The sequence below is a fragment of the Anas acuta genome, chromosome 27 (genome assembly GCF_963932015.1).
Source record: "Anas acuta chromosome 27, bAnaAcu1.1, whole genome shotgun sequence".
Classification (NCBI taxonomy): Eukaryota; Metazoa; Chordata; class Aves; order Anseriformes; family Anatidae; genus Anas; species Anas acuta.
The window spans coordinates 1,398,026-1,470,114 of record NC_089005.1 but is presented as its reverse complement, the minus strand read 5'-3'; the positions used below and the strand labels follow the sequence as shown (position 1 = coordinate 1,470,114).

General features: G+C 43.2%; 2 long non-coding RNA genes across 5 annotated transcripts; both read left to right on the top strand.

Moving 5' to 3' along the window:
* Window positions 1-23,114: 23,114 nt before the first annotated feature.
* On the top strand, window positions 23,115-38,163 carry LOC137845332 (uncharacterized). 3 transcript variants are annotated; one of them, XR_011090172.1, is made up of 4 exons: window positions 23,115-23,256; window positions 23,604-23,759; window positions 33,622-33,823; window positions 37,428-38,163. It is a non-coding gene; the product is annotated as an uncharacterized lncRNA (long non-coding RNA). The 3 variants fall into 3 exon arrangements; XR_011090171.1 differs by lacking the exon at window positions 23,604-23,759; XR_011090173.1 differs by lacking the exons at window positions 33,622-33,823; window positions 37,428-38,163 and adding an exon at window positions 25,201-30,193.
* Window positions 38,164-45,422: 7,259 nt separating this feature from the next.
* LOC137845345 (uncharacterized) lies at window positions 45,423-66,235 on the top strand. 2 transcript variants are annotated; one of them, XR_011090177.1, is made up of 4 exons: window positions 45,423-45,522; window positions 59,917-60,036; window positions 60,205-60,258; window positions 66,040-66,235. It is a non-coding gene; the product is annotated as an uncharacterized lncRNA (long non-coding RNA). The 2 variants fall into 2 exon arrangements; XR_011090178.1 differs by lacking the exon at window positions 60,205-60,258.
* Window positions 66,236-72,089: the final 5,854 nt, after the last annotated feature.

The following is a 72,089-nucleotide window of genomic DNA, read 5'->3' as shown; positions in this document are numbered from 1 at the left end:
CTCCTTTTGTGGCTGGGGAGAGGAACATCCGCACTTTCCTGCCATTGGCTCTGGGAGAGAATGAATAGGCCAAATCCCACTTCACTGATTTCTTTGCATGTAATGCAAGTGAACTATGAAGGAAAAAAAAAAAAAAAAAAGATACTTCAAATTATACTTGCATACAGTGCTACATCTTCAGAGCCCCTTTTCAATTGAAGGGTCGCAACACGAGCCTAGCTGGAAGGTGTTAAGAAGTGCCTGACTACAGCGTGTTTGGCAGGATCTGAGAAAAACCCTTTGGGGACTCGAGCAACAGCAATAAAATCAATCGCATCAAAGCAAGCATGGGAAGAGGGGATGACAGAGGACATAAGAAAGGTGAGGCAATGACCTTGCTGAGAGCTAAGCAGACTGAACGGTAACAGCTCTGCAGGGCTGCACTCCCGGGCACACCGAGCATCGGTGCAAAGGGATCAGTTTGTGAGACTGGGTGTGAACAAGAAATGCAGCGGGGTGATTTGCAGATCCCACGATGCAGAGGATCAAGGTCAGGGCAATATTTACACTCACAAATACCTACGAGCAGAGGATTCTGCCAGCTTTAAAGCCTGCTGGAGTCCAGGGGAGATTTCTGTCCAGTCTTCAGCATGAGGAGAGGCAGGCAGCCACCTCGGGGATGGGCACAAGCACAAGCACAAGCTGCTCCCTTGGTCATAAAGACGCATCAGAGCAGAGACAACGTGTGAAAACAGCACAGCCAGTCCATCAAGCAACATCAGGTGCTGATCAGCACGCTTGTATCTCCAATTAAGTGAGACCTGTGCAGCCAGCACCATGTCTGGTAGGGTTTTTTCCCCCAGGGTCAGAGGATAATGGCCCTGGAACCTTAAAGACCTTCCACAGCAGCCCTGCAAACCCGCTGTCAGTTTGAAGCTTTGTTCACAGCACTCCTCTGTGTTACCTCCCTGTGATTAGAGAGCTCCCAGTCTCCTAGACCACATGAAAGCCAGAGCTAACAAGGTTTAGATTTCACCTTCCACATACGATAGCAAGAGCATTTTTACTTCATTCACTTGGCTGTTTGGAGCTTTTTTGGGTTTTGTTTTTCCAGGGGGAGTTGCTCTGCTCAGGAATCTCAATTCCCCAGTGCACTGACAAAAATCTACTGATTTTTTATTTTTTTATTTTATTTTTTATTTTTTTATTTTAACTCCACTGGTATTTGTGCAAACACCCTCATGTACACAATCCCAATAAATATGTTTGCACACACGAGCACTGTCTCTACCTACAGCCGTGTAAGCACAGCCAGACATCAGCACAGCAGTGGGAGCACAGAGGGACATGCACTGCTGGGATCAGAGCAGCACGGATGTTGCAGTGGCCACTGGTCTGCACACACCTGAGTGCCCACACGGGCATGTGCAGTACTGGGTGCATGTGCTCAGCCACGCCTGGCAGCACAGCCATCACACACACAACGCCTGTGGATTTGCACAGCCACGTGCACGCACCTGATGCAGCCTCAGAAATGCACATTCCACAAATAAAAGCTTCAAAACCCTCTTTCCATAGGAGAAAACCTGGTTTAGGTTCATGGAGCTAATCTCCCTAATTGCAATGCTTCTCCTCGAATGCATAGCATTAGCATGAATTATTACCAGATGCAAAAATAAGGATTAGAGGTGGGAAAACCCACCCTAGCCTAACTCTGGGTGCTGATACTGCTACAGAGCCTGAATTTGTCTCTGCATTCTGTGCTTAACATCCGACTACCAGCACCCAGACATCATGTATATGATAGCTGTGGACCTGCCATAGCTTCCAGCCTGTGATAGGCTACTCCAGTACTGCAGCAGTTCCTCCCCCCCTCCCCACTTTTACTATTCATATTAAATCTTCATCAATGCAGCAGATAAGTCAGCTACGCAGGAAAAAGGGGGAAAAGTTGTGGCTCAGAGTGCATTTTGTTCCGGCACCCAAAGGTGGTGCTGTTGCATTTACTGTTAAGGGCACCGCACTTTGGCAAACACCCTTTATTAAAGAAGAAAAACCTTAAATCAAGTTGCCTGTAGATTAAAATTGTGTATTGTTTAACTTCACAAGCCATATTTAAGTCTGACACCTGCATGTATGCCTTTGCCATTAGCATGTCTGCTGCATCTGTATTCCTGCCGCCGCTGCGCTCGCTGCTAGCCAGGGGTGCTCAGCGGCGCGTGGCGTCCCTGCTGCTGCTGCTGGAGTCTCAGCAGAAGGACAGGCCCTCCAGACCCCATGTACCCACCAGTCCCAGCAGACCCTAGAACTGCACTGCTTTGCAAACCCTCTGCCGTGCTGCTGTAGCACCAGCTTTGCATAACATCGATGGTCTGTGCTGGCTGAGCGCATCCTGGCACCATCCAAGCCCCTGAGCAGAAGGAAAATGGCACTGCGCAGGCCACACAGTGTGGAGGAGAGGCTGCAGCTGCAGAAAAGGCACAGGCTGCAATCAGGCTGCAGGAGACCCAGCTGATCTAGCACCACAACCTCCTTTTTCAAAGCTGGGAGCAGCTCCTCAGCAGCCTGGGACCAAAGCTCGCCTCGCACGCTGGGCGTCAGAGCGCTTCTCAGGGAGCAGCATGCTGGAAAAATGGTCAGATTTCAAATATCAGCAGAGGTCAGAAATGTCAATATAATAATGCCAAGCAGTTTTAGGGAGCGCAGGTCTCATTCGGCTAATGTTAATGGATGATTTCTGTTCGGTATTTAAAAGAACGGGCAAAGGTTAAGCTCCTTGCCATCGTACCCCATGGGGAAGATTGTTCTTGTTCCTGAACAGGATGAAAAGAAGGATGATCAGAAATGATAGGGGTCACAGCTTTGAAGACTAGGTAAAAAAAGACTAAATAGAACTTGAGAAATGTGAATAGCAAAGAAGGATTCCATACAGTATCTCCTCCAAAAGAAAATGCTATTATTTTTTAAAACCATCCACTTGTGCTGTGACGCCCACGAGAAATTAGTTGACTAAGCCGTCTCTACTCATCTAGTTCATAAATTTGCCTGATGAATGAATTGCTTGTCTTTGTGAGGGAAGGAAAAAGAAGACTGAAGCTGGAGCATGGAAATACAAGATAAAAGGGGACTGTATAATGGAAAATGGAGAAAAATGATGGATGTTATGTACTTAAAAGACATGTAATGTGTAACTAACAAAGCAAGCACTCACATGCGCCTACTAGCCTTACCCTGATGAGAATCCACAGAGATTTTCTGGATTTCAAATTGCTGATGGAAATTCCAGGGTCTGTCAGAGTTGGTCAGCATTTGCTAACTGTAAATTTGGGGACAAATGTTACCATAAATTTTAGGGAAATACCTGCAACAGGAAGGCCTTCCATATAAATTCATCTAGTAAGAGCTCAAGGTAGGCACAAGTTTTACCTGGTGAAATCCTACAGATATCTCAAAATAATTACAATGGCCACAACAGTAATGCTGTCCTTTAAATTGGTGATTCTAGGAACAGAATTCAAGGAAGTATGGATGAGAAAAGATGGACAGAGGTCAATACCTATTTCATTTTTTAATAAAAAATAATAATAATCAAGAAATATTTAAACTGACAGGTATGTTCCTGTTGATCAGCAGACCAATGTCAGCTCAACCGAATTCCATACAACTCCTGTTCCATGCAGCTCACATTTTCCCATATTCAGTGCTAATTTTGTGCAACAGCGACCAAAATAGAACTGCAGTAAGTTCCAGCAGGAAAGTTATTCTTCTGTTAGCATACACAAAGACTGTCAATATAAACATTTGAAGAGTGAGTACGGCATACCATTGTGTATTGGCCCCTTCCAACCGCCGCATATAAATATTTCATGATTCCTTTGGTTCTGTCTTTGCCTTCTCATCTTTAGATTGAAATAAAGGCTGGTCATCAGTAAAACATCCCTTAACAGCTTCGTAAGCCAAAAGCGCCTGGAAACACATCTCTATTCTCAGCATCCTCCTTAATGAATGTGGAAAGCTCTCTCTTCAGCGCTCTAAGTGTATGAGATTGATAAAGATTCTATTTACTTTTTTCCCCTTATAAGAACTTAATGAGACAAAATTGGTAGCTCGTAATCAGGCGTTGGCCTTTTCATCTCTCCGGGTTTTATTTACAAAAGCTTATTAGAGCAAAGCACACTAAGTGATATGCAGCGATAACTAGAGTATTGCTTAACGATCCCTAGCAGGCAGCACAAAGCACAGAAAATTAAACAGAAAAGGTGATTAAAGAAATGCTACCTAATGTAAACAGAACCCTTCCCACCGCCACCAGAGGCCCCAGTGCTGCGCGGGAACCTGCCCAAGCTGCACCTTCCCGGTGCTCGGTGGCATTGCTGCACCGAGACAGATGTCCCAGTGTGCAGCAGCAGATCCCAAGTGGACGGGGCCTGATCCTCTACGGATCCAGAGCCACAAGAGCCAGAGCAGGGCCAGCCCCACTGCCCACTACACCCCATTTTTCTCCCCAACACATTATCAGTCCAGAAAAACTCGGCATCAACCAATCTCCACAGCTAAAAGCTTTCCCACATCTTGTATTCCCCCTGTAAAACGGGAATCATTGCATCCAACTCTTCCAAACCTGGCCAAATTTTAAAAGCTAGTTAAAAACAGGAAGGGAAAACGAAGGGCCTGAGAAGCTGGAATTCTGCAGGGAGAAAATCCATAGCATGCTTTCAAGAGGAACTGTTGCTCCTTCATACACACTGCCAGATTTGCTTACAAATAGAGCTATGCAGTTGCTCCCTCTCCCTCTCTAATTTGCTGCTTCAGTTTCATCCTGATAAATAGAAGCACCATGCTTGCACAGGGAAAGAGAAGAAGTTACTGTATCATAGGAAGCAATCACACCGTACACAAAACAAGCACTCTCGGTAATTAAACTACTTCCAGCCCCCTTTCTCTGTTCCTTTTCAGCATCGCGCTGACGGGCTGTTTATCTTTGGCACAGCAGAAGCAAAGGAAGCAGCAAAATGTTCTCGCAGCAACTCACTCGCAGGAGGAGGGGGAGAGACAGAGAGGCTGGAGACAAACATTCAATCTTGGGTGCCAGCACTCTTTCCTGAAAATAAATACTTGAGCAAGGATGAAATCTCTAGGCAATTGTCCAGGCAGCTATTTTGATGGAGACCTGTTGACTCGCTTGCTTGTCATCCTGGGTGCTTTGTCTTCCACCCAGATGTTTCTCCAGCACTGTAGCCGTGCTCCAGCTGCGCGCAAACGTGCATCTTGCTCTTGTTTTCCATCTAAACTGAAGTTTCTTCATTAGAGGAGCAGACTTGTGCTGACTTAATAAAGAAAAGCGATCTAAAAAGAGTAAAGAGGTTGAATACAAAGAATAAGGAAGAAGAAAGAACTAGGTGTCTTATTCCTACAGCAAATGTGCCAGCCTTGCAATTAATAGGATGGCACATTGGAAGGCAATGTCCAGCTCTATCACACGCTTGATGGGGGATCTCGTATATGTCCCTGACCCTCCCCTCAAAGCATGTGGCTGCTGAAAATATGGGTCTCTGGCTCCGTGCCTGCTCCCCGTTGACAGACAGACTGTTCGAGTGCTCTCAATTTGCATCTGTCATTATCTTTTGTGTGTGCCGAGGTTTAATGTGCAATAAATGTAAACGGGTGATGTATATTCTCCATTTTATTAGCTCTCATTTCTCCTTGGCATTGTACACAGTTATGCCTCACGAGAGCTGCTTTCTGGTCTACCAGAAAGCCCCCAAAATAAGCATCAGTTGCTATTGCTGCTGGGTAATTTCTTCTGAAAAAGCAAGTCTAAGAATTTCTAATTATTAATGAAATTATTATCTAACTTCACCTGTTGTTTTAACTTAGCTTTCAGCAGCTCTGACTTGCAACATGTCAACAAAACCTGAGCTGAAGAATTAGGAGCACAGGCCCGCTATCAGCCTGAATTGATCAGAACACAGGTAGGTAGCCTGCTCTCAAGCACATCCCATAAGCCATTAGAAAGGAGTGTTCCTATATAGTTTTGCTCATAGTTTCCACCTTAATTAAGAGCGACATCCTTTGTCAACACAATAAGTAGCAGAATGTTCTGTTCCTGCCTAAATTCCCCACCGGTGCTTGAAATCCTTCCTTTCATCTTCTAAATATTAAAGGATGAAGGGGTAATACACAAAAAACAGAGCTTGCTTTGAAGCCATTCAGACTAAAGACCTGTAATTCAGGTAATGGTGATGGCCACAGCCTAGCTCTTCAACAGATAATTTATGCCACTCTGCAGGGAGGTTTCACAGCCCCCTTCCTCTCCTGATGTATTCTCCCATATGCAAACCCCCCGTGTGTTTCTACCCATCCAGCTGGCATTCAGAGCAGACCGAGGAGAGCACAAGGCGAGGATCTGCTCTCGGAGAGAAGCTGCAGGCTGGCTCGTTCTGCAATGCTCTGACCCCACAACCCAGTGGCAGACACGAGGGGTCTCAGGTTAATCATCAAGTGCATGCAGACACTTGTTAGCCCTAGCTGATGCTGCAGGAAAGATCTTGATTAAATACCTTGAGAGACTGCGTGCTCTCAAGCACCCCCTTCCCAGCACTTGCATTTAACACAGCTCTCCTCTGCAGCTTTGCTGCTTTCATCCACTTCCCTCCACCCAACAATGAAGAAAATATGAAAACTGCACCTTGCCTCGCAGTTCCAGCCACAAGCTGCACTTGCCTCCCACAATAACTATAAAATGGTCGCATCTCCATTCAACTCTGGTGTTTCTTTCTTAATCAGTGCCCAAGTACTTTGGGGAAAATCTCCTAATCTCCCTCCCATTTCAGACCTCCCACCCGTAAGAGGCAGGTAATAGCCCTGCCTTTTTCCCCCACGTTGCCTTATGCTTTTAGCATGTCACTGCATCAGGCTCGAAACCAGCTCCCGGGTTACAGGAAAGATTGACTGTCAAAATAGCGGCGATGGTTTAAATTATTCCTCTCACCAAAAGTTGCTGTCCTTAAAACCTCTGCTGGGAGAATGGGAGATGTGAACTCTTCACAGGCTTTAGTACAAAATTTGGCTTAATTCTGGCTGCTGCAGGAGGCACTTGGGGCTAAGTCACCAGACTCGTGCTGCTTCGGAGCATCCCTGCATCATTACACCAGTAGGCTGCTGGTAACGAAGGCAAGGCAGTGACATTTGAAGCAGATTTTGCCATTTTGGCAATGAACATCTCATGGTCCTACTCTTGTTTACAGAGGATTTGGCATCATTCAGTGTCTTAAATGTGAGGCGTTCTGGGAACCTCTGCAACAGCAGGCATCAGCATATGCAGGGGATAAAGGGTACCCGACGGCAGCAGCAGCGCACTTGGCCTTTCAGCCCCTGGGACCAGACAAAGCAAAATGTTCTGGTTAGAGGAGTAACCGAACCTACTCACAGTCTGAGCCCTCAGTGTCTGTTTATGCCATTTTGTTAGCAGCAGGGGCACAGCCACGGTTAAACAAGCTGCCAATTCACCATGAAGCCCTAAGAAAACCTGTGATTTTCTACCAAGGTCTTGGAGATAGGCTGCTTCCAGGACATGGGTTCTTTGTCTCACCTCATGGATAGAGATACCGACCAAATGTTTTCCTAGCACAATGCATGTGTGCAGAGTGTGCCCACACTTGCATTTGTGTTTTCTGCACCTAACCTGGATCTCAGTCTTCAGTTTATCAGTGTCTCTCCCCAAAAAGTCCCCACGTTGCAGAGCCCTGCGAGTGGCGAGGCAGCTGGTGTGCTGTGATTGCTGTTTATCACGCTAATCACAGCCAGCTCGCTGACTCGCTGCTCCCACAGCTGGCTGCAGGATCCAGCTGTTGCTCCTTGTGTTATGCTTTGAACATCATCTGAGGGAAAGCACAAGGCATCTCAGCCTGGAATAGTTCAGCTCAGAGACTGAAAAGAAACACATATACGCATATTATGGGGTATACTTTGGCCCACAGTGGCATTTAAACACTTGTTTCAAAGAAAACCAAGCAGGGCTGAACAGAATGATCTTCTTCTGCAGGTAAATGATAGCCAGATTTGTTACATGGGTCTTTGTGCCCATTTCAGCAAGACCACCAGCAAAAGGAGGAGGTTGGTCTAGATCCGTTATCTGATCTGGAGCACAGAGGACAGATTTGAATGAAAAATCTCACTGACTCATTTGGAGCTGTGCTGCCTTGGCCCCCATCCCCGTGCAGTGACTGGGATCTGGCTGCACAGATCTGTTTGCTGGGCGGCTGCCTTACTCCCAGCTGTATCATTTAAGTACTCTTCTTGTCCTCAGCAGGGACACAGCAGAAATCATCCCTTCCTTGGATCTCCCGAGAGCCGACAGTCTGCTTGCAATTACTGCCAGGAAGCAACGCTAATGTTCCTGTGCAGCAAAAAGCTGTGCTGTGCTGGTCATTCCTAGAGAGGGCAACAGACCGCTGGCTCCAGTTCCTTGTAATGCTTTCTGGATCTCCCTGACAAACAAATATTACTCCAGATTTAGAATGGTGTAAGTAGGAACAAAGCTAAGATGAGTGACAACATATGAAAGCCTACTACCTCCTATCAGTCAGCTATATAGTAAAGGTATTTGGCAGTCCAATTTTCTTTCCACCAATTAAAATTCTTATTCCACATTTAGGACCTACATGTAAATGAAAAATCGGAGGGGAGGCAGATTCTCTCCTTTCATTTCCAGCACCTTCTCAAGCACCTGAGAGCAGGATGCAGTGACAGTCGGCAGCTCTGGTTTCCATGGGTAGCATCGCCACGCTCGCTTCCTATCACCATGGATTCAGCTGGCATTAATAAGCTCCTGCCTGCACACAAGCTGCTGCCAAACACACGACTTCTGGCCGTGTGCTTGGCTGCACCTCCATGCGAGCATGACTCACAGCTCTGGAAAATGGCTACAGGGCAGAAAGAAAAGGGCACTGGCTCCTATAGGCTCCTGCCACTGAAACCCACAGAAGAGGAAATAAACAGCAGCCTTGGCAGATCCACAGATAGCTCTGATCATACTTGTAATAACGGGATGCTGACGGTCCCCAGCTGCTAACCACATTTGCTTAGGGAGAGCGATTCAGTGCGTACAGAATTCAGATAAATTCATAATTTACACCCTCAGGACACCTCAGCCAAAGAAAATCCTTACTGAGACACAGTCTAAAGACAGACTGAGAATCTCAGGCCAGCACCTGAGGCACTGGGTACTGCTGGCCCTGCTCCTGCTCCTCCAGCGAGGGATCAGCCACACCACTCACCTGAACCCCTGCAGCAGGGCACACACTTACCACTGGCACCCTGGGTCATGCTCTGGAAAAAGCTCTTTTCAAGAATAGTTAGAAAACTACTGGAGAAATCATTTCAATGTACAAGAATTAAAGGAATATTTTTTCAAGGTTTACCAAAGCCTCGAGGAGGTGATTTATCAAGCAAGAGGGCATTGGATGTTTCCACATGAAAATGCCCACTTGCTTAGGATGCTTTACACTTACATTTCATCTTCCTGCTCTGTTTTGAGGGCCTCGATGGTACATAAGAGATTCTGGGCTTAAGTCAGCAATATATGAGCAGTGCTCACCTGTAAACTTGGGATCAAACTCTGGATGTGTATGGTTGGACTAGAACACCAGCTTAAAGCTAAGGGATTGGCTTTTGCCTCACAAGGGCTGACGAATGCGTTCGTATTCTTTCACAAGAAAACAGGACAGGAGATGAAATCTTAAATACCACCTCTGCAGGGATTTTGTGTGGTCACCCTGCAAAAAACACCCGTTAAAGCTCCTTCCATTGTCTCTGTGCTCAGGTCATCCATCTAGTCACAGCAAGAGCTGCCTCAAGCACCTCCGGAGAGAGGCAGAGGTCGGTGCTCTTGGTTGACTCACAATTATGTCAGAACCGTTACGCTGGAAATAGTTATTATTGAAATAAAACTGATTTTAAGTTTCTTTCTAAATTTCTTATTTTATGGATCTTACAATAAAACTACCAAATAGCTTAATCATATACTTAAAGGGCTAGAACAAGCTAATAAAGTGGAAGCATATTGTGAAAGATGGGAAAAACAATGCCAGCAATCCGCAGTTTAAAAGCTAGAGTAGTAAAAAGGCTTAAGCATCACATTTACAGGACAGGTTCACCACGGGTACAAATTACATACTTCTATTGGAGATCCTAGCACTAAACTGAGTTGAACCAGCTGCAAATTTACCCACAGGATGACTCTGTTGCTCCCACAGATGCAAATTAACAACAGCAGATTTAATAAAAGAATAAAAAAAATATATATTTTGACTAATATTTCTGTCCAGATCAAAAGCTGGGGGTGATGGAAGAAAATGGCTTGAATACACGGAATTGACTAACCTTGCCATCTCTACGGTTATGTTTTGTGCACCATTACCCTGCTCACCTTTATGGTATCTTTTAGCTCGTCAGTCACTTATCCATCTCTCCTCCCTCCTGTGACGCCTTGTGCTATTGCACAAGGACCTATCCTGACACAGCTCTCCTGCTTGGTGCAATTGTGCAAGGCAGTGCATGTAATCCTACTGCTGTGAGCTGCTCCCTCTTCACCCCCGGTAGCTGTGTATGTGGTTCATTTCCCCACACACCGAGGCAGACAATACTTCAGCCCAAGTTCCCCTTGGTGACAGATGTCTCATTCTTCAGTCTCCTCACATATCCTTAAAACAAAATATTGCCATTGATACATTCTTGCAAATGTTCTGGTCTGGAGTTAAAAAAACATACAAGCAGCTCATGAATATTAGGACCAAATAAATTCATTTAGCATTTTATGCATTTCATCTTTGATCATGGTATTTCTGCTATAAGGGTATTCAAATTAAATCAAAGCAAAAAAGAGATAAAAGCTAGCTGACTTTAGTTGATCCAACCGTCCAGGGAAAAAGTACATATTACTGCATCTGGGTTACTGATGAAGGAAAAGAGAACACAAAGTAGAAGGCGGCCCTGCAGGACTACATGGTTGTAATTCATCCCCATGCAATAGTCCAAGGCAACTGGTTCTACCTGCCTGAAATGCCAAAGTGCACAGAGCCACGTCACCACATCAGTTTGCCTGAATTAAGCACCACTTCTCTCCAAAGTAGCTGGAGTTACTAGGAGCTATTCCATAACCACTCTACCTCAGGTCAGTGAGGATTCTTCCTTCCTCACCTTCTTCCCTGCAAGTAAAACCACAGCATCAGACCAGCATCTCCTTAAACATGCAATGGCAGACTTCACAAAGGCACAAGGGCTGGGATTCCAGTGCTGCTCTGCTGCACCAAAGATTCGTGGTACAGATTCAGAGCCTTAATATCTCCCTTCCTCTAGTTTCCCACCTGTTTATAGCACCCGGTTATCTAAAGTGCTTATGAAGATTAACCACCAAGAAGGACGGGAGCTGTACAGGTATAAACAAAACAATGAAAATTTTACAGACATGAATATTTGCACGGTAAACCTGGCTCTTAATGACTCGGCAAGCAAGGGAAAAGAAAAAAATGAGGCTATATACTTGATAGCAAAATCACAATCAAAGAACATAACGCATTTAAAAATCAAATTCAGCTCTCGTGACAGGTCATAAGTTAGATGCTGCCGTTATACAGTCAACAGTTTAAAGTGACAAATAGATTTCAGAAAAGTCATACCAAATTCACAGAGAACTCACAAAGCAACAGGAACACTGCAAATCAGTCACTTGTCCACAAAGTCAAAGCACTAAACTCCTTTCAATGTTATCAGAAATTTGAACAGCTCAAATTTCCTGTGATTGTGCTTACAGTTAAGTAAATAGATAAGAAAAAATATATCCAATGTGGCACATCCCAAGGATAAATTCTAACCATTTGCTTCAATTTTTGACTCTTCACTGTCAAACAAGCAACTCTTTTCCCTAGCCTCACAACAACTGGTCAAGGAAAGGCCACACTTAACAGCTCTCCTCCTCACTGCCTGTTAGAGAAGATGCTCGTACAAGACCCACGCAGCGACTATTAAAGGACGCAGAGGCAAGCAAAAAATTATATAGTCAGTCTTGCTAAATTAGTTTACCTAAAATTGTATGTGTGAGTGATTTTAATCAAAATCTAATTTCCCCTCTTTTTAGAGTAACTGAAATGAGATTTTTCTAATTTACTTTTCGCGGTTCAAGTTTCTCATAATTCTTCTATGGTAGTGACAGCACCGTGAAAAGCGTCTGCTGCTACAAAGCATTAAAAAAAATTAGATTTTCAAATTGATGTGCTAAATTAAAAATGTTTAATGTTTCTCATCAAAGGCACAGGAGTATGCATAAGGCCTTCAGTACAGTTAGAGGCACAAGACTTTTTCATCTGTTTCTTTAATTCACATCCCAAGGCAACTCTGCTGTGAAAATTAACAAGCTACAAGCAAAGAAAGTGTTGTAAAATAGTATCTTCAGAGAAACTACCTTTTAATTTCTTCCCCTCCCCATTGCTGGTCTGACCTTAAGGACGTCATAAGAAAAACGGATGCTATGTTCTGCTTCTTGCTAACTTTAGATGGAGTTTTACTGGATTCTTTCAGGGCATCTGAGACTCTGGGCAATTTTAATTCTCCGGGCTGGACTTGCTAATTCCCACGTTTTAGGAAATCAAATTATTCCTGCAAATTGGATAAAATTATTATCATATTCGAGTCTAGGCTCCTGACCATGGTGGCTGCCTGTGAAGTGGCTCATGGTTGGGATGGGAATATTTGAATTGCTGCTGCTTTGTTTGTGTTTTAGAAGCTTCTGAAGTGTTACGTGCTAGGAGAAAAATTCCAAGGTGCTGCCGACTGCTCAGCCTGGCTGCTGCTGTTGTGCAACACAGCAAGCTTGGAAACATGGATCAAGCTGGCGGTTGACCCTGTGGATTTACGCTTGGTCTCCTGCTGAGCAGAGCCAATTTAACGAGGAAATGAAGATTCTCAATGAAACGACTCCACATATATGGCTCATAACTTTACCACATGGCTTTAAAGCATGCTATCCTTCCAAGCTAAGCAAATCGGTCAAATGCCAGTGATGCCTACTGGCCCTTTATTCAACCATAGCTTTTATGCAATCACAGCTCTCATTACCAATATAGTGAATGTGCTTTTTGCGTTATTTGCATAAATATAATTGCTTTGATGATTAAAATGCATTTTTTTTTCTGCCTAGGTCAGGCATGAACAAAGCCTTCTGGTGAGACAAGTGCAGCCAAAGAAAGCGCTATGCATTTCTCAAGCCCCAACTGCATACCAATGAGTAAAAGACTGCTTTGTTGTTTCATGTCAGCCTCAAATACTTGGCAACTTGGTGAAGAAACATACAGAGAGATCAGACACTGCATACAATATATGAAGGCACTGGGCTGTGGTCTGCTCCTGTGCCCTTTAGATCTACAAGAGTAGGGAATTTGTCAAGAAAAAGCAGCAGGGATGCTCCTAAGAAACCAACTGTACCCTATGCTAGAGAACTGCCCCATTTCCCTCCCAGATTTTAGGAAGCCATTCTTTCCCCCCTATGGAGTGATCATTTCAAACCTGAGCATGCAGATGGTACAAGCCTGGAGTCTCTCCACTCCATTAAGATTCGTCAGCTGCCACCAAAGACACAGAGCCTGGACAGACAGCACCTCTCCCCAGCTGGACCACCATTAAACTCAGCCATTCTCCATCCCTCCCTTCTGCTGGATTACCAGGAAAATTGCATTTGCTTGAGGATATAAAATACAAAAGGGGATGCTACGACTAGCATTTACCATCTATTCCTAGCCACAACCATGAATAAAATATTAGACTAGTAGGTTAATAGTTTATTCAAATACGCAATTCCTATCTTAAAAGCAGCTCCTTAATTTAAACTCTTTAAACTCTTGATTCCAAATTCTGTGCAAACCCAAGGCAGCTCAGCACAGCTTATCTGATTCAGAGAGAGGGAGGGAAGGAAATACATGCATGCACACACTCTTTATGCCATTCACAATCTGCATACAGCATATCCTCCTGCTGGTAATAATTCTAATCTACTCATGTAAAAACTCCTGAAATTGTGTTATCCTTCAGCAGGATGAGATAAAAATAAGACATGCCAGACACGCGTTTCGTAGAGCAGCAGAACAGATTGACACCCACTGATCCAGAAACCAAAAAGTTTTGATGACAGAGAAAGGTTGAATGGACCAAGACGTCTTCTGCCGCCTTCTCTGCCTTTGATCACCAGCATTTTGTGGGTGGTGTGGGATTATTCTGGGTTGTGCCTGTGTGCACGAAGGGAGGGGTTTGGGGTGTCTACGAGCACAGCAGGTGGGGTTCTGGGTTCCGGGGCGGGACGCTTTGACATTATATAAGATGATGTTGCGCAGTAATAAATTGGCTTACGGCACAGAACGCTGGTCGTCTTGTCTGTTTGTCCCGGGGTTTCGGTCGGCATATCCAACAGGTGGTTGGAAGAGGCTGCATGTGGGGGCACCTTCAGTGCTAATAGGTTCAGAATAAGCATCGATGATTACATTCAAAACAGCACCTGAAGATAATTTGAAAGGTGTAGTAGCAGAAAATTAAACCCTGTAAAATACTGTCTGGCAAATTAAAAGACATAATTGATTATATTATCTCATTTTTAAAATTAAGTGTTGCTAATTGCCAGAGACAGTATTTATTTGGTACAGCCACTGTATCTAACTAGCTGATCTAACTTTACATTATTGACATGCAACTGAGCCAAAGTTGCTAAATGTTTCCTCCTTTTGCCCATTTCTTTCCTGGATACACTGAGCAGGCATGAGACGCTCTCTGACCTTTCTGCAATTCTCATATGCAACAGGAAAACTCCTGTGTGCAGAGATGTCAAAGGCTTAAACGTCCTAAAACTTTTGCAAGTTCACCAAAAGGCATTAATCACACTCATCACAAACCGGTCCTGTGCAGTTCTGAACCACGTCTATTTTTTTAGAGAGCTGGGATTCAATAATTGCTATCCAAAGACATTTTATAAATAAAACAGGACTTAGGCTATTTCAATACTATATTCTTATTCCCCCGGTACATTTGGAAGAACGTACAAAGCAATTTGCACCAAAACTGAAAAAAGAATCCGGATATTTTGGTCACCAGGCCCAGAAATGCAAGGCCAGCGAATGGTTTGAGCTCCACCTTGTGCAGGTTTCACTCATCCCAAAGACGTATGGAATTTCTCCATCCATCATGCATTTGTGCCAACACAGATAATGTTTCCAACTGCTGAATTCACTAATTAATATCCTGAACTAGGCTCATTACGTGTTCAGTGTACACTAGGGTTCCTTTGAAAGACTGGAAAAGAAAGAGAAGGGATTCCCTGGAGGACAGTCCCCAGCCAGGAGGACATTATCTCTTCCTACATAGCATCTCCCTTGTGAACAAGTATCTGCTGCTTTCTGTGTCCAAACCAGGAGCGTCCCAAACTAAGGAAATCAATTGTTGACATATGAGAAGAAATATGGATTAAGTTTATAACTGTGTTTAGAGCACCGGGGGATGAATTAGCCTAATTGGTGTATTAGTCTCAGTTACACAGAGTAATCACCACAGGCTGGCTCTGTTTTCATTAGAAATTTAATTAAGTTTATCAATGTTTGGCTTCTTTGGCCTTGTTTTCCACCATCTCCACAGGCATTACTGTCTTTAATCAATATTTTTAGTGTGGTGGGAGGCGAAAGTTGTTGTGTCAAGAGAAAAACTGTAGTAAAAAAAACAAGTCTGTCCTTACATACGTCAAAGCAGAGAAATCAAGGATCTACTTGCAGCCTCTGCTGCCCAAATAGTGCTCTGCTGATTCACTGAGAGGACATCAAGACTTCAAGCATCAAATTCTAAGGGTATACACACATTGACCACAGGCATTTCTAGGAGCACCTCAAAACCAGACACATTAGTTCAGGCACAGCCCATTCTAACGCATCTGCCCAGCCCAGAACATAGCCACTGCAAAGTCCAAACCCTGAATGCAGGCAGGTACTTCTGCTGGTTCTAATTCTGTTCGTGATGCTGCTTTTTGCACTATTCTTACCACAATGTACTGCCAGCAGCAACTCTAACCCTGCCCTCCCACCCTAAAACCAAACACTAGAGATTACAAACACTTGACTAATGAGCTGAAGGCCTGGTTTCAATCTATAGAGGCTGGTGGCTGAAAAATAAGGTTTACAGCCAGTTTTTGTCAAATGGAACAAGCCCTGACACTCTGCAACGTAAAGCGACAGAGGCTCTGATGCATCTTCTAACGCAGTCACTGGGTACGCTGGCATCAGGGCGACTTGTCTCATCAGTTAGTGGAAGTCTTCTCCCTTTATCACTACAACTTGAAATAGAAAACAAATACTTAACATTGCTTAACATTTGTCATTAGAGCAAGAGGCTGCAACAGTGGCTGCATGCCCTCCTGCATTGTCTAAATTAATCCACTGAGGGATATTGAATCACTTAATCATGGCGGAAACTTACTGCTTTGGAAAGGCACGCTTTCCCTTCATTAGATTTAATATATTTCTCATTATACAAATCTGCCAGTGCAACAATAAGTCTTGTTCATAAATCAGTTTGCCCTTTTGCTTCGCAGTCTCAGAGAACTTTCATCAAACAAGACATAAATGGGACCTGTAAGACAGGAGGTCAGAGCAGCCTTAACCAGATATTAATATCTATTCATTAAGTTTATTTTAATAGCCCATTTTAATAGCTTCTGTAAAACAATTATGGGTCCTTCCTTTCTCCCCCCCCCCCCCCCTTCATGTTGGTATTTTTATACCTCAAAAATAAAAGGGAAGAAATGAATAATTAGATTATTGGGTTTTATTGTTTGTATTATAGTAGAATCTAGAAAGGTGTAAAAGGTTTTTGGCCTCCTTGTGTTTGGTGCTGCACGTTAAAGCTGGTTGATTACCATTCTAAACTCATTTCTTAGTATTTTAATGAAAGTTTTCTGAGAGATTTCTAGTAAAAAAAATTGTATTTCAATGCAACATCATTTGGCAGTTTCCAACAGCACTTCTGTTCATGCATATATAAAAAGATGACTGCACTTGCTCATAGCTTTTTCAGTAAGATATATACCTATATTTTGTTTCATGACAGCATATCAGTTATTCTACAACATCTGGGACCAAGGGATTATGAATCACAACACAACTGCACCCTGAAACATCATATTGGCTTATACAATAAGCACCTTGAGTTAATTCTTCACTGGTAATACAACGACAGGTAAGTTCTCAACAAAACCAAGAAAGTTAAGGAGGTGTGAATTTAATTCTTCAGGAATTACTGCCACAATCCCAAGTGCTTCTTTATAAGGTTATTGCTTACATTCTGCCCCAAATCCAGACCAATCCATCTTTATTCTTATTTATGTTTCATTAAGAGCTAGCATCTCCCCAAAGAGTCTGAGCCCATTGCTCTAGATGCAATATCCGAACACAGTAAGGAACTCTCCAAGGCCTGAAGGCACACTGGCAGACACACATGCACTATTGCTGAATTTTGTTCTTTCAGGAAACACACATAAGACCAGAAAAATGGAGGTGGGGAGCTTGGAGGTGCTGCTTCTGTCCTTCCCCCACAGCTGACCCAGATCTGGGGAAGAAACAGGGCCTGCACCCAGCCCTCCTGGATGCCAATCAGGAATCATTTCCATGAAAGAAATGTGCTGTGAATTTAAGCTTAAGTCCACACATGGACTCCTGCTGGCTGTATCTCAACACACTAGCAAATGCCAAGACAAAGGATGAATTTTCACTTTTTGGCCATTGTTAATGCTTCGTTGCATGAGCTACTCTTGTCACAGTCTGCTGAGACACCATCTCCCCCACCTATTTCTCTCAATTCCTACATTTCCCAGGAAAAAAAACTTATTCCCTTATTTATCTCAACCTTTCTCTGTTATGCATGAACAAGTTATGGGCTGCTTCCATCTTCATGAGTCATTTATCTCTAGATTTACTGCCCAACTCCATCTACTCACTCTCTCTCCCACACTCAATACACAGAACGCGTTTCCTCCCCGGGAGGACTACGCACTAAACCTGCCTGGTGTTAGTAATAAGTCTGACAAATAGCTCTGTCCCTCTGACCTATTCTCTGGTGTTATATCCTAAGCCAATTAAGATGTAAGATCTCAAGAAAGCTCACTCTGGTGCAGCTCATAGGCAAATGGTCTCACACTCCAGTTCTTCAGAGGAGCCTTAGTGAAGCTGTGTACAAGCTCTCCTTATTTCTACCTTCACGTCAGAAAGTCAGTGTGTAACAGGTCACTTCGGCACACAAGATGCCACAACTATCGGGAGACATTCCATGAGCTTCATTCATATCATGTGGAATTGCATTAGAACAAATTAAAGGACTTTTTGGCTTCATAAACATATACATGATGGGTATTTAAGGGAAAAGACTTCCTTCAGGCACAACAGCAGTAGTTATTACTCATTCATTTTTTCCCCATTTTTCTTCTTTTTACTTACCCTCTCTTAGTCACTTATTGAAGAAGAACTTACTATTGTAAAGTTTGTGGAAGTATCTTACACATCCACATGCTTGAAATATCTGAAGGACCTCATTTTCTACCATTATACCAACCACACAGCATCAGCCTTTACATTCCACATATGCTTTCAGGTTTCCATTTTCTTTCTCCTGCCTCTGGTTCATGGTTCTCCATTTGCTCAGCAGCTGCAATTCCTCACTCTCAGAAGCACTTTATATGAAGCTGGTACTTATGGACAGGGAAAAATATCTAGTGCATCATTTTACATGTCTCCCTCAGAGTTCAAGGGTAGGCCATTACATTTCAGTACAGGAAAATATTTAGGACAGTCTCCATCTTCCATTTCTTGCCCTTACTTTCAAGGATTTAGCATTGATAGCTTCATGTTCAACACTTAAGAGCTTTTCAACCATCTCAATGCTTAATGATCCATTTTTGAGATTTGTTTTGAGAGTTCATTATTAACTTTATGGAAAAAAAATGTTTTTAAAAGTATTTCAAGATGCACATGCACACATTTCTAGCTCTTCAGAAGCTCTGCTGCCTTACAGTATGTGTCACTGCTGCTTTTACTAAAAGATCATCAGAAGTTCCCAAGATGATTCTTTTCACACCAGTCATATTCTCGTCTTTTCCAATTCTGGGCTTTATAATAGTTTTACTACACATTTTGAACACTTTCTTCCCCCCCATCCCTTCTTTTTTTTTTTTTTTTTAACCCCTAGGTTAAGCCTGATGCTGGTGTACTAAAGGGTTGACAAAATGGTAGCAGAAATAATTATTTGATAACCAGTGTCTTTTAGTGGAGACATTAAGTATAACCTGATGGCTTCTGTTGCACAAGGAAGGGGAATGAAGGGAGAAATGAGGGGAGGAACTGAATTGCAGTTTTGATCACAAGTCAGAAGCCATGTTCTGCTGTCAAAGGCCTTGTTAGGGAAGTGATCACAAAGGAATAAAAGGGTGGGAGTACAAAAAATCTCCCTTGCTCAGAAATGTTTTGTATATTAAGTGACAGCTTGAAATGTTACACAGAAGATGCTTGACTGAATCTTGCATTATCTTTTTATTTTGGTTCTAATAGAAAGGTTGGTGAATGGAACATCCCAATGACCCTAACATTAGTTACCAGATCACGAATTTAAGGCTTGTAGTTCTAATTAAAAACAATTAGACAGGACATAGTAAATACACAGTACATGAATACTTGGTCTTTTCCAGGACTACTCAGGATAATTCAGACTACAACACAGAGAGGTGTTGACTTGTACACCTCTCCCTTTCTAATGATAAAACAATACCACTTGGATCTTCATTACTTTATATGCTCCACTCACTTTAATTACAATGGGGAAAAAAAAATATAACAGATTTTCCTTGGAACAGGAGAAAAAAAATCCACTTTTCTTGAGAACGGAGCCCATACAGATGGAGCACACAAGTGAGGAAGAACTTCCTACCAGAACCATTCACCACCACGCTCTGTACGCCTAAGAATGCATTTCCCCAAAGCATTGGACAACCATTTTTAAGGTGTGAAGGGTCACAGATGAAACATCATGTACTCCCTTGAGTCAGAAATTTCTCTAGTTACCTTACAGTTCAATCAATCATCGGCAACGATTCCAGGGGTGTTCAAGAGCCAAGCTGTTCTTCTCAAGAATCGTGGACAACGGTGAATAATGCCTGTTTGTGGCTCGTTTTTGATGTCCTACTACTATAGCTATTTTTGTCCTTTACGAATGTGGTAGCAATTTAGTAATCTATTGACTTGACTTTATTTTTTCCATAAACATACTGCCTGCCGGATACATAATTCAAATTCACATATAAACTGTGAGCTGTTTGCTTTAGCAACAGCTATAATTTAAGTGTAACCTCAGCAGAAAGCCATTCTGTGCCATCTCCCTGTAAAGTGTAATTTAGTCTAGATATGCAATCTTCCTCTCTGCCATTCTAATAGGGGAGCTTGTTTGCTAAATAATCATCACAGAGTTTTGCTCAAAGCACCAGTTTTACACAGAGTTGGGCTTTCTCCCCTTCTTCTTCTCCCTGCCACATATAAATGTTGCCAGGCTAAATGAATGCTCTTTAGAAAGCTATTACTGCCATGTAGTTTTCATTTGAAAATGTCACAATAAAGCAATGTTCTTTGATGCTGAGAAGTATGCCAGGTTGGAGTATGATAAAAACAACAAATAAAATAAAATAATACATCAGAACGATCCAAAGGGCAAACAATGACACTTTTTAAAGCCTGGGGGTTTTTCCCCCTTTCTCTGCACCCTCTTGGTTCTTGACGGAAGCCGAAGCACATGCCTCAGGACAGGCCCAAACAGCTCCGTTTGGCCGCTATTTGGGATGTGGGCATCCCCCAGCTCCATGTGGTGGACTGAGGCAGCTCAAGGACCAAACCCCAGAGCCTTGCCCCAGCAGGCCAGACGTAAGTGCCACTAAGGGCAAGAATCCAGAGACACCATTGGGATCACGTTGAGGTGGGACTCAGAGCTTGTGCTTAAAACCCCTTTTCCTTTCTTCCACACAGAAGGAGAGGTACCAGCACACACTCTGCCCACACTGCCTCACCACAGCATTATCCAAAGTACACAGAATAACTCAACAAAAAACAGCCACAACAACAAAACCCCCCTGTCTCCAGGGCGGGGAGCACGGCTTGGGCATGGCCGCTTCAGGTGAGGGATGGCTTTGTGGGTTCGAGGGCAGCTGGGTGCTGAAGGCAGGGATTTCTGAGGGAAAATGTGCCCAACTGAGCAGGCTCGTTTTATTTTTAAGGTGCAATAATCTAGTGTATGGCATCAACGTAGTGTTGCAGCTGCCATTGTCCAGCAGGGAAATGGCGGATGGGTGAGTACTGGGCCTGAGACCTGTGCTGGGCCTGCAACCCTGATAATTAACGCCTTAAGTATCCCCATTGATATTTAAGTTGTGTGCTTTAGAAAAGGGGCAGTAGTTCAAGCACTCAAAAATGAGGGAAGGGGTAAGGAGAAAAGCTGCCACTTCTTGTGTGAGGCAAAGGGGGTTTCTCTGATCAACAGAGGGTCCTGAACCAGCTCAGGTGAAGGTCTTGTGGTGGTAGTGCCCGGTTGTGTTTCTTCTTGTTCTTCGAGGCATTTCAGTAAGTAGCAACAAAAATAATGGGCTCAGGAGCTGTGGGATCTCAGCTGGCTGGAAACCTGGCTCCTGCTTAAAAAGTAGAATGTCTGGATACTATTAAAATAGAATTTATGGATGTGGTGTGTTATGGCTGAGGTACTGTGTAGTGTGGTTCCAGGGCATCTTTAATCCTGAAGTTCTCAGGGTGCTAAATGAGGCCAAGGGGGCTCTGCTTGAGAGATGAGTCTTATTCAAATTTCTTACTTTTTTCCTTCCAAGGAAGGGAATAATCTTTTTCTGCTTATATTCTGAAAGAAGTAGGAGGCTTTGCTGTATCAATTTCTAAAGCTGAGTACTGTCGGCAACCTTTTAGCAGCAGAGCTATGCAGGCGGCTTGTGTGGAGGGGAGAGGGAAGAAAACCCCTCAAAACAACCTTGAAAATCTACTGTCAATACAAAGGTTATACAACTCAAAGGCTATGCAACAGGGATTTTGAGTTACTCAAATGTCTAAGCTGACTATTGAAAAGCTTGTTGTGCCAAAGACTGCAGAAAGATGCTACCTTTTCCTGGTGTCCTGGGAATAGTAAAGATTGTAAGAGCTCATTTCTCTATCTGATATTTCCTGACCTTTGCAGCCTACTCTATATGAACAGAAAAGATCAAGCTAAAGACGTGGAAGAGCTCTCAGATGAGCAGGTTATTTAGTCTAAAAATCCTGTCACATCTGAGCTTTATCTCATGCTTTAATACAGCACCAAGCTTGACTTTGTCACTCTGATTTTACCTGTCTTTTTTGTTTTGCTAGTCCTAATTGACCCAGAGTCTATGACAGTGCTTGAAAGGGAAAAAAAGTGTTTGATTATTGCTGGGTTTTGCCACTTCAGCCTATGGAGAGGTGATTTAAAGCAGGACAATCTGCAATAGAAGTGGCTGGGGAAAGACTTCTATCATTGTGGAAATCCCCTAGTTTAATGGGGCAGGAGGAACTCAGAAAATGAGAACCCCAAAATACTTGAAAAGCTACCGAGGACTCAAATGTAACTGCTGATAAAAAATACATGTACATAGTAGTTTCCTTTTGGCTGGTTCTTAGTTCACTTGAAAGAAAAAGTGAAATTCAAAGCTCTCATAAGGAAAACCAATGTGTTTTTGTGGGCAAATGGCAATATTATGACTTCAGGAAAAGTATTTCAGATAGAAGTATAGCTGGTATGTCAATATTAGCGTAATGTTCCACAACTGTTCACAGACAGTGTTTCAGAACATAAACAATGTCAAATGTGAATGTTTTGTTAAGGCAAAGTAAGCTATTCCTTTAGCATATAGCTCTGTCCAAGCCCCTCTTCAGCCAGTTGAAATGTGTTGGTGTAAAACATTTTCAGCTGTTTCCAGTTAACACTCTTGTCACCACAGCGCTGCCTATGTAGTGGATGGGAATAAAAAGAGAGCTGTGGCTCGCAGTGGGTCTTTAGCTTCACATTAATGTGTGACTCTGCAGACCATGGTTTTTGTTTTGTATGGCTTGTGTCTTGTTCAGAGCAGATGGGTCCCCAATGAACCAGAGGAAGCCTGTACATCAGGGAGGATGGAGCAGTTGTGAATCTCTTTTAGACGAAGAGAAGATGGCAAGTAACGGCCTTGTCTGGGTTTGAGCACTCTCAGTCACTACTTCTGTAGGAACACATGCAAAGGGATAAAGGGAGATGATGCTCCGAGTGCAGGAACAAAGGGTCAGGTTGCTGAGATTCAGATTTTCCTCTGTGCAAATTTTAGCAATATCAAAAATCTCATTTCTGCAGCTTCAGTGGTAAAGTTAGGTTATACAAGTTCATCTAGTGGTGCTGCCTTTACTATTTCCTTTCATCTAATTGTATAACTTCTGTTAGAAGCACATTATTGCTTCAAAACATGGTGCAGAAAACATACCTGCCTGCTTGTCATGGGCATCTCTCTCTCCCGTGTCCTCTGTCAGCCATGGGTGCCTCACATCTGGACTCTGTCTCCATTCTGCCATGAGCCTACACTGCCTGTCCCCTAACACAAGGCTGTGACCCTCTGTTCAGGAACAATGCTGTTACTCAGGGGGTCTCCTGTTGGCTTGTTAAGAGAAGTGTGACTTCAATTGCTTGTAAGTAACACACTGTTAAGCTGAGATTTTTCCTGTTTTCTCCTAGCCAATATATCACTCGCTCTTGCCTTCTGTTAACAGCTTCGACTTCTCCTGGCATTACAGCTGGCTTGCTCCTTTCAGTGTTGGCCAGGAAAGGGAGTGAGGAAGGTGGGGGCTCCAGCTGTGCTGCTGAAGCTGCGTGAGGAATTTGTCATTGTTAGAGACAGTTTTATATTTCCTTAATGCAGTTAGCTGTTCAGATGCTGGTGGGGCCATTTGTCTTATTTAGTAAGGCTTTAGCTCTGTGCATGTAACATAGATTCACCTCTAGGATGACGCTTATGGGTGTTTCATGCTTTTCACCATAGGCTTTGTAGCTGACTAGTTAGGATTTAATGCTACCAATGTCAATAATCGTAAAACTAAGCTGAGTAATGGCACTGATAACTTTTGGCTCCTTCAAGCAGCGTGATGGCTAGTAACTGCATCTCCTATCCTTGTAGGCATTAGAATAATGATACTACATGGATATTTTACTTCATTGTTATTGGTAGTGAATAACAGTAAACAGCAAAAGCTGTAAAACTTGAGTCTAGGAGAAGAGGGATGTCTAGTCTTAGCTGTTGTCATAGAACAAAAGATCTAATTTTGACTCTCACAGTGCTGGAACTGCATTGGTGTCTCAGATTCATGCTCTTCAAATCTCCCTGGCTTATCTAAAACACACTGGTGCACTCGAAATAGCCCAGCAAAGTATTGCTACAATGTGGGGCCAAAAAGAGCTATTTTAGAATATCATTTTTAAGTCAGGTTTGCCACCTGAAGGAGTGTCTCCACTATTTAAATGTTAAACTGCTTCCAAGATGTTTTATTTAAACCGAGCTCAGTTTTGTAACTATATGCAGTTTATAGCTAGAGGTAAAACTGGGGGATGTAAAACCTGTCTTTGTCAAAGCCCAATGTTAATTACAAATCCTTGGGGTTGCTAGGAAACCTTATCTTAAATGAATGTACAAGCAATCAGGCTAGATGCTGATATTAAAGTGATGCTGAGGAGATTTTGTCTTATTCCTCCTCTCTCCTGGCTGTGATAGGAGATTGATTTATATGAAGCCATGTCAGTTCAGGATTTAGGAAAGTCATTCCTCTTCTGAAATGTATTGGAAATGCAGTAAGGGGTGGGGAGAATGTTGTCTTTTGTCACATCTATTTTGTAAAAGAAGGGGTGATGCTGACAACACCCCCATTAAAATGTGTCCCTTATTTATTAATCCTGCCAACCTCTTTGACTGGAAGCTTCAGGGTTTTTTAAAACTTGTATTTCTAATGAAGACCAATAAAGTGAAGTGCAGCTTGCCTTGCTCTAAGTCAACAAGCTTTTATTACTCCATCTTAAACTGGCAGTAACAGAATATGACTCTGCTTGCAGTGTCTGTACCCAAAGTTTTGCCTGTTTCAGGTGCTTTGAAGACACACAGCAAGGGACTACAAAGGCAGCTGCGCTAGGCACAGCAGAGTCCTGTTCTGCAGTGAACAAAAACAGTCTAGAGAAGAAAACAGTCAAAGCATCATTGCCACCCTGAAAAATGGGTGACTTAAATGTTGAAGAGGACAGAGAAAGGGACGCCTGTTCTGTCCTGGAGTCCGAACTTCTGAGTTCTGGTGGAAGTGGCTCTTCTGTACACTGGGACAATTCAATGCACTTCGTTGTACTCTCAGAAATGCATGTGCTTGTATGAGTAAGTGGGCTTCATTTGCTTTCCGCAAGCTCTGGCAGAAGTTAATGCTGAGACGTGGTTTAAATTGCCATACCATTTCTTTATGCAGCCTGCATTTACTTCTGGGGCAGGCTGCTACTAGAACACGTCTTGTTCTCATGCATGCAAAAAATACCCAGCAAGATTTCTTGAGTTGTGGGCAGCTCTGAGAACATAGGATGCTGAAGGGGACAGCTAATGAAGGAGTTTGTGTTGAGAGGTGGAGATACCAACGAGAGTGCTCTTGGCTGTGATAGATTTTCTAATGAAAACTTCTTCCACCTCTTTCCTGTTTATTCCAAGTTAAGACAGAGCAGAGGATGGTCTTGCAGTTTAATTCCACTGATATTTTTTTTCCACTGGACAGGAATATCTATGAAATCGAAGCAGGTTGGAAGTCTCAATGGCTGGGTATTGATTCAAAACTCCTTGGCGAAAAGGGAGCCAGCACATTGACAAAATAAACATACCTTGTGCAGCAAATAGTTTATTGATGATCTGCCTGCAATGAAGTCATGGAGTCGACCTTCCTGCCTTGACTTACAGGATTTTTCTGACTACGGCGTTGAAAGGGCAGAAATAATGCATTAATTTCATGTTAGAGCTGGGGGAATTACCTCTTTGGGTTTGTTTGTCATGTCAGCTTTGTTAATTACCCAAAGAGCTTTCTTGATAGTTATTATTACAGGCAATTTAGTCCTTTCAAGCACTGGAGACCAAGCCTCTGTAAACAAAAAAAGTGTGGGTCTGTTTGTACTGCTGTCTAACCTGGGCTTGTAATCGTGTGTGTGTTTCTGGGGAGTAAGTCCTCCTTACAGGGAGGGGGCAAGATTAGGAACATTCCCAGCAGGTATCTCGAGTGAATGTTCAATAAAAGATGTTTGCTGGGAGTTTAATCTACCGTTCCCTTGTCCAAATAGTAAACTCTTACACTGAAATAGCTGTATCGAGGACTTCTGGCAGCTGTCCTCCACTTAAAAAATAAATCGCTGTCGTAATTCTGTTTGTGTCATCCCTCTGAAAAATCAGGCGGTGTTTTTAAGCTCAGTAACCACAGGAGCTTCTTGTTTTGCATTGGTTCAACAGCATCACACAGGAGTCATGCGCAAAGGCTCACCTGTTCGTACTGCAGGCAAAGCTGTCGTGTTGCCAAAAGGAAATATTGTTTAGTGTATGCCAGAGAAATGCTGCTCCCCTGGGGAGTCTGTTTCTGATGTGTTTCTGGCTGCTCTGTCCCTTGAGGGAAATCCTGTAAGGATGTAGAGCATCCAGAAATATTGGAAATACACCTGGCATGCTTCTATTTAAAACAAACTCGGGAGAATATACCACTAGGGCCTGTATGATGCCCACTGTTCTTCAGGAAGGGGCTGTGCCGAGCGCCTGGAAACTAGCCACACAAGTTGTTCGCTCCTTCTGAAACTGTTAACAGTCTTGTTCTATTTGCAAAGTAATTTTGGGGAGGAAAAAGGTGAAACGGATCTAAAACTACTTTAAGTCTTAGTCCTGAAACCCTTCTGCCTGTGCTAAAGTGGAATAATGGCACTTAAAACTTGATTTTCCTTTTTTCCTCCCCAAAGGACCTTTTTAAAATCATGTCAGTGAACCTTTTTGATAGAAGTAGCCACTGGAAAAATGGTCATTTTGAACAGAATACCTTAACAGGTCTACGTGGGAGTTCTGGCATTCATTCAGCCCTTTGACACAGCTGCTAACCAATAAAGTCTTCTTTATTCTGCCTCTAAATAACTCTTGGAAGTCTTTTCGAATTCCACCAAATCATTTCCCTTCATTGTAGCCCTGATTTATTCCCAGCTCATGATCAAATCTAAATGAGAAAAAAGGAAGACTTTCCTGAAGCTGCCCTAATTGGATGGGTAGGCTCGGCCGGGCTCCTGCCTTCTCACGTTCTGAATTTGCATTTTGACTTTTTCCTGGAAATCAAGTGAATTTTCTCACTCGCTGCTGCTGGAGCCTAAGGTTCCCATTCACCTCCTCTAATCACCCATACTGCGATGTAGGCCTTGAGATCGTAAATCTTTTTCTTAAATTGGGAACCACAGCACAGGATATGGCCTCTTCCATTCTGACATTTTGTAATATCAGCCCCAGCTGGCAAACAGAAGAGCAGGTTTTCATTTTAAAAAGGGAGGATTCACTACAGCGTTAGTTTTGTGTTTCTGTGTTCATGCAGTAACGTATTGATTGCTAGCTGCTGCTCTATTTTGTAATTATGAATGACGTGTACCAAATTTTGGGGGTTTTATGCCTCAGCTTTGTGCAAAAGCAGTGTTTTGTTGAGAAGCATGTCTGCCTCTATGCTACAGCAGGCTGAAACTTTGCATAGCCTAACATCTTCAGAGAGCTCCTTTCAAGTGAATTTAATGGCAGTGAAAGAAGACTGGCAGCCCTGGAGACAGAGGGTTTGATCATCCTGCTGTTCCTGTAATGAGTACAACCCTAATATTCCTGACCTGGTTCTACATTTCTTGAGGTGCAGCTCCAATACGCTTACCTTCCTGCCTGGCAGATCCTTCCAGCCCTCTGTAAGTGGAGCTGAGCAGCCCAGATCAGTTTAGACAAAACACCTGGTTCTCTGCAGTCCCAGGTGGCGGTGTGATGGAGGGTTTAAGTGGAAGGATCTGTTTTTAACCTTGGCCACATGGAGCTGCAGCAGACAAGGCCTGGAGATTGAGGCTCGCATGTCCTATGTCTGTGTGAGCTCTGCAGAAAAGCTTCACTCCTCGACTGGCTGATTGAAATGAGGCCCTGGACGGGCTGGTTTGATAGTTACTGTCCCAGGAGGTGCTGTGTCTTGATTAAAATAAGCTTTTATTTGCCTTTGTAGTCCTGTTTTGCTGCAGGAAAATATTGCTAATTTATATAGATAGGAGCTGAGCTGACAGACTGGCTTGTGCTCTTTTCGGTCTTGATAAAGATCCTCTTGAAATCCAAGCATGCTAATGATTGACACTAATTGTTTTCAGTAACGTAGTGAATTTTATGGATAATGCTCATCTGAATAGATGGTCAGTGCAGAGACTGGAGTGTAATCATACAGCAGTCGCTGTGGTGGCAGTGTCCTTTAATCAAAAGGTCAAAATAATTTGTGGCGTGACTTTTGTTTAAAATGGTGTTTACCATGGATATAGATGGCCCAAAAAGGATTTAATAAAGGTGACTTAATCCTCTGGAGTTTAGTGAGATGGAAGGATGCTTATTTCTTAGATATACTGACAGATGGATTCCACTGGGGTTGGTCGGGATTGATTTATCCACGTCTTTTAAAACTTATTCTGTTTCTCTCAACTGGCTTCTGCTTGTCACTTGGTAAACTGCTTGGCCTCGCCAAACATCTTCCACTGGGTTTTGTGGAAGCACCTCACTGCACCACCGAGAAGGGATTGACTCTGTTTCCAATACGAGATGATCGCTGCTTTTTATAGCGAAAGATCCCCGGGGGCAAGGGGGGATGGAGGAAACAGGAAAAATTCACTTGGCCATATTAAGGCCCAGGACTTCTCATGTTTTCATCTCTTGCAGTTACAGTGACTGTTTTTCATTCTGAAGTTAATGGCCTTGTTGGTACCTGAAAAAAAGGATCTCGATGACTGCTCAATAATTCTGGGGGCAGCGCTGCCTTCTAATGGCACAGGGCTTGTGTTTGCAAGCGTGAGGCTGGGGGGATGCGGGGAAAGGCTGCCTGCCTCGCCTCTCCACCTGCTCATTGAAGTAAGTAAAGTTCCCATGATTTACCTAACCTCTCTGTGTAGGCAGACAGATTTAGAGCCATTTGAATGGAAGAAGAAGCATGGTTTGAGCTAAGGGAGGTTAGGGAATGCAGGTAAATTCAGTAGCGAGCTGACCGATAGGTTTATGCTGGTGTAGACTGTAAAGAACAAAAACAGCAATAATGAAAGCCACCATTATAAATCTGCTCCTTATTGCTTATCGCTTCAGGCTGACTTAAAATCAACTTTTATTAGCTCCATATTAGGGGATTGTTTCCTCTGGATTTGATTACTAGGACGGATATATTTGAAATCTGCATTTCCATATAGATAGAACTGCTCTCAGAACCCTGCTGCATTCCTGAGGAGGCAGAGGAGTTCGCCAGGGCTGATTGCTTTTAAAGGACTCGCTGAGACACAGGCCAGGGAGAATGTGGAGGTGAGGCATTAGGAGGGGACGTGTCACCTGGAATCAGTCCAGCAGACGGAGGTCTGTAGTTGCACAGGGTTTTATTTTGTTAGACTAATGACTGTCGTTGCTGCCTGAAATCAGTGCTGTTACACTGAGTCCTGCCTTTTGATGAATAAAGAGATGTGGAAGAAATGATGCTGCCACCCTGTTTTAGGGAGAAGAAACCTAGGCAGAGGTGGTGATGTTTTCCTTCAGACCTGCAAACTGCTGGTTTTTCCCACCACTTCTTCTGTGGGCTGTTTTCTGACACTAGTGAAATGAATTCTTACAGAAATCAGCTGAGCTTGGGGCTGCTGGAGGTGAGCAGCAGGAACAGAGGGGATGAGCTTCGGGATTAGCCCTGCCCAGCGAAGCTATTCCTCTAATCCTCCCGCAGGTTGCAGCTCCCGGGTGGTGTAAGTGGGGTTTCCCACATTTTCTTTCCATCTCTAGCATAGAGAGAGACCTGGAGGTGAATTGCTTTGCCATAGGGTCTTTTGTCTGTGAAAAAGGAGGAAGTCTCTTTCATGAAATTTTGACATTTGCAGACAAATGGTGTCCTGCAGCCTGTGCCAAATTCCCTTTCTTCACATGTAACCCTTGCTACAAACACCTCCTACCTTGATATTTTTAGTGACAAGTGGAAAATTGCTCTATTAGCAGAACAAGGGGAAGTTAATTCCTTCCAGCACCAGTTTTTTTTTTTTTAAGGCCTTGAAAACTTGGAATTGAATATGCAATAACAGGTAGAAAAAGACTGAGTACAATCATGTAAGAGCAGAATTACTCCAAATTGATTTTTCGCCTTCCCTCTTGTACTAATTTTGTACCTATTTGATGTTGCTGGAACGAGCTGGCTTTGAATGGAAGTTAATGTCAAACTTCCATTTAATGTAAAGCCCAAAGGTGGGATTCAGCTGGCAGATTTTTAGGGTATGGATTGGGTTAGGCGAGGTCCTCAGCTGTCTTTGCAATGTGTTATTCTCACGTGTTTAGTTCATTCTCTATCACAATGAACTTTTAAGACCAAGCTGTGGTACACCTGTAATGAAGAGCAGGAGGAAAGGAGCTGTAGCTAAACCACATTTTGCACAACGATGCTGCCTTTGAAACAGCGAGCTTTGTGTTACTGGTCCTTGGCTGCCTCACAGCATCAAATATTCATTCCGTGTCTGCATTTTGATTGAGATAGTGTGATACAAGAAGACATGATGTTGCTTTAAGACAGCAAAATCGCAGAGCTGTCAGAAAGGAGACCACAGCTACACGAAGCTCTTTCTTCAGAAGCAGCAGTTAGCAGGCACGTCTGGTGTAAGAAGTAAGTGCTGGAAAAGCAGGGGATAGCCCAAGAAGAAATGAATTGCTCGTGAAAGACATGGTGTTTGGCTTGAAGATGTAAAATCTCAGTCCTTTTGTACACAGGAAGAAAAAGCAATTTAATCTGCAATACAACAGACTGCATAATAAACAGGTACAGGTACATAACCTGTTAACCCTGAACTGTTGGCTGCTCAGACTGTATAATAAAAAGCCCTGTCTATATTACCCGGAATTATTGCTGCTATAACAGACTGCAGGTAATAAACAGGCACGGGTATATTGTGTTCACCTCTTTCTAGAGGCAGAAATGTTATTTTTCCCCTCCTGCTGTTCATGGCTCAAGCTGGGCTACTGTGAAAGGGCCTGGGTTTGGTGCTGTTGGCAGTTAGCACAGGTCAGTAAGGGCTGAGTGGTTTCCTTTCGACAACCGTTTTGTGACTGATGCAAATAAATTTGGTAGCTAAAGACGTCCTCTGATTTGAAGGGTGTCCATGTTGCCAAAACCACCAGTATGACCAAACACGTCTGCATACCAACAAACCACTGTGCTGCCTGCTTGCTTTCAGCTACATCGAGGGTGGTTTGCTGGTGGTGTGTGTCTTCAGATGGAGGAAGAAGATGGAGCTGGGAGGATTTGTTGCCAGAGCACGTGCTGTCAGCTCTGAGAGTAAACCAAGGCCACTGCTGGCAGGCTGCTGCTTTCACAGGACCAGTGTTCAAAAGCTCCTGTGCTTTATTTTCCTGATGTGCCTTCTCTGTAGCAGTAGGGTGCTGAGCTCACCTCCTGTGTTTACTGCAGCTCCTAGAGTTAACTCTGCCTTCACATTCAGGGGAGAAACCATAAAAAGAAGCATTGAACAGTGCTGGGCACAGAGGAAGGTCCACCCAGTGATCAGTCACAGTCAATGGTTATCTAAGCTGCTTCCCTTGATAACTACTTGTTAGCTCAACTTGAAGAAAGAAAATGTAAGAAGGCATTTGTCTTGACAGTTTTACAGGCCACAGGCTTGTAAGAACATCGCTGCCAAAATCATGCGTTTAGCCTTTATCACAAATACTCTGGACAAGGGAGGGATATTTATTAGGGCATGTTAAACTGCTGACCTGGCCAGGAAGCAGCCGACTGTCTGCTCAGTGCCCTGGGAGACAAGAATCACTGCTTCTGGCAGATGAAAACCCAAAATGTTGCTCATGCTGGTTTTGCCTTGGGAAGGAGGGACAGGGAAGCTGTTTCCTTACCCACAGTTGTTGATGCCAGACCATCTGAACAGTCTTTCCAGGCAGTCTGAGATATTGTGTATGCCGTGCATCTATGTAAATGGAAAATGTCTTGCATTTAAGACACTGGACTGGGGGATAGGGTTTAATTCTGAAATTTTACATATCTACATCAGTGCAAAAAGGCTAAGAGCCTTCATCTTTCCATCCTGAAATCCTGCATGTGCAAGACAAGGATAATGTTCCTACATCTGACTTTTGCATTAATGTTTCTTGTTAGACTGAAGCCTTGGTTCTGAGCTTCCTTGCTGTAACTGTACTTGTACAGTGGCACAACGGGGCCCGGTCTCAGTATTATGTGATAAATAGTTTCACCATGCACTGCACAGAAACTGTGAGAGAAGGGAAGAGCTCTGCATTCTTCAAAAACATCAGAACAGAAGCATCAGGGGCAGTTCTGCCGAGACAGAATTTGACTAAGTCTTTCAGTTCACTGATCAATATGAAATCAACACGGGGATGAAAACGAATCAGTGGCACTCGATAGCCGTGGCCATCACCCATGCTGTTCTCATTCACAAGCGCTAAAAGGAAAAGTGAGCAGACAACAGATCAAACTGAGGAGCGGATGATCCCTGCTGGAGACACAATCATCGACTGGCTTCGTCCCGTGTCCCAGAGGAACTCGAAGCTGAGCCTCTCTGGAAGTTATAATTGCGTACATCTGCAACAAGGCAAGTCTTAGTGCTGAGAGACTGTCGTCTGCCCCTTTGGATTTTAGCAAAGCTCATATTTTATTTATGCCATGTAAAACCTTTTGTCAGAGGCTCAGCACCAGTTGTTCATGGGTGTTTTGAGCAGGTTTAATACTATCCGTGTTTCCTGGTTCCTAACTCAAAGCACACTGAAATGCAGCAAAAAGTTACCTTGATTTGAAGGAGCTCTTGGCTAGGCTCAGGTTTCCTACAGGCTGACCTTTGAGATGAGACCTCAGTGCTGAGAGAACAGCAAGGAGGCAAAAACGTGCGTCTGGCTGGATGCAACTTATTGAAGGTTCCGTGTGTTCAGTGGTTACCAAAGCCGCTTTAAACCCTCTGCTAAATACTGAATTACAAGCCCAAACTTACCTTCCCTGCTGCCACTCAGGAAGCTTGTCTGATTCCATCCATAATAGGCTTGAAAAACAAATAGAGTGATGGGTCTTATGGAATTATTTTTCAATCTCTGCAGCTTTTCCTGCTCATAGTTACAAAAGAAATAGGTGCTCTCCTGAGCTTACACATTGAGTAAGCAGTACTGTAGTGGGTGGCCTCAGTTTTGGCTCTCCTCTGACACAAGTGTCCTTCTCTGAACGTTTTCTGCTACAGCATCTATTCTCTGAAAGTGTTTTTCTCTTCTTGCAGTTGCGTGACCTTTTGTTGGAGGATGCCCTCGTGGTTAAGGCTGCAGCGTGGTGCTGTGACAGGGGAATCGACAGTCGGTGCTTGCTCGGTGTAGTGTAAGGGCCCGTGTGGTTAGAAGCTGATTTTCATTTACTTGTGGGCTTGAATGAAACTACTGCAACTCCCACGCCTCTTTGTCATCTGGAGCCAGAACTTCAGAAGCGTAAGTGGAATATTTCCTCCGGCTCCTGCGGGGCTCTGGCAGCCAAAGTTGACTCAGGGCGTATTCGTTTGTGCCTGGTAGAAAAACCAGCTCCACTGAGGGAATGTTTCTTCCAGAAATTGGACAGGCATTTTAAAGAATGAAATAGATGTTGCTTATTATTTATTACAGCTACATCCCCGAAGGCCGTAACTTGGAGGCAAGCAAGGCATCACAAATACAGAATGTGGTCCAGCTGATGTCTCTGGGCACCCTGCCTTCTTTAACCTTCTGAAACTGTTTGATCTAGATGATAAATATTAAGCCCAGGAGAAAAGTACTGTGCCTTCCATGAAAGTTCATGTCCAGTAGCTGTTGCTGGCATATAAATTTAGCAACGAAAACATAAAATGAAGTGGTAATTAATACTTGCCATTTTGTAATTGATTGATAGTTGTTGAAATTGAAATTACTTCCTAGGGAGAGAAAACAGGATTTAGTACAGACCAGGGCAATGCTTCTAGGGCTCAGAGAAACCTGCACCTCCTGAGGATCTATTTTAATCCTTTCCTTGTAGGATCCCTAATAGAAAAAATCAAACTCCTGTCTCTTCAGCTGCTCCCTTTTTGCAATTAGTTTTTTAGAAGCAGAAGCAACAAAAACATCAAATTTCCAAACTATTGAGCATGGCTCCATGGAAAATCAGGGGGTTTCCACACTAGGAAAAAAAAACAAACAGCCGAACTTACGTTATTTAAAGTTTTACAGCAGTTTAACTGTGCTATCCTGGGTTGGTATAAGGCTAGTTAAAATCACATGGATTCACAATAACTTCCATTCTGATTTTCTTTAAAATCAAGCAGCTCCAGTCTAGTGAAATTGAGTAGCTCTGGTCTAGCAAAGGGTAATTTAAGAGCAGTGGCAAACTGTATTCAAGTGTTACTTAAATCAGGCTGAGTGGAATGTGAATGCTTTAAGACAAACCCCCTTATTATTCATCAAACTTCCAGAAACTGCGCTGAGGAGTGTTCCATTAGTGGAAGGTTTTAAGCATAAAGTTACTATCTTATTAAATCAAATTTAAGCAGTTTAACTCCTCTAAATACATTCAAATAAAGCATTTTCCAATCAGGAAATGATGATGTACGTAAATAATCTAAAATGCATCAGCCACACCATTTCTAACTACCTTCTATTTAGGTACCTAATTACTGCAATTCTTAATGTCTGAAGTCCAGGAAAGAAATCTGGGATGATTAAGAAAAGTAATCTCAAATGAAGAGGACAGTAGTGGGTGAGGAACAGTTAATGGATGTTTCTTGATGGCTACAGCCTCAGCCATTGAAATCTTGGGAGGGCACTAATGATGCAGCTTTTAGCTGAAAATGAGCAAAGAGCACTGAATTAAAATGCTTAGGTATCAATAAATGCAAATTTCTGCTCATTGAGACTTCCTTTATAAATGGATGTTTTCCAGTCAAGCTGGTTTAATTAAAAAAAAAAAAGTGCAAACTTCTGCTACTCGAGGCAATGAAATGCTATTTCTGGAGGCTGGAGGTTGCTATTCTCAGAGTGCAGCAGGCAAAATGCAGCCTGTGCTCACCCTGCTCTAGCTCGCTGGTGGGCATCGTAAACAAAATCCATCTTTTTCTGAAGCCCTCTCTTTAGCTGAGCTCCAACTCTGTTCTTTTCCATCAGGGGGTGTGTGTGTGGAAACCTCCCAATAGCAGTAATTCTGCAAGATGGTATGTGCCATTTTTCAAGGTATTTTGGAAATGATTAGTTGCACGGGGATCTCTCGCCCACCGATGAAACAATCACTGCTCTGTGTCATTCCTCAAACATCTCTGTCAAGCTTTCATCGAGGCTTCACCTGTCTGAAAGCTTGGAGAGGAAGCGAACTAGCTGGTCCCATTGTTTTGGGGAAGCAAGTAGTTGCACTCTGGCATTAGAACTCACCTGAAGGAAAGGTTTTAGTCCTGACTTAGCTCTGTTAGCTGCTAGTGGAGCTGCTCGAGCAGTTTGAAGTTGGGCTTGCTGGGTGCCTTCCAGTGTTGGACTGGTTCTACCCCCACGTATTCCAGCTGTGTTGACAGAGCTGCTGATGATTTACACCGGGGTGCTAAGGACAGTTGAGCTCATGCTTGCTCCACTGCTCGGGAATGTTTTCTTTCCGTCCTATTTTCTCTGTAAGAAACACTAATTGATATTCATGCTCGTATGTCTTATGAACTATGAGTCAGAGGAATAAAAGCACTTAATCACTTAATGAAATTATTGCCTCTCCAGGCATGAAAAAGGTGGTGGTGGAGGGGAAGCATGAAATGTTTTGTGTGAGTCTCTTCAAAAACAAGGCTGGTTCTGCTTTTGTAGCGTGTACGATTTAACGTGTTCCTTTCTTGTACGCTGGTTCATGGGGAGAGTAATTGCTAATGCTGCTGCTGTTCTGCAGCTGTATTCCCCACCAGGCCTCCAGAATCAGCAGGCTGCACTTCGGGCAGAAGTTGGGTGTGCTGGGAAGGTGGGCTGCTCAGGAAAGGGAATTGCATTTCTGAACTGGAAGGGTGGCTCAGGAAGAAGAGAAATAAAATCACAACGTGCCACGGGGTGACTGGTGCCAGCTTATAGCTTAAGAGCAGTAAGTGCTCAGCTCTTAGAGGAGGCTTTGAGCACTGTCTGTTTTCACTGGGTGTGAAAACATCAGCAAGTGGTGTTGGATTCACCTGGGCTGGCCTTCTGCCTGGCAATTCGGTGTTGGATCTATTTCCTTTATCAGCTCACCTGCAATAGGTAAGCAGTAAGACAAACCCGAGGGTTTTCCAAACCACTCGGTGACACATTTTGAAAATCCACAGATGACAACCCCTGAGTTCCAGCCAAATTCTGGTTAGGCCAATAGCTCCCTGTGTCCCTGAAACCGCCTCTGCTGTGAACTGTTCGTTACTCCCAGCCCCAGCCTTGTCTGCAGTCTCTCTCCGCATGTTCTTTTGCAGGGCCTGTGTTCTGTTTGGATGGATGTGTGAACGCTGAGTGAATTGATTCTTGTCAATTATAAAGACTGCAAGGAGTCTGGAGACTCCCTGAGATGAAAAGCACTGAAAAAATGTGCAACATTAATTATTTATCTCTCGCTGTCATTATTGTATAGGGTTTAAATTACTACTTCAAAATCATTTCTCATTACACTGTTCTGTCATCTCTATAGATACAAAGAACTTATATACTGCAGATATTAAAGAACACAAGCCACTCTGGATTTATAAGGAAGAGGCTCTTCTCCCCTCCCTTCTGTTCCTCCCACTAGCCAACTGGATTAGTTTGGACTAAATTAAATAGGCTCAAAAAGCCAAAAGAAAGAAGCAAATCAATATAGAATAAGAAATTAAAAATCACTTCATTGAATTTATTTTAATCTGCAAAGTTGTAAAGTGCTTAAACTGCAGATCCCACACTCTGAAGAAATCCGAGGGGATTCTCGATATGAATTTTGAATGCAGCACTCAGGTTTGTGGTTCTAGTGCATAAGAAATGAAGTTTCTTTTGTTCCCAGTGGTCAGCTAACTAGGTTTGTACTGGAGGGTGGGAACGAAGAGGGTGGATGCTCATCATGTGTTTTTTTGCACAGCGCCAGCACCTTGGTGGCAAAGAAGCCCTTTAGGTTCTGTGAATATCTCACCCTGGTAACAAACAGCTTCCTCCTCTGCTGGACCTGCTTCCCCCCTTAGATGGTGCATTCTTTTTTTCCCGTGTAATACATCATTGAAGGAACTCATTCTGGTGATGAATTACTCGTACATGTTATCAGATGGGCCTGTTCTGATACTCCTGCATCATCCCGAGTATTACACTAATATATCAGCAGACTGAACTGTTGCTCCGATTATATGCCTCAGCCCCATATATCACGGTGCTCACACATGCACACAGATCCTGCTGGGATGGTGCAGCCTGGAAATGGGGCACCGAGGGATGCCTCACTCGAGCCTGGTTCTGGAGCTGCCGTTTTTGCACGGGACAGAACTTCGGGGGAGGCTTGGAAAAGGGATCATTAGCAGACAACTCACATTTTTAGGGCTCTGTAGTTGCTTCAAATTGCATGACCCACATGTTAATGCGTTTCAAAGCCAGTGTCTCTGGAAATTTGGGCTTTTTATGAAAAGTGCTTGTGCCCCGCAGCTGTTTTTGAAGCCTGGGGTCTCCCCTCCCTCCTCCTGCTGAGAGCATCACCATGTTAACCCTCCAGCATCCTCGGTGCTAAGAGAACCAAGTGCATCTGAAGGGTGTGGAAATGGAGCATAAAAGGCATATTCTTCAATCTCAGAGCATTCAGGGACAGGCTGGTGGGGAGGGTTGTCTTTTTTTTTGCTGGTTAGAAAGTGAATCTGCCTTGGTGCAGACTCCCCTGCTCGTGTTCAGGGCTTGTGCCCCAGGCCAGGCTGTGTTCAGGTGGTTTGAACTTGGCTTTAAACCTGCAACTCCAAAGGCCTGTACTTCTAATCCTGCTTAATGCTGTAGTTACTTAGCTCAGGTTTTGTTCAGATAACGTTAAATTCCTCTTCTAAAGCCAATCCAACGTAGCTACACCTCATAAGCTTGCAAAACCAGCCTTCAAATTTGCAAGAACAGGGTTTGTTCTCCTAAAGTTCCTGGCACTGGTGCTCCCAGGACCCAAACCAGCACCTGCTGAAGTCAGCAGAGGCTGCTCTAGAGGACACGAGGTCAAGTGTCTGGTACAGAACAAAAAAACACACAGCAGGCTTTGCAAATACACTGCCAGGTAGCTTGATTTTGTCCCAGGCAGTCTTTCCCCTGCTGTGGTACCCAAATCCTGCTGGAGGAAGAATGGGCTGGATGTTTGCAACCTCAGCCCCCGACATTTGTCTCTGAACAAGATGCAGCGAGGAAGCTTACGTTATTTGCATCTCAGCCAAGATGTTTATGGATTTGTGGATAACTTTAGAGACAGGCATTTTATATTCAGGGCAATCTTTTGCAGCTGTTGAAAATGAATTGCAAAATTAAAAAAAGCAAGCAACTTGTGAGGGGAAAATAAGTCTGGATTTGAGTAGGAAACTAGAAAGTAAATAACAAGGATTACGCCACAGCTCCAGGGTAACAACATAACATAAAGCTGCGCTGAGATAGAAAACAAGAGTGGAGGAACAAACTGGAGATGTAAGATTGATGGGAGATCAGGTTCAGCCAATTCATATTTACATGGGAACATGCAGATCAAAGCATGTTTGGAAGCTGCATCCTCTGTGTCTGAGGACAGGTTAGAAAGCTGTCTGTGGAGGGGTCTGGTCTTATCAGATGGCCCAAGCAGAAAAGGAATTTGTAGACAAAGTGTGCAAGACACTTTGGAGTTTGGTTGTGGTGCCTCTCCAGAGAGGGGTGCGTGGCAGCATCCATCCCTGTGAGCCCGGAGGCGCCGTGCATGGCTGTGCTGGGCTGGGGACTGCAGGCAGAAACTCTGAAACCAGCAACGAGAAGCCTCAGCCCCCCGAGGTAGCCCTGATGGTTACTAAATTTGCCGATGACACGTTTAATGCGCCCGTTCTTACCAATAAACTATCATCAATCTTGAAAGGTGTTAGAGCTGAACACGCTCGACAGCATGACTTTGGTAATTATCAACCCACTTTTACCCTTTCTTGATCTGCTCAAAATGCTTCGAAAATAACTGCCTCACTTCAGGAATGTCACCTTTGTCTAAACATTTTTTAATACCCAACTCTCACCGTGCGCTTGTCTCATCTGACACAGCTATAATTTATCTGGCTATCTGATGTCTTCAGACATTAATATTGTGATCCTGGGCTGATTGACCAAGGGCACAGTTAAGTACCTAAACCACCAGGAAAGCATTAAAACAGAGATACGGCGAATCTGTGCGGTGAATTGTTGAGAAACACAGCAGACTGGTGTGCCCGCTCCAAAGTGTTAACCAGATGAACACGAGCATCCGAAATCCAGGCAAGTGATTTGAGTCCTGCTGTATCCAGTCTGTCTGGATTCAGCTGCTGTGACAATTTGCTCTGTACCTTGCTCTGAACGCTCTTTCTCCTCCCACAATTCCTGCCATCTGAAAGAGGACCAGCACGTATCGGTTATGTTCATTAGCTTTGCAAAATGTGACTGTGATTCATAATCATCTGCTGCTTTGAGACAAACAAAAACCAAAAACATGTTTCATCTCCCTTCCCTGGCAGTAGTTGTCTGGGGACTCAGGCTGGAGCCTGGAAAATCAAAGCCTTGTGGAAATGCTGAAGCTGAAGGAAGAAGTGAAATGAAACTTTTTCTAGCTTATGGGCTCTGGTAAAGCATCAAACTGTGCTGGAAATGCTGTCTTGTTTAACCTCACTAGGAATTCCCTCTGTACCGGATAGCTAGGCGTACATCTGGATGAAATGTGGGCACTGGAGGTTGCTGTTCTGCTGTACAAATGTGCCCTGCTGTCACCTCCAGCATCCTGGCTCTGTTCTGTTACCCTGCACAAGCGGTTGCCTGGGATGGGAGCATGGTTTGAGACCCTCACAGAGCTGGAAAACAGCCATGTCACTGTGCTGTAGCTGCCTCTTGAAGGATGAAAAAGCAGCCTAGCATGTCTTCTCCTGAGGCCCTCGTTCATAGAGCAGGATGTGCTACAGCAGCATGTCAGGCAGAGGTGAGCATGTTATCACAGTGGCATCAACCGCATTGTTCGTGTCAAGCCCCAGAGGAGAATGTAATGAAAATAGCTGCTGTTCCTCCTGTTAATCTGCAGGGACCCTCAGGGAGGGTTTGAGCTTTAAATTAATGTTACTGCTCCTGGAAACCACCCATGGAAAGGAGCAGGAGCTGTGACTTTGGTCATCGAGCTCAGCCTTTGCTTGCTGCTTCTTGGACACAAATGCCAAAGGACAGAAAAAAAAAATCCCTGAACAGTCCTGCTGAGCTCTGCCACTCCACTGCCGGGTTTGGGGCATTAGAAATGAGGATTTCCAATTTAGGTGCTTCATGAAAGCTTGAGCTGAACCTTTGCAGCTTTGCAGGATGTGTAGCTGGGCCTTACAGTTTGTTGTTGGTTGTACGTGTTGTTTGCATGTGTGAACTGTAAGATTTTTGGGGAAGGGCCGATCCCTCCGGTACTTTGTATGCTGATGTGCTACGGGTAGATCCTGCGACGTTTTCAAAACAAGGGTGATGTTAACAAGAATGGATTTCTGAAAGGAAGCAGCAGGTATGTTGTGTTTATTTCAGCCTCACGGAAGAGTTTAAGCAGTCAGGTAAAAAATAAATATATAAACACATATATATTTGTGCCTCTTTGCTGGTTAGCTACTGCAAGTCAGCCAGCTGGGGGAGTGCAGTGCTGCTCTTGCAGGATTTTCAGACCAAATCGAGCTTTCTCTTTGATTTTTCCCTAACAGTGTTTTCCTTCACTGTTTTCTGAAAGCTGGAGGACTTTTTCCCTTTTTCCTTCATTATTTTAAAATAATTTAGGACATGGGGTGGGGGGTAGGGCCCGAACCAGTAGCGGTGTTGTTTTTCTTTTTTTCCAATAACCCAGAATTTGCCTCATGCAGCAAATAGCTGCTCAAAGACATCTTTTCTCTCGCTAGCTACAACACCCGAAAGCTAAACTTCCCTCATTAACAATTAATGGCGCTTAGGCTTCATGCTCCTGATAATGTCAGCATTGATTACATTTGGAAATGGCAAGGCCCGGCTGCAGGAAGCATCCTGAGCCTCCAGCGAGCAGGCGGCACGGCGGGGTGGTGGCTGCAAGAAATGTTGGCATTTTTAATGCAGCTTAGGTAGGGCATTGCGAAAGGTATCTCGAGCACGATGGCCACCAGAAAGAGCTTTTTCGTTCGTGTATTGGTGGAGTGATGCTGACCTTGGGACGTGGCAGCTCTGCACGTCTGTCTCAATTTTCTTTTGGAAGGGACTTGGACAGACATGTTCTCACGTTGCCAAACGCTCTTGTTTCTAACCTGGAGCTCCGGGGATTGTTTCTTGGAGGGCACGGTGGTTGTTAGAATAGAAACAGCCTTAGGGCAGCACCTGGCCTGATAGAGGAGCTGCTCAGGCACAGGCGGGCACTGCTCTGCTCAGCTGGCATCATCTCCTGCCTGGAAAGCTGAAGTTTAGGGTGGCACTGGTAGGAACTGAATTTTAATAGCCTTGTTGTATAAGGACCCCAGAACTCGATTAGGATGTACCAGCTAATAACTCACCAGTTATTAGCTCCCCATTTTTCTGTATAGATTTACTTCTTTGGAGCCGTGGCCATTTTCTCTTTATTTTTCAATAAAGTGCTGTCAACACCATCTGAAATGTGACAAACAGCAAGAGTAGCAATTAGCCTTGTCACAGGTATCAAAGCTGGGAAAACTGTGCTTAAAGCCACGTTAGTGGGACTGGAGATGTTAAGTGAGGCTGTTTGCAGGCTAATAGATGTGGTGTAGCTAATTAGAGAACGGAGAGCTGTATTTTTTCAGAAGCAAAGCACTTAGGAGTGTCAGGTGTCTCGTTAGACGTGGAAGAAAACCAAGGAAGGAGTTGGGTGGGGTGGTGCCAATGAACTGTACTTGCTAGGCATGCAGCGCAGAGGGCCCAGCTAAATACAGGCCTGGGTAATTTTTTGCTTAAAGAATTTAGCCAGCACTACCAGAATATTCGTAACTGAATTAAGTTAAAGAGCAGATATTCTTTTTACCTGCATGTTTTTATCTACTCCATCCCCCTGCTTTCAGAGGGAGAGCTTCTCTGACCTGCTGCTTCCTCCCGTCGTGCTGCTACAACAGCACGTTGCCCTTTGATCACTCTGTCATCTTAAACACCTGGTCCCCATCATCAGTTTTTAAATTCTGCTTTCTTTTAGGATAATGAACACCACAAGCTCTAGGTAGCATGAGAGTTTTGGCTTCCAAATAGAAGCTTTTTAGGCAAAACATGCAAGCAATTCAATTCCTAGCCTCGTGTTTTTTTTTATTTTTTTTTTCCAGAACAACTTTGCTTGTGTTCCTTAACAATAGGCTTTGAGCCGTAAGTATAATAGATGTTAGACTAATCCCAATTAACATGTGCAAACAGAAGTTTTAAAACACCACGTCTCCATAAAATGCTCCTCTCTTCCTCCCTGCTGTAGTAAAATGCACAGCTGGAGTACTGGTAATAGCTTGCTTGGAGCATCTCGGGTGGTTTAACAGATTAAAGCAGCAAAAGCAAGGGTGGTCAGACCCATTTTTTCAGACAAGGAGAGCAAGCCTGTCAAACTAACAAGCAGTGGTACAGAAAATGTTGTCTGGCCCCAGATTTGTAAGATCAATCGTCTCAAAACAGCCGTGTTGTTACTGGAGAACACAGATTTGTTGCAGATAAGTCCTGAGGGTGTAGATTTTTTGCCATGCGGTTGTCTACTTTCAAGCTATTCTCCACTATCAGGAAAGCTTGACTTTTATCTGAAATCCCCAGCTTTCAGGAACTTGTGCTTGTACAACAAATCTCATGCCACAAACTGAGTTTGGACCATGAGCAGAACTTCAGTTTTCCCACCTTTTGTAGATTTGACAGCACTGCAGTAGGAACAGTTTTCCAGGGCCGTGCTGGCTGCTGCTGGAGGCTGGGGTAAGTTCTCCCTGGCTCAGGATGCTACCTGGTTTAAAATACTCTGTTTATTTATCAAAGCTTCTTCCTCAAAATAGTATTGATTTTTCAATTCAGCATCGGTTATGGAGCTGGAACCTTGTGCAGTGGGTAATGGGAATTTCGGAACGAGAGAACAGAAAATGCCAAGCTGGGGTTTGGTGAATGTCATCTGGGAGATTAACAAATGCGAGAGGGAACGGCTTCTCAGGGAGCCTTCTGTGCTAGAGGTGAGCACAGGTCCCGCAAAGGTTTGTTATGGAGCTTGAGAGGACAAAGAAAAACCAAGAGGCTATCAGGGAGGTGCGTTTTTATGAAGCTTAAACATTTGAACAGCTGGGTGACAAAAATGCCTGGGGACTATTTTCCGCAGTCTCCCTGCGCAGCCTGCTTAGTGTCAGCTACCTAAATATCACCAGTTATTTCACTGAAGTTATCCCTAGAGGGGCTATAATGGGAGCGAATGGGGAGTATATTTTGGAACCAATTAGTCTTAAAAGTCTGCGTGTTTTTTTTTTTTTTTTCCTTTTTCTTTTTTTGAGTACAGTCTTCAGGGAGCTAAGTACCATGTTGCCTAATGGGCTGGGTGTCTTCTATTGCCTGTACTCCATCTTCAGGGATGGCAGCTAAACATGAATCCCTGGCATCTCAAATGAGATTTTAAAAGCCCGAGATTCGAGGAGCAAGGGGAAAAAAAGGGAAGGGTTTGCTCAGCTTGTGGTTAAATGTACTGTACTACTGCATAATGGAAGAAAGCCTTAAGGGAAAAGGAGGCACCCCTATAAAATAAGGAACATTACTGATATTGAGTCTTTTAAAATAAGTGGTACAGTCTGAACGCCCTTTTTGTACCTTACCTCCTGCATTTTCTCGCTGTCCTCAGTTCAATATAGCAGGTATGTGTTTAAGGACTGGCTCTCATAAGGAGGGATTTGGGCACTTGCTTAAAAGCTTTTCTGAACTGGGGCCCAGAAAAGCTGTAAAAGCACCAGGTTCCAGGTCGATCTTCAGCATCTCTCAGGGTGTGAAGAGCACAGAGGCTTCTGTGTGTGTGTGTCCTTGGAAAGCAGTTCCTGAATTCCACCCTCAGCCCCTGGTCTGAGCAGCAGCCCCCTTCAGAGCTGCCACCAGAGAGACCTCGAGGGTTGGAAGGGGACAGAAAGCCTCGTGCTGGCTTCTGTGGACACCTCGGGGTGGCCGTGAGCTGTCACTTCCATCCTCAGAGTTGAAAACAAAACTTGCATCGTGACCTAGGCTAAACTCCCTTTTCAAGTGAGTATTAAAGCTTTCTTCTTCCCTTGGCAGGGAAGGTACCCTGCACCAGAATATTTCATTTAAAGAAGAGACTTTTTGCCTAAGTTCCTTCATGTACAAACCTTCTTTGCTTAAAGAAAACCTCACCTTGAATGTCCTCTATCAAGAAAAGATCTTTATTTTCCTTGATGTTGCTTTTAGCAAGCTGCCACAAGTGTGACGCGTGGAAGATGTACACAGAAAGGCTCAGAGCTGACTGCTCTGCGAGGTTGCTGTAATAGCTGCAGTACCTGTCTCCGAATAGACTTTAAGTAGGCCTGTGTAGGAAAATGGTATTTTCAACATGCTGGAAATCCTGACCTTTTGGAAATGCACTTTCTTGAAATAGAATACAAAATGGAAATTTGAATTCTTTTGCCAGAGTTTGAGTTGATATAAAAAGGTACTGAGCCATCAATGATTATTTCTGTACTTCTGAAGCATCGTGAAAGATATTAAATATAGTATATGTAAATATGCATGATCTATTTATTTTAATTAGCAAAATGAAACAAGGTATTTGAAATCGATCTCTTGACACATTTCCATTTTCAATTTCTGTGAAAGACCCAAGTGTCACATACTGCATTTTTGATGTGCAGGTTTTGAAATTTCACCCCTATCCGCCATCAGATGAAATATACAAAGATGTTTGTCCAGGCCAAGTCTTTCTTTTTTCTTATTTTTTCCCCCCAGCTTCCAGAAAGCTGATCTGCTACGTGCGTACGGCTCCTCAGCGATCCTCCAAGCCAGCTGCAAGATGCAGAGCTCTGCTGTTAGCCCTTGGTGCAGAGGTAGGCTGGTCCCTACCCGTGAGATATTTGCAAAGCATGTGGCAAGGAGAGCCCAGAGCCCCCCTGTTTCCTGCCCACCTCTGCCCCTGAGCTTCTGGCAGCCGGGGGGGCTTGGGGACGGGACGTGGCTGGGGCTGCTGCTGTGGCTCCATGCAGTGCCTGGCAGCACTCGTTATCTACAGGACCAATTTGCTGCCATTCCGGTTTCACTTCAAGGCCCACGTTCTTCCTGTGGCTTTCCCTGTCTCAGCTGGGGTCTTTAGTCATTTTCATAATGCAGCTGTACGGCAGCCAGAGCTGCTTTCTGTGTTCTGTGAATCCTTTCTCAATACCCCTGCGAGAGGAGGGAGATATGCTTGCGTTACAAAAGAGGTGAGGTGTTTCATCCAAAAAATGCCAGCCGTGAGAGCAGGATATTCTTGCTCTTCAGATGCATCTTGGCTCGCTGCTGGCAGCTGCTGACTTGAGCTAGGTTCCAGTTTGTTTTACGGGTACACCTTACACCATCCTGACAGCAAGGTCAGGAGCACAGCACAAGCCAAATCTAATCCCAAACTGTGGCTCTTCTTTCTTCCAGTTTGCCATGTCCACCTGCTGATAACTGGTTTGGCACCTTGGCAGTACAGTGTACGTTTTGCTATTTTAAAAGCAGGAAAAGAAGCTGCTCTTCCTTGGCAAATTCAAGCTGGGGTTTGTCTGTTGGCTAACTAAGGAGAGGGATTTATTTGCTGCTGCTTCTCAGCATAGTCTGCTATTCTGTTAGCTAAGTAGGGAAACTAATTAGTAAACAATGGGGAAAAAATAAATTCTTATAATTATTCAATGCTGAGCTGTGTACTGATTCAGTATCACACAGCCCTTGTTATCATGGGCTAGTAAAGCATGGGCAGGCTGACTGAGGCAAACAAAGGTTTTCTTGAGTATCTGAATGTTGTAGATTAAGCCAGGGAGGCTGTGTCTGCACACCAGGCACAGCTGCGGAAAGCAGAGTTATCCCTTCCTGTGGGACTTAGCTGATTAAAGAGCATCATGTTGGCGAAGCATAATTCCTTATCGCTGGCTTCTGAGGATCCGGCGCTCCTGACTATCCCTGTAATCCAGTCATTGCTGTGAAAAACAACACAAGTCTCTCCAGAAGCTTCTGAGTCCTAATGAAACAATTTAGTCAAATGGCAGATAATTTTAGCCTGCGATGAATATGACTTCCAAAATCCCTTCAAGATTTTATTTCTGTGAAGGATTTTGGGGGCTGCTGCCTGGCTTTTCAGATGCCACCTGTTATTTGGGCCAGGGATAAACATTAAAACACCGCCTGTGAAATATCAGTAGGAAATTATTAGCTCTGTGGGGAAATCATTCTCCCAGTAAGGTGCGCTGTCCCTAGGATTTCCCTGGCTTTGTTCTCACGCAGGGACACGGGGCACACACAGCTACAAAAACCTCTTGCTGGGTTCCTGAGATGGCATCTTCAGGGGGGCATTTCCACCTAAATATCCTCTCTGCTGGAGCAGGATGGATGTTGCCCCTGCATGCGTGGAGCAGAGCCCTGCCCGTGGCAGCCTGCCTCTGCCTGCTGCTGCCTCTTACGTGCTCATCTTCCTGAAATCAGGAGGTGTCTTCCTCTGTCTCCTACACTTTCCCCTTTCTCTTCACGCAGAATTAGGTACTTGGTAGGAATAAGTAATGTTTTGGGTTAAAAATAATAAAGAAGCTGCTTGGTGACAACAAAGCCAAAGCAAGGCCATCTGTTCCTGAAGTGCATGTGGGTTTGTGCTCTGCATACTCATTAATCAAGGCCAAACGTTTTGGAAAACTTTCCCATCCTTCCCCTTAATGTGACCTTCCAAATAACTTCAAAATACTTCCTTTGCCCCTTTCCAGTAAGAAACATGGACACTGGGGGATCTGACGGTTCTTGCCTGTTCGCCTCCTTGTTTGCCCTACTGTAAAGCAGAACCAAAAGGAGGCTTTTCTGCTCATTTTTGTGTATACTACTGATCTAAGCTATATTAGGGGTCTGCCCTTTTTCTGGTGTGAACTGTTTTGACTCCTGACATCAGCAGCATTGCAGAACTTGAATCACCGGGGAGCTGGATCTCTAAAACAATTACCTCTAGCACGGAGGTTGTACAGACACCCCACAAACTGAATCCCTAAGCTGTCAGTGTGCCTAGCTCATTTTGCATTAAAACCAGAATGAGGTCTCTGGACTTTGGATCAACTCTTTGGATTTTGGATCAACTTTATAAATTTGCATCAGTATTTCTATAGCAGACAAGTTTGGAAACTTTTTGGGGAAACATCTTGTTTCATTAAAGCTCCTCTTCATTTTTAGTATTTTATAAGGTAAAGTTTTTTTCTCAGTCTGAAAACAGCCTGGTCTGCAAGCCTTCTGGAACAACGCACCGTAGCTGGGAGGATTTGCTAAAGCCAGGGTTCTCAGTCTGAACACGAGATAATTTAGACTTCTATTACTTACTATTTTTCCATTATTTTTTGCAGACTGAAGTACTGGTAGGGAGAAGTTTGAAATCATGAATCAGTTGGGCTTTAAAACTAACTGATGAGATGGAAGGTTGAGGAGGTGCACTGATTTAACGTCTCCGTGGTCTTTATAGAGCCCTGTCTTACGTTTGCTGGCCTGTCGTGGTCTCAGCTTTCCCATCTGTTAAACGATGGCTATAATTAGCTCGTCTTTCACAACTTCTCATGTTTTGGCACTCTTGATACTTATCTTACCGTATTTTGATTCCCAGGGAATAAATGTGAGAAACAAATAAGCCATTCTCGTTTCTGTACCTTTCTTCCTTCTGGCCCTCTCCTCTTCCTCCTGCTCTCCCGCATTCCCGTGCTGTTGAACCTGAGCAGGCCTCGGCTGCTGTTGCTGGGAAGTTGCTGGGAAGTTACCCTGCGTGATGAATATTTAAGTTGAAAACCTTACTGAGAGCGGCTGCCTGCCATGGTTACCTCCTGATTGGCTGCATATGCAAATAGTCTCTTGGAAGTAACATTAGGAGGATGTATTATCTCAACTGTAAAATCGTTGGTATTTAAGCACAGAAGCAGTATGCAGTGACGAGCTATTCACTTCTGTGAGCTAGCAGCGAGTGCAGCCCAGCTGTCTGAACAAGCTGCACGAGCCCAGGATGCTGGTTAAGGGCGAAAAGCGGGGTCTCACTGGGACTTGTGTGCTGTGTGTTTTATGTGGATCATCACCAGAAACATACCCTACAAATACAAACACGTTCGTCTTTAGCAATCTGAAACGAATGGATGAGGGGAGGGAAAACCTGCGGTGTTCAGAAGTTCTTATCCTCCTGCTCCCAGCCCAGGGGGAACCAGCAGCCCCAGGGCACCATATGGCCAGATGCACAAAACTTTCTGCAGAGGTAGCTTAATTGTGACATGCAGAACAGTAGGAATAATTTGTGTGAGACAAGAGAATCACTGTCCCCCTGTACCCTATGACCGTTTAATGTAAGTTCAATTTTTCTTTCAAGGGGAGAATCACACCAAATAACTGTCTTGCTCATCGGCTCCTGGAAGGTCTTTTGACAGGTAATTGGTGGCTTGCACTGACAAATCCACTTCTGAGTCCTTAGCAGTCAGTCTTGCTGACTCTGCCTGCCTGCAGAGCTGGATATTAATGCCAATGCAGACCATGTTCCTGGGAAAGCAGGATGAGGTAGACAAGAGAACTTCCTCCTGTACTGTACGGCCTCTGAATTTCTACCTCACCTAAATGAGATCATTAGATTCAAGACAAAGGGAAAGGCTTTAAATTGAAGAAGATCCAGGAGAAAAGCTGACATGCAGGAGGATTAATGCTCATCTTGGGAGGATGGAGTTGATTTCATGCCTTAGTTTGCCAGATGACAATTTTTATTCCTAACTTTGGAAATTGGTCGCTGTGATTTTGCAGCTTCTTGTTCTGCAAAGGTTAATGGTGATCCGTGTATCAGAGCATGTCAAAGTACTGGCCTGCAGCCATCTGGCAGTGCTTCCGTGAGGGCAGTGGTAAGACATGCAGTGTACCTGCCTATCTGCTTATTCCTATAGCATCATTAGTGCCTTGCATAAGCACTAATTACCAGTTTGTGATTTTGCTGGGGGGAAATAGCATTTGATTTTATGCTGCACTGAAAGACAGGGGCTTTTCTGCTTTGCTAAGACCTTTAAAGCTCAAGCACATGATCGAGTTGCAATGACACAAGAAGATGCATGGAATATTAGGGAGTGGATATAGCTGGTCTGCAGTCAGAGTTCGCTTTTAGTCTATGACAAGCATAAGATGGAAGTTCCCTAAGACAGCGTGTTGGGAAGCTATGGTACTTTTATTTCCCGTGGACCAGAAGTGACCACAGAAGCTGTTGCCATAGCTCAGTTGGTATAAAAAGAATTGCATGGTCAAGGCTAAGGCTGCTTTTTATAACATTCGATCACTTTGATATCCTTGCAATATGACAGCAGCTTGTTCACACTTTTAAGGCCCCTTTACTCTGCCGAAGTGTTGTAAAAATGCCCTCCTGTTCATCAGATTCATAGAAATAGTTTAAAAATCTGTTTTAAAAGCCTTCTGTAATCATTTATGCTTTTACAGAGTAAGAGAACTGCCATAATTTTGATTTTCTAAGCTATGTAACTCTATTTCTAGTGTGGTATTGTATAGTGCAGAGATAAACACTGTAACCTAGATCCACATACAATAGAACCAAGTACAAATCAATTTCTTTTGCCATTTCTTTGTTCAGAGGGAAATACATGGACCTACTGCATTAATTCACCATATGCAACCTCGTATAAATAGTTGGGTATTAGAAACATCCATTTAACTACCTAGTTCATCTGCAGGATGGAAAGGAATATCTCCTGTTTTGATTACTGGGACCACTCTGAATCATAGTGAAATTATAAAGCAAGAAGTAAGTGTGTTAAGACTTACCTGTTATGGCAGAATAAATGCTTTGACAGGAGAGCTCTAACAGGAGTTTGTCATTGCCCGACCCGACATCCTCCCCTTTCAGCAGAGGTAGAGATTGCAGCAGGGAAACTGTGTTTTTTGCCTCCGTTATTGTAGACCGCTGCTGCATAAGTGAAGTGAAAGCTAATCTTTGTTTTTGTGGCTAACATTGCAGGATTCATTTCACTGTCTCTTTTTTTATTATTATTATTTTTTTTTTTTGGCTGGGTGTTTTGGAAGTGAAGGCCCAGACCACAAAGAATCCGTACCAGACAGCCCAACATCTGCCCACCTAGCCCCCAGCCTAGCAGCGCTGAAGATCTGAAGAGGAGGCGGCTTTCAGCATCCTGAGCACCTAGAGAAGACTGTAGAAGTATCTCTTCACCTTGCTCCCGTGTCCTCCAGGCCTCATTTTTCTGTTGCCCAGGAGGTTCTGAATGGTAAATCAGTGACAGACACCGTGCAGAGACTTCTTTCTAGCCAGCCCCTACAAATGAGTTGAGGTGATTCATATTCCCAATGCTTTTCTTCCTGGACCTTTATACAACTGTAATCCAGTGAAGTGTCAGTCTGGCTGGAGCCAGAGCCCTATAAAAGAGCTGACCCTGTCGTCTGTGTTGAAAATATATGACCGATTACAAAAGTATGGCTGCCTTGGAGGGCTCTAGCTGTAAAATACTGCCTAAGGGACCGAAAATGGAACAGAGATGATGAACGTGTAATTGCAGAATTGAGATGCTTTCCAGTCCCAAAGTAGCATTTCACAGCTATTACTGCAAATGAGAGAGAGCATTTACTTTACTATTCATGTTCCTATCTTTTAGAATGATTTTTATTTATTTTTATTTTGAAATGGGCCTGTGTTCTTAGATCTAAAAATGAAACACCATATGGTTTCGGGGGAAATTGAGAGTAGGCTCCTGTTTTTTCTTCACAGAGGGGATGAAAGGTTTCCTTAATCTAGTAAAGAAAAGCATAACAAGAAGCAGTGGAATAAGCTAAAGTAAGATAGATGCAAATTAGGTGCAACGGTGTGGTTTGCCAGTGGAACAAACTACCAGGGGAAGTGATATCTTCAGACTGAGACAGGACTCCTTTTGGAAGCTTTATTTTAGTCAAAATTGGGTTTGTTCCAGGAGTAAATGAATAAAATGCAACGGCTGCTGTTAAATGTGGGAGATCAAACTAAAGTGTTTGTTTCTCCCTAGTACTACAATCTCTAGGGATGTTTCTTGTTTTTCTGATCACAAGTTGTCAGTCCTCGGTTAGATAAACGTGTGCGCTAGGTCTGAAGTCTTCTTAAGTAAAGAGGACCTTGCAGAAAGCGTTTTTACTAAATTGTTTTATATTTTACTCATACTCGGTTAACATAAATGCCCAAATGGCATTTTTACTTAGTTGTTAATGTATCCTTTAAAAGCTGGAATATCAAAATGAAAAGTTGAAGCAGCCATTAAAAGAGTCTGTTAAAACTTGGCCTTGCTGGTAACCAGCAGAAATAAAAACGGAGCGGTGTAAGCATAGTGTTTAGACAGCGTTGGCAAAAAAGTCCTGGTGTGGGCAATGAATAAATGTTTTCACGTTGCTTTTTTGCTTTGTCTCTTCACAGGGACAAGTTTTATATAAAGACAGGAAGACACGAAGGAGGTGTTAGAACTCATGATCACTCTTAGTGGGAACCATCAGAGAGAGCGAAGCTGCTAGACTTGGGTTGCTGACGCAGAACAGGAGTTGTGCTGTGCGAGCACAGCGGAGCTGTTCCTGGGAGCAGTTCTCCTTTCTCAGGAGGAAGATTTTTTTCCATCCTGTTTCCCACAGAGAGGTTTGCAAAGGTGAAGGCAGAACCAGTACCAGTATTAGGCCAGAGGAACCTATTAGGAGGAACCTTTGCCCTCCTCTTCATGGGAGGCAATGTTAGCAGCTAGGCTGGCAGGGCTTTGAAGCAGCTTTCAGATACTAACATTGATGTGATGTTCCCCCAGTTGGGAACTTCTGAACCAGCCTGGAGGGCTTTGAGTGAGATTTTCACCGTCTTCTGGCAAAGCAGAGCAGTTCAGAATTGTGTTTGGGAACAATTTGCCCAGAGAAATCGTGGAGTCTCCCTCCGTGGAGGTAAGGATGAGCCATCTGGCCATGGTCCTGGGCACCCTGCTCTGGCTGGCCCTGTGTGGGCATGGACAGCCCCCTGCCAACCTCAGCCAGGCTGGGACTCGAGAGAGACGATTATACACTGGATGGTCCTGAGATTCGAGCATTTGAGCACAGAGGTGTGTGTGTGCCAGGGACCCCATTACTGCCAGGGACCGGTTCTCGGTCATCAGATTAAAAAATAAAATAAATAATGCGGGCAAGACAAATTGTAACCGCTGCGTGACACAGGGAACCAGCAGCAAGGAGATAGATGGGTGCAGCTATGAAGCATGTGAAATGTCAGTCAGTTGGTTTAAAAAGAGTAAAAGAGTCCTCAGAGAGACTCTTTTTATAATGAACTTATATGATCTGACAGTCACACATTCCAAAATTGAATTAATAAATCATTCACAGCACTGGTTGGAATAGTTAATACATGTTTTGTGCCCCAGCAGAGAGGAAAATGGCCTGCTTTCCTTGCTTTATGACATATTAGGCCTAAACAGAATTAATGATAAGGCTTTCTTACTTTATTTACTGTAGAGAAGCGCTGTTTCTAAGGGAATGGTAGAGGAGGAGGGAGGAATGAGCTATGAATAGATTATTTTCCCAATATGGGATTTTAATAACATGCAGCTATTGTATTCATTGCCGTGTGTACTGTGACAATGGGATTCATGGGGAGACGATGACTTTGCATGTGGCGAGCAGGTGACAAAACGAAGCTGCTGCAAATGAGTTGTCACGAGTGTGATGCTCGCAGGGATTCATGACCTGTGCACACCCTCTGCACCCATGTCTTGTAAAAGCTGAAAGAACAAATCTCCCCAGCTTGTTTACTGACACAGACTTTGGCTATATAAAATGCTGTGAATTTGCTCCGATTCTGAAAAAAAAATAAAATTACACCTCTAGGAAGTAAAAGATCGGGGTGGGGTGATAGGAAGAGCTGTATAATAAGTCCAGATTGCGTGATGCTGTTAGTGAGCTGGGTTCTGTGAGAGGAACTGCTCAAATATTTGCAACACCATTCAAATCCTTTCTGTGGCATTCAACAAACTCCACAGAAGAGCCTTCTGCTTTATGCAGTTGGCTGCATGGGATGCTTCCCTGGAAAACAGGTAAAACTGTCATAAGAAAAAATTACCTTGTCTCTGCCCTTACAGCAATTTTTCTCCCAGGCCCGTGCACTCACTAAAGGAAATCATTTGTTCCTGTAATTGTCTCAATATTTTTGTCCATGCAAAGAGATTATAGAGCAGAGGACACTATGGCTAATTAAACAGCTAAAGATGGAAGTAAATAGATAAATCAGGTTTTCCCCCAGTTGCTGTAGAAGTTAATTATTGAAATGTTAAATGTATTAGACCCAGTGAATAATTAAACCAAACTGTAAATTAAACATCCCTTTGACATAAAATCTTGGGGAAGAACATGCTCGTTCCATTCCTCTGACACCAAAATACCTCCCTTCTCTTTCTGGGCTTCCAGACTCCAGCAAAAAGCTTTCCCTTGCAACTAGGATATTGCTGCAGCAGCTTGCCTCCTCACTTGACGTCTTTTTTTTACTAGTGAGCTTGAAAAACTTTTTAAAAAAGATCTTAAAAGTTATTTAGTAGATGTTTACCAGAGTGAATGTCAGACTTCCTTGCTAACAGGAGCAGAGAAGGTGCATTAGGAGATGGCATGTGCTGCGCTTGTCATGTTTCTTGCATCCTTCCTAAGCATCTGTCAGTGGTTGCTGGTACAGAATGCAGCTAGCTGGGCTGGCTGGGCACCGTAGGAGTTCATTCTGAGAATACAGCACCGGCAGGAAGATCACGTAACCCTTCCTAGGCAGGGTTTGGCTGGCTGAAGGGGTTCGTTTTGCTTTCATGATGCACACCGAGCGCTAGCAGGACATAAAAACCAAACTCATTTTTATCACACCTCCCTCAGCCATTCCTTGCATCAGCTCGGTGCAGAGGGTCACAAGCAGTGTTCGTACTGCTTGTACCATTTATTTCCTACCCGTTGTAGCCCTCAGATAGAGTGCTGGGCACTCAGCAACGTGCTGAATGCCAGAGGTAGCTTGAAGCGGGTACATAATCAGTTTGACCTTGTAGCACGTTCGTGAGTGTTTTTCCTTAAAAAGGACTTGAAAGCTCCCCGTTTTGCAGAGTCTGGTCCCTTTTGTGCACCCAGCTGCTTTGGATGCCCTAAGCTGGTCCGTGAAAAAGGCGGTGCTGTGTGGGAGGTGGGGAGCTGAGGCCTTCCTGAGCTTCCTTCTTGTTCAGCTGATTCCGTCTGCTGCTGACCGCAGCCCCAGGTACTGACCCTGACCTCGGTCAGAGGCACTTTGCATTAATACACCGGGTCGTGAGCCACAGTAACAAAGAATTCCTTGCAGCATTCCCTGCTAGACTGGCGGTAACCTGCAGCAGGAGGGCAGCTGGACACCAAGGAGCCACAGTCTGGAGATCCCGAGGCAGGGCCTTTGGACTGAGCTCTGCTCTGTGTCAGGCTGCAAAAATCAGGTGGCAGGAGCAGGGGGTTGCTGTCGGGTGTGAACCATTGCTTTCTATAAGCTCGTTGCAGAAAACTAACCTCCTCCTAATTATGCAGTTTTGTCTTCAGTGTCTTTGCGAACAGGGTGTGCGGTACAAATTGGAAAGAGACAAACTGATAAATTTGGGCTCTTTGTGGTGTTTGGATTCATTGTTTTCTCTAATTACTGGCAGTAGAGCAGCTTCCACATGGTCAGGATGCTCCTCTTCAAACTGCTGTGGGGAAAGACAGAGCAGTCAAGATTAGTGTGTAAAGGGGTCGTGACTTCTTATTAACCTTTCCATTTCTTTTACCTGGGAAAAAAAAAAAAATCCTTATTTCAACCTAAACAGTGATACTTATTTACAAAGCAAGACTACACTAAGAGTTAAATCTGCCTTTCAAATTCCTTTCAATTTCCATGGAAGTGTTGCTGTGCATAAAATCCACACCTCTAAATCAGCGTGGGCTCATTGACTCCATCTAAGCCAGGATCTGGCCCCTTCCATTTAGCTGGGCTGTGGGAGCCTGGAGCAGCTACATGTGTTAAGTGGTCTGGCAGCACAATGCTATTGAATGGACCCTGGTGTGTCAGTGAGCTGAAATGGCCTTAAAATGGTCACAGTAATTCTCTCTGTAATTTGATTCTTAACATGTTAAAGCCACAACTGGAAAGAAAGGGCAGAAAGTTATTTTATGTAGATAAAAATAATGGTTTTTGAAGCAAGCTGTCTTTTTCTTTATGGTCCGCGTTTATTCAAGGTAAGATTAATGAAATATTCAGCCAGTGTCACCCTGGACATGAACTCATCCTTCAGTAATTCATCCAACCTTTAATCAGACTTAAAAGAAAGTAATTGTCAAATTAGTTCATCCCCTAGAGATGTTATTTTGGATCAGTTTTTTATTCCCAAGCAGTCAGGCCACTGAGAAACTGCCGTTCCTCAAGGTTTAGCTTCTCATTTGGGAGCTGTGATGAAAAGGTAGAGACCAAAAGAGTCCTTTGGTCTGGCCTAAATATTTTCTTTAAAAAGCCCTGTGCACAAACACCTTCCGAGTGAAACTGGATTAATTTTTCGTTGTATCTGAAAGGTGGCACTGAGGTCTTCTTCCTGCAGACAGAAGTGGTGCATCTGCTCAGCTCCTGTTGAGCACAGCTCGCAGTCGGTGGTTAAATTTGGAGGGATCTCTGGAGATCTAGTGGAGATCTGGTCCAGCCTGGTGCCCCAAACAGGGCCAGCGTGGGCAGGGCCGTGTCCAGCCCAGCTTTGTGCATCTCCAGCGGTGGAGAATCTGTAGCTTCCCTGGGCAATCTGCTCAGGGCTCAGAGGGGAAAATAAATGGTCTTGTATTGAAGGGGAATCCCCTGTATTTCAGTTTGTGCCAGTTGTTTCTTGTGCTGTCACTGGTTATTTCTGGCTCAGTTGTTCCTCCCTCCCATCAGGAAATGGTGTAGAGGTAAAAAAAAATAACAAAAAGCTGGAGGCCGGGAAGGCAGAGACTAGAAAATAAGGCTTCTCATAGAGCCCAACAGGCTGACCAGAGGATTAGAAGTTGTGAAAAGTTTCACTGCACAAGGCAGGGTTTTTCAAACAAGTGAGACTGCAAAAAATCCCCCGTTCTGGATGCCGTAGGCAATAAGGAGCTCGATCCAAAGTCCTAGGCTGGTAAAGAGAATCCCATTCGTCTTTGAGGAATCTTGTTCCTAATCTCCCCTCCTGCCTGAATCGGAGATGCAGCGTTAGCTCATTTCCTTCAAAGCAACATGCACTGAGTGGAATGTGAAATAGAAATTTTTCCCAAGCAAGTGTCTTGCCAACTAATCAAAGCTGTTTTCCTGAAGGCACCATCTATAAAAAACCCTTAAATAGCATCTGACTTGTAATGCTGAATGTGTTTTCTTAAGTCTTGCATTACAACTGGAAGGGGTTTGCTTTCAGGGCTGTGGAAGAGGAGAATCTTTCAGACATGTAAGAGGTGGAGAATCTATGGGTTGTGAATTAAATAATTTTATTGGCATTGCAAGAAAAATATGCAGGAATGTGCTGTTTACTTTTCATGGGTTTGTTGGTAGCTGAATGCAAGAAAGATGCTAGTGTGTAAAAAGTGCAGCTGTAATTTAGGGAGCCTGGATTGTTAGTTTGTCTAGTGTGGCTTACCTAAGATGCACCAAACACACATTTTCCTCTTCAAAATTGTTTCCTGCAGGAATAAAACAATGGTCCTTGAGGTACTTGGGCTCTTAAAAAGGACCAAGAGATCAAAAATCATTCTTGATCCTAGCAAGCTGCTTCTAGGAGCCTGGCAGCCAGCCCAAATGCTTCGTTTCTGGGCCATGGAGGCTGCTGTGTTAGCGATGGTTAAACACCCAGGTGTGTTTGCAAGCATAAGTTAGTTTAAGTTGATAAAGAATAAATGTTTTGTAATCAATATAAAGCTCCAGTTTTCACCTCTTAATGTCTACCCATGACAGCTTCCCAATGCTGTCTGGAGACAGTACATACACGCTGATAAATCTTGATGATATCTGAAGCCTGGATTATGAATCTCTTCTTTTATCTTACATAATTGGTAATGATCATATCGATGCTCCCGAGGGGGCTCAGGAGGCGAGGGGTTTAGCAGCAGGGAAGGATTGCCATGTAAACTGACCAGCCTGGAGCTGGCAGACCGTAGCCTGGTGCTCAGATGGTGCAGGGCAGGCAGCTGCCCGAAGGGATGGAAATGCTGCCCTGTGGCAGCTCTAGCAGCTCCAAACAGGAGCAAAAATCCTGTTGCAGATCAACTGTGTTTGTATCAAGTAACAGATACTGGCAACATGCTGTCGTCTTCAGACATAAACCACATCTTTACCCATAAATGTATTAGGAGAACTTCCAGCCAAAGCATTGGCATCTTTCCTGAACGCTTACAGCAGCTGAGTGTGGGCTTGGAGCTCCTGCTGAGACCTGTAAGTTGGAGCCCTTCATCTGACCAGTAGCCTTGAAGAGGCTTCCTAGGCTAAGAAAAGATTCCTTTTAGCACTACATATTTATCTTTCTCTTTCCCCAATCTTTACTTGACATCTTGTCTTAAAACTTGGGCTAAATGCCTTTTTCCTTCTGTAAAAATCCATGTCCAAAAAGCCCATCTGTCTCTGTCATGCTAGAAAAGAAACGCTGATGAAATATCATGAAGCCAGATTTTGATTTTACTGACATTGGGGTAAATCTGTTAATTCATTCTTTTTTTTTTTCTTCTTTACCCAACAGTAACAGAATCCTATATTAATCTTTTTTCTTTTTCTTTTTTTTTTTCTTCTGTATCTACAGCAATTATGCACTTTTTTTTTTTTTTTTTTAAAAAAAAAAAAAGCCAGGGTCCTGTTTAGACAGGAGGAGGATAGGATTTTGGAGAAGTTCTTTGAGCATGGGAAAATTGATGTTCTAAGTTCTATGAAGTCATCAATTCCCCAGTGACTGTGCACAGCTCCACTGTAAATCTTCTCCGACTACAATGAGATCACTGAAATGAACTTCAATGGAATAATCAACTTAAAATAAAGCTGTGTTAACTGTTAAAAATAAAGTTCCATTTCTGAACTGTAACTTGCACCATTTGAATAGAAAGGTAAAATGGTTGCTTTTATTAAATTACTCAGCTGTGGTGGTTGTAATGACACCTCAGATAATAGCAGAAAGATGTCTTTCCTGACATTATTTCTTGTACACATAATTACTACTTACTGATAACAGTGCCTGCATTTTTAATGGGAAAATGCTGCCCATGTCCTCTAAATTTTGAGCAATCTGCATTTGGAATGATTTCAGTCACTGTTTAAACTTCGGCTGATAAAAGCTTTATTGTCAGAGTTCCAGTTCCTTTCTACAGTTATTTTTGTTAGCTAAAGGACAACCTATTATGCACGGGGGGCAGTGGCAAAAGGAATCCTTTGAAGGAGGATGTTTTGTAGAAATTAGATTTCCCAAACCTGATGATTGAGGCTTTGGTAGGGAGGAGGCTTAATTGTGTGCGTGTCATATGCATTCATTACAAAACAAAACACTGTTTGAAAATATCCATTGATTAAATGGATCTGCTTTAAATCCTATGGTTGGTTTAAGTCAGCAATGCTTTGGATTTCTAGTTGCATTGCCCTGAGCAAGTAATAAAGGTCTGGGAGGAGTATGGCTAGCAAACAGAACTTGTTAACGCCGCTGATGCCACTGTTAATCCCATGGTCCTTTCCAATGCTTTGTGACACTTGCATATGGTAACGTCAAAATAACCTTGTTAAAGAGCAAAGTTAACCTGACCTTCAAAGCACTTAGGCTCTTCTATTTAATGAGGTCTGATTCATCGTTACATTTGTCATCGAGACCTCTGCAGATCAGTCTGAATGGCTTGCAGTGGTGTGTATATAATTTTGAGAAGAAACCCAAGGCCACATCGTTACTTGCTGTGTAAATAAGCAAAGCTTCCCTGATGGGATGGAAGCCTGCAGATGTAGAGTAGCTGAGGATCTTGCCTTGTGGTCTAACTTCACTCAGCTACAAGAGAGCTGCTTAGAATTTCCCTTCTGATGTTAACAGAAAACATAGAGAAAACAGAGATTTTGTGGCTTTTATTTTCTGGATATAATATTTCAAGCAAGCATGGAAAAATTCTCTGCACTTTCCAAACAGCCTTCGAGTATGGGTGTGTTTGTCACTGACCACTCCATAGCACTGAACACAATGTCCAACATGACTACCTTTGTGCTTCGGGGAATTCAGACCATCTCATTTTATTAATTGCAGTTCTCTGTCATCAGCAGCAGACTGGATCGAAGAACTATAGGACAAAGAATGGCTTTTGCTACGCAAGTCTACTGTATACTTATGGAAAACAGAGTGCTGGGACAGAAGACAACTGGAAAGGTAAGTTTACAAGTTCCTTTTTGTCTCAGGTTGTACAAGGCCCTGAGCAACCTGATCAAGTGGGTGGCATCTCAGCCCATGGCAGGGGGTTGGAAGAGGACGATCTTTAGGATCCATTCCAACATGAGCCATTCTAGGCTATGATTCTATGAAAGCAAATGTTTTCAGGTCATTCGGGCTTCTACAAACTTCACACCTGAAATATTTAATGCCAAGTAACAGGTAAGTTTCTTTGTTCTTCCACTGATTATCTTCCAGCTGATTCACTTTAGTTTACTAATTAGTGAAGACAATAGGCTCTGAATTAACACTTCTGCCATTGGTTATTTTAAGTATTTTACTTGGGAAAAATAATCAGCTGGTTTGGCTGTAGAAGGCTGCAATGGGAAAAATAATGCATTAGGAAAAGAAAACACTCTGGGACTGTATGGAATGCAAAACCATTCTGTGACGTGCAGAAAAAAATATTCTCGGTTGATTCATTCCACTTTTCTCAGCATTACTGCCTAGAAAGGTCTTGGATCTCTTCAGAATTATATCAGTACCTCAAGTTGCATCAACTTTTGTCTCCAAAAGAATTTAGCACTACTGAAAAGAGGCTCTTGGTGTAGAAGCAATGAAATAACAACATTTGTTGATGTATTTTTGAATTCCGCTTCATTTATCAATAGCTTTAGTGATGCTAATAGCAATAGAAGAGTTGAAAAAGGGGCTTCTTTTTAAAGGCAAACAGTTTTTTCCAGTCTGTTACAGCCATGTTTCCTTTAAGGCATTCTTTCTCAGTGACTGCAATAAGACAGATTTGTATTTATCACTAATGTTCTGACCTCAAGCAAAGATTGAAAATCAGAACTGAGCTTGTTAGCCAGGTATGTTTTTGAACATATACTCTAAACATTCTGGTTCTATCTAACGTACTGCAATTATTGCTGTAAGTTTTCACTGGCTGCATGAACACAGTCACCTTGACTTAATGTCTGTATATCTTAATTTGCCGTAATAATGATTTCAAACATTAATTGCATTTCTTAATTGGCTTATTAACATCCTTTTGTTTGTGTATTTTGTGGGAAGGTGCCTAGAAGTGTACTACCTTTTTTTCAGTGTTGTTCACTATTGTGTTTGGGTTTTATATGCCTACTGTTCATTTATTTAAAACAAACAGCCAGTGTTCTTTATCATTCTAACATCAGCAGCTGTAGCTTAGTACAGTCTTCTGACACCCGTCCAGCCAGGTGAGTGCTATTATGCAACCAACCCGATGAAGACAATTAATTCCAACATATAGCAAATACTGATGATTCCATTGCTGAATGCTGCATGATTTTAATACAAATGGCTTTGCTAGTAGCCAGCCAGTGTGCTTAATGGCCTTAAACAAAATATTAACAAATGACTCATGCTTTGTGTGGGCCAAAATGTCACTACCATTCTGAGATAGTGATGCTTGACCTACTTACATCTTTATCTGCAACGTGCCTTGTCCATTTCTCTTCCTGTACTACTTCATTTGTAGCCTTGCTTGCTCCGTCAAGCCTCTAACATACGCTGCAGTCACTTGCTGTCAGAAGCATTCACCCTTTCTTCCATCACTGCTCAGGAAGCCCATATCAATAAGATACTGTTGTTACATAGCTGTCATTTCTGCCCTCCAACAAATCTTGTCGCTGCAGAGCGTCTGGAGGTTGCAGACGCCTAATAATGTTCTTCCCTGTTCTGTCAATTGATTTCAAGGCTGCATACCCTTGTCAGACTGAATGCATAGTGCAAGGTGCAGGGAGCCAGCCCGTGCAGAGGTTTTCTAGAGATCCTGGCAGTTCCACATAACACTCATTTCTCAGCTGTTGTTCATCTTCCCCAGTCCGTTGCCCTGGTATTTATTTCTTAAAGGTTTGTCATCCCCTCGGTTTATGGGCAGGCTGAAAGCAGTTGAAGTCCTCTGTCCATTCTCCACTGAACCATTGCTATGTTTGGAGAGTCAAGCCCAAGTGAAGCTGTCTGCAGAGCACCCTCCATGCAGAGGTCTTGGTACAGGATGAGATGGCTGAATCTGATGGCTGCACAGGTCTAACACAGAATTAACCTGCACAAAAGCTAAGTTAATAGCCAAAAAGCATTAGATGTACATCAAACTCCTCCAGTTTCCTAAATCTACCTCTAGGGGTTGGAAACTTTTGTGGTGTTAGAAGATTCACTTGTGGTTATAGTATGACAGGTGTTTTTCATTTTAGAATGGAAAAAAGTCTTGCAGATTATCCTATGGAAAGGAAAATCCCACCCTACCCAACCCAATTAAAGTTCTACTTAAATTTGCATGGATTTGGGGAATAAAAACATCTAATTTGTGATAGGAACTGATTCAGTGTCTACACTGCAATGTGAGGTCAGACTGCAGCTTAGTAGAACTAGCCCAACAACTATTAAATTCTTAGCTCTAGTAAATGAGGTGCTTAAGTTGTACAGAAGAGGTTGTGCAACATAAATGTAATTACATATTTAGCAATATCACATTTCTACCTGGTGTGCTCTTGTGAGACTGCTACTGCTTCCCTGAGCTGCAAAGTTCTCCGACCAAAGGTGAAGTCCATGCAAAATGACTGCAGTAGGAGGTGGTGGTGTGGGACCTGGTAGAAAGAAACAGAACAGGCCTCGGGGTCCATATATCTGATTTTGATATATGTACACATGCACGCATACCTTTTGAGAGCCTCTGTTTGATGTTACTAATACTGTCCTATCTCTCGGACTCTTCTGAACTTGTCCAATGCGCTCAATAAGAAGGCATATTAATCTTTGGGGTGGAAATGAGGAGCAGAGCTGATAAATCAAGATATAAGTGTAAATGCATTTCTAATGAACACACATTGTGTAAAATAATGGCAGTATCACTGGCTGGGGGATAATTAAAAAGACAAAAGAGGAGAAAAAAGGGAGGAAGATCTCTTTACTGGATTGTTAATTATATGTAGCCTCATTGAAAGTAATGCACCATTACTCTGGGAAAGTGCAAGAATCGCCACCTTTTGCCCACACCTACTTTCTTTTGTCTCAATCCTTCTGTCCAAGCTCTTACAAAGTGGCAATAGTTGAACACTTAGATGAACTTTCTAAAGCTTCTGGGAGCCATTTTCTGTTCCGAACTTGGCCTGTTCTACCTTCTTTTTGATGCTTCTTTACCAAACTGCAGGAAGGCCTCATTTGGAATGCTTCATGTGGAAGAAAAAGCAGTGTTTAATGGGGAGAAAGGCAGTGAAACAGATCCAAAGTGGAGGAGTCAAAAGGGAGGGGTAAGGATTGACTGCAGGTTAATGGTTTAGGCGTGCATCTTGGATAGCAGACTGGTTTTATTCCTACCCATATCACACGGTACTGGTTTGAGCAGGAGCAGCAGCATGGAAGCCTTAAGATTCAGTGCTTCTGAGCTCTTTAGTCATGACAGCAATTAGAAACTGAGGCAAGGTAATTTGGCAAATCTGAAAGAAGAAAATTAAGACCTGTGTATCAGACAGGGAAATAGGAAGGTCTAAGATCTTGATTAAAAAGCAGGAAAGACAAAGCATCTATATTTCCCTGAATTAAGGGAAATCTTGGGCAGGCTGACATGATTCCAAATTGAATTTATCATTTGTGTCCTAATGACATGAATATTCCAGTGACAATTTCAAGGTATTGGGCAACTCATTTGAGAGAATTTTCATTCATCATATTGACAGTGATGTTAATCAAATTGACTATCCTTAACAAAAAGCCCTGCTTCATTTGAAGTATATTGCTTTTCTGCCTGAGGGGAACACTTACGCAATTAACAAAACCAGATCGAATGCTAATAAAGAAAACAAATGAAGATTTATGCATAATCTACAAAAGGACTGCAATCATTTAATTAAGAGTATATATAGCAGTCTTTGAAAGAGAGTAAGTATTAGTAGTGATAAATGAAAAAAGTCCTTTGTGTGTTCGAACAGCAGTCAGGGAAGCAGATGGTTTCTTCTGCAACTTCACTTTTAGTACTGCAGGACCTTCCACTGCCGGTGAGATTTTATTGCTTTCGATAAATCCCAAACTTGACGCTTCTGCTTTGTAGAGGGTACTGCTTAGGGATGGAGTTAATTTATATCATCTTCTGGGAGAGATGGTTGTCTAGCAGGTGCAAGTGCACAAAAATTCTGAGATTTTGTAGAAATATTATTTCTGAGCTTTTTAAATGAATGGTCACATTATATATTTGAATCCATTTAGTTCATTTGCACTGAGCACACAACAGGTACACTACCCCTGCACACAAAAAGGGACAGATGAGTATTAGCTGGCAGTGTAAGGAGAGTTTATTCTAACATGCCCTAGATGTCAGAGATGCCAGTCTTTAAATACCGTGTAAAATGGAAATGGCTAGTCTAATAATAGTAAAACTAAGAAATTTAGAGTCTGTTGTGCTGGGCTTTTATAATTAGTTTGGGATTCAGTGGGTAGTAATAGATGAAGCGGGTTAAATTCATCCCTGCTCTAAGCATGGGCAACTCCACTGAAGTCAATAATTATGTTTTCACTTACAACCATTATTGAATTTGGCCTGGAATCTGAAAGGGAGCGAACGATGCAGACAGGATGGATTCAGCCTTAGCAGCAGCTGATGGGGAAGGTGGCTGGCAAGTCGGGAAGCTGTCGTGAATTCGGCTGATAGGGCCTGAGCCAAAGGCAATCGAAGTCACTAAAAATGAGGCAGCGTTGGTGCTTTGTGGGGGATGATGTCAGGCTTGATCTTACACGTTCTGTTACTAATGTCAAATTTAAAGAGCATGCAGGTGTTGTGCAGACCTGGCTGTATATTCAGAGGTTTATGACTTGGTACAGGGATCAGATTTTCAAGACAGCTCAGACCATGCTGCTGGCCAAACTTGGAAGTGTTCCCGGCGTGGAACTGTGTACTTCTGTGCACAACTAGCGTGGTGTCTTTGAAACTGGATGCCCATAGCTGCGGGGTTGCTGGAAGCCACAATCTGAATCTGATTTTCAACAATCATACACCTTCAGTTTTTACAGAAGTTTTATTGCATCAAAATATTCATCAGCTCTGTGGAGCTTATTAGGAAAAAACTTTTTTTGGGGAGGGACAACTTGCAAAATCCTCTGAGCAGCTTTGGCTTTGGTTTCTTTGTCACAGGATAGGGTAAATGGCAGTGGCTGACACTATTCTAGATTTGTCTCCCTGGGTAGATGAAGGTGTAAGAGAACTGGTAAGAAAAAACACTTGGAGAAATGAGATTTAAAAAGCCTGAGTGAGTTGGCTGATACTCAGTGGTATTCACTGACCAGTGCCAAACTTAAAAAAAAAAAAAAAAAAAAATTATTTCTCCCTGTTCCCTTCTGCCAAGCAAATAATTACGAAGTTATGCATTTTGTTAAATGATTTGTTGCACTGAGGATTGGCATCCCAGTTTCCAGCTTCATGCCTGGTGTTGTGGCTTTCAGATTCCTGAAAATTCATGCCAGCGAATTCAGAATCTTTTAAAATCTTCAGAATATTGGAGGAATTACCTTCCAGTCTGCCAATGTGCGTTGTGTCAGGTATTGCAGAGACTACCTTCAGGAGGAAAGAAATGTTTCCCTGTGGCGTGGTTTCCCTTCAGCACTTGTATTAAACTGCTAATGGTTAAAAAGCGATAGAAGAACTTTAATTACTGTCATCTTAGAACAGGGTTTGTTGCCAGTTGTTTGACCTATAGTAACTACATGACTGTAGGAATCTGACTCCAGATTTGTATTTTATCCATATCAGTGTCCTGGTGAGTTGGAATGAGACTTCTCACAGCATCACTGTGGCCAATTTTTACATTAGGGCTTAACAACAATAAAAAACCCCTCAACAACAAAGCATCAAAATATGACACTTTTTCCCCTTCCACCCTAAAATGTCAATTCCTTTGAGTTTTTGTAGAAATCTATGCTTTCACATAGCCCTGTGGGTATTTTTCTATGACCTTAGTGTTTCTCTTTCACTTACAGAGTACACGTGGAGTCTGTATTCCATGTTCCTCTGGTTACCCAAGGCTGGATTAAATCACACTGAGAGCAAGGCAGAGGCTGTGTGTGTGTGTGTAAAGCTGTGTGGCAATTGGCCCTGTAGTGATAGCAAATCATGTATTTATCTATTGAGATACAGATATATTAAAAACTGGAAGGAGGTTCTGTAACCTTTAAATCCTTTCATGTCACTTTATGTTCCTGCTGTTAAGCTTTTGCTATGTTAATGTCATCCTGGGCTGGTAATATTTACAGCACCTAAATCAATGTTGAGGACACACGGAATATTGCAGGATCAACTCTACTTATTTCAAATGCACTTTAATATTTTGACTGCCTGACCAGAGTTTGGGAAATAACTGTGGTAGAATGATAATGAGAAGTTTAACAGTTTTATGATGGTTGAAGCGGACTTTATGGAAGTTGATAAATTTCATCTTGTAGGTTTCAATTTCTCATTCCCTACAGAGAGATGGGGAGAATACATTGATACTGCATTTCAAATTGGCTAGATCAGAAGGAACAGCAGCTAAAATCCATTACAACCCAATTACATCTATCAGCTGAAGCTGTGTGCATTCATTCGTGAACATCAGCATTTAATCCATAAAGAGGAACTAATGAGAAATTTGAAAATGGAATCCATGCATCAGTAACTTTGGAGAGATTTTGCTGGGATTAATGAACTGCCAGAACATTGTCAACACACTGAAAACCTATTCTCTCTAGGTTTGTTTACTGACCAAAGAAAGATTTTTTTTTCTGTTCTCCCTACTCTACAGCATGTTTTTGTCTTATTGGTAGTTCCTTTTTTTACACTCTTGGTGCAGAAAGTGACACTTTATTCACTTGAAGGATCAAATGCTTGTTTCTTTTCCATCCTGTGTGCATCTGGCTGGATGCTTGGCTAGCTTCTGCAGTCAGATACGCTGCAGATGAACCTCTACTGCATCACTACCTCTGCAAAAATGTTCTCTTGCATAGGTCTACAAAAGACAAAGGCACGTGGGCTAGACCGTATTTTGTAACACAGAAAGAAGACCAAGGTATCAGCGATGAAATTTTATGGAAAGTTTTTGAAGAGTTGCTGGTGTTCATGTGTAAGTTCACCTTTAAGATTCCTTTGTAAAATGCTGTGCTAGCTAATGGATTTTCTGATTCTCTAGAGCTACCAGTCCGTATCTTTCCAGAGTTGTGGATAAAAATGAGCCCACAGGAAAGCTGATCTCTCTAATGGGAATTAAAGCATATAGTAATTGCAGAGATATGGCTAGGCTGGTGTGTATAAACAAGGCAGTAAACAATCACTCATCAAGATCATACATTTAAATGACAGCAAGTGCAGATTATTTTGCTGAATGCTCCAAGGTGTAATATTGATACCCATCTCTATCAGTTAATGACCTAAAACTGTATGTGTATTTGGGGTGTAGCTAAAATGTGTATTAATTTCTGCAGGCATTTTACCTGGAGAAGCTTTAAGAACATGTAGGTATTTCACGACCAATCAGTGAAAATTCCTCTGAGCTTTTTTTGCCCATAGATGCTCTGCCTGTTCCAAAATAAATCTCCTTTATATTCTGAGCCTTATTTTTTCCTTGCTACCCAAGTGGTCTAGTAAGGTTTGATGGCTTAATATTTATTTCCTATTTATTTTGATAGATCTCTGTCATATTCACCAGCTGGATAAAGTTCCTATGCTTAACAGCAATATAGCAATATTCCCTCCCAGGAATCATTCCTTTCCACATTTAAGCAGCAGAGCTGATCTCCAAGTAGACAGATCTGACAGGTAGCTCCTCCGAGATCCCCTTTCCAATTGCACTCTTGATGCAGACATGACAGATTCGGGAAGAAAAGGATGGTGGGGAGAGGGCAGGAGAATGGAAAGCAGGAGAGGGAAAAAGAGAAAGCACGCCATGTGATGTGCAGTATATTTCAGCATTAAGCAAGAAAGGATGGAGAGAGGTATGAAATAGAGAGCTTCAGAGCAAAGAACTTGGGTCAAAACCACCTAGGCCAAAAGGTGGTAGCAGCATCTAGCACATTAAGCAAAAAATATGGAGGAGAATGGAACAAGAGAGGAATCCTTAGTGACTTCTTGTGGGAGCTGGAGCAAATCACTGAAACGTGATGTGCTTTGGTCTCTGCCTGTGAAAGCAAAACTGTTCAGCAAACTGAACACCTCCCAAATGAGGCCAAAGGAACATCTCTACACGTCAACCAAATGTGTTGCAAAAGACCCCCTGCTTTCTGTGAGGGTGCTGGGCAGAGGCATTAGTTGGGATGCTGTGGATGTGAGGTTGGGCACCGTGCTGTTTGAGTAGATGCAGAATGCTGCTGGCTGAAATGCTGTTTGAAGTACCTCTGCCGTGCTTTACCAAATGTAGATGTGCCCAAAAAGATATTAGCACATTGACAAGAGGTGAAAATGTTTAGGCGATAGGAAAGGCAGTTGCTGTTCCTTCTTCAGCCACTTTGTGACTTTGAGCAAGTTGTTCCACACCCCAATATAGTAATTTGCCACCTGTTGTTCTGCACCGATAATATTTGCCCACTAAATGTAACAGATTTCTTTTCTAGAATGAACAGATACTTGAACTGTTTAGAAACCTGCTCACAAATGTTGCATTTAAAGAGCAATTTAAGATGAGTAAATTGGGCTCACTTGCTAGATCACAACCACAAAAAAAACCTTCACAATGATATGTTGGGACAAAAGCCACAAGGAACAAGGAATTGAGAGACCATAAGTGTGAATAAGGGTAATGTTTTCACAGCTGTTTTAAACAATTGCATCAGACCATTTCCTTAAATCTCCTGGGGTTTTAAGCACAGAGGTTTCTTCTTTTCATTCATTTCTTTTTAAATGTTGAGCTAAATAAAAACTAGAAGTTCACAAACAACTGTTGTGTTCTGTTCAACATATGTGGCCACCGACTACCGCAGAGGAGTTATTCTCAGTTGGGCAACAGCATTTGCAAGCAATGCAGTCCTTTATTATTGCTTCCCTCGCACCTCACATTAGGGTGCAAATGACATGCCAGATATCCCAGTGCTTTGACAAGTAAGAGCAAAAATGGAAGTGTGTAATGAAAGAGATAATGGTTAAGAAGTAAAGCTAGATCTGGAAACATCTTGCAATGTTCACTGCATCAGTGGGATGTCTCAGCTGTTCTGTGGTGTTCTGTGTCTGATGGCTCAGATTTTGAGATTTTCCCTTGCATAGATGCAGAAGGAATAGAACACTTAATTTGGCTGTGACTTGAAGAGACAGTCTTAGAAGGAAAATGTCTTAATTTGGTAGTTCCACCATAGTTCTGTAATATTAGCCCAATGAGACTAACTGAACTTGATGGGAGGATGAAATAACCAGTTTTGGCCTCCTATTTGTCTTTTTTTTTTTTTTTTTAATTTGTTTGGCTAAGAGTAAGAGTGAAAGGTTTGCTGCTACTTAAGAAAAAAAGTAGCTGAGAAATAGAAACCTCACAGAGCTGACATCCACTTCTGTACTTGGCTTCTCTTAAAATAGCCCTCGCATGGGGTATATTTGTATTACATCCCTGGCACCGACTCCTCACTAGGGCTCTCCCCGCAAACCGTGTTCCCCTGCTTCTGAACAGTAAACAACAGAACTCTTTTGACAAGTACACCAACCATATCTTGATTAGCTTCTCTCGCTAATAAGCATATCAAAGACGGTATAAACATTTTTGACCCGTACATCACCTGTAGAGGAGATTTTAGAGACCTGGGATCTGGAAGACTCCAGGCTCGCAGATGTTTACCATGTCTTGCATGACTTGTAGCAGCTCAGAAATGGGACAGGGGAGGTGGAGTTGAATGTCCTTTCCAGAAGTGACTCCTTAATTCCTTTTCAGTGTGAACGTCCTAGTATGCCTGGGTACAGATCACCACTCAATGCTGTAAATCATCATTTATTGTGCCTCAGCAGAAATAGGCTGCCTTTGTGGGGGGCCTCCTGTGATGTTCCTTGTGTTTAGGAGGACGGCATTCTTTATCCTTCTTTATTGATTGTAGCCAACTTTGCAAAATAAAAAGGACGGAATCTTGTAGTAAAAATCAATTTGCTTGGTGGAACACCCACTTGTTTCAGGTTTCTGAGTGTATGCTGGTTTGTCTCAAATTCATGGTTGTCATCAGAAAAAAACCCTCCATAAATCATATTCCAAGAATGGATCTTAACTACCTACTGTTTTCTTTTCAAATACCTGTTGTTAATCATCCTGACATTCAGGGGCTGAAGCTTTGAATGCCACATGTTGCAAGCAGCTGAAAGCTTCGTGTAAAAGGGAAATACATATCTGACATAAAATACTGTACCCTAAGTATATGGACAGGCTAATCTCTTGATCAAGTGTAAAATATGCACACTTTATCCATGCAGCTAGCTCAAAGAGCAGTATGTAAATACACACCCATGAGTGACAGGTAGATAAACAGTGATACACTGAAAGCTTTGCATGAATGCCCACACTTGCAATGCTTAAAGTGTTTTCTGACATCACTTGAAATGTGTGCTGAAGGGGTGATGCAAGGGTAGCTTATATCCAAAGGTCCAAGCTCAAACCAAGCGTTTGGCTGCGATTTGCCTTCAGAAACCCGTCAGAAGGGCAGCCCGGCCGAACCTGGCTCCCCGTGGGACACAGTCCTGCTCTCGCTGAGCTTTCACAAGGAGAAGGCACAGATGGCTCAGGCTTCATACGGAGAGTGAACCCCAGGTGCATATTTCGCTTGCTAACGTTGTCAGTGTGAAGTTTAAGTTTGACAGGGATCCAATTACAGGTGAAACCGAGGTTTCTGGTGTCTGCTGGAGTCGTCAGTCCCTTTTGCAGGGCTCCTCTCTCAGCCTGCCACTTAGCTGGCTCCGTGTAAGCCTTCGGCCCTGCTCCTTCCTCTCCTGGAAATTCACTGACAGGAGACACGTTGGAAAGCAACCCTTGTCTCTCTGAGGCTGATCACTTCCAAGCAAATATTTGCTTTCTAAGTTGAGGTAAAGGTGAAGGGATAGATTTTGACAGTTTGTAAGATAAATTCCCTCTTCAACTATCCAAACACTGGGGGTTTATTTGTACCTCTGAAAATAAGTTACTAAAAATAAACTGAGTTATGAAGTCTGTAACTTAGGACCTAAGTGATACTTAGAAGCTTATTTGTTTGACTTGATTGAATGGCATAGCTCTAGCCAGGACTTCTTTGGCAGCACACTTTTTCCCTGGAAAATGCTGTGTGTATAGAGACAAATACTTTTCAGGAAAACGTAGCGATTTTGTCAGACTGGATCCCGGGATCAAGATAGAATTTCTGTCTGAAGAAGCAACAGCATCGCAGGATAACAAATAACCTGGCAATTATGATAAATGTCCGAGAGGTTAAAAGCCTTTGTTCAGGCCGACCCCGTGCTGCAGGAGAAAGATCTTGCTCGGGCTCTTTCCAACAGCAGACGTCGGCCTCTGCTCTGAGGCAGCGGTTTAAGAGCTCTGGTTGCTGTTGAGCAGAAGCCTCATCTGTGGGACTTCAGTCTCATTTTTCTTGACCTATTGTATATTCGAGCTGAATATACAATAAATATTCAAAAAAGCTGAACAGGATTTCAGCTGCCACCTCTTAACCTAAGCAAGGGAAATCCAGTGGTGGTTCCCTGCAGCACAGGGGTGGATATGCACAGCTCCATGCGATTGCCAGGTCTGTCAGCACGAGCTTGAGGGCCCGTACAGATCGTCAGGTAGGAATGGTGATGGAAGTCCTAATGGGATTCGAAGGGGAGCCAAAATGAGATTCACGTAAGGTTTTGACACCCCAGCTCTGTTGTGGTTGATGGCAGTGATCCATCTCCCCCAGACTCCTGCCCTGACAGGCTGCCAGCTTTGGGCTCCTTTGACAAACCAAGCCAAGCCCTGGTCTGTTCCAGGTGCGTGCTGGATAACTCTGTTCTCTCACCCCCTACTAAAGGACAGTTTACCCATAATCTTTGTCTACTTGCTGCTCTGAGATTGTGTAGATTGTTTTTG